Below are 72,089 nucleotides of genomic sequence, written 5' to 3' on the forward strand. Positions count from 1 at the left end.
GGCCCTCAATCTAACAGCCTTTGAGGAACTAAATACTGCCAACAACCACATGAACTTAGAAACTGATATTTCCCCATTCAGACCTTCAGATGAGAACTCAGTCCTTTCTATCACTATGATGGTAACCTTGGAGAGGACACAACTAAACTATGCCTGGGCTCCTGATCCACAGAAACTGTGAGATAATAAATGCAAATTGCTTTAAACTGTTAGATGTGTGGCAATACTGTTATGCAGTAATAAACAACTAATATGGTGTTATTAACTATGTTTTGACACTGTGCTAAAAGTATAGAATTAAGCAAATATTCTATAATGTAAGGGATTTCCCATTTCCTTGTTATGCAAATAATTTAAAACACTATAAGTTATAAAATTTAGTTGGTGCAAAGATCTGGTGAGGAAAATAAACAACAGGAAAAATTATTTTGTTTGCAGAAATTAAGGATGCCTTCAAAGAGAAGATAGATCTTGAGGAATAAATAAAGGTCAAATGGAAAAAGAAGGGTGTGAAGGAACTTAGGGGTATAAGTCAAATGAAAATAGACTAATGTGAGATCAATTTCTCTTATGTATGGAAAAGAAAAAACAATCAATAAGCAAAGTGGTGTCTATGGAAGAACACTTGTGGCAGCAGGGAATGAGAAATTGTACCTCTTGAAGAGTATCATTTTATTAGATCAGCATTAGGCACATTTTTCCATTGTTTTTCTCTTTTCCTCAGCTCTTCTGTACATCTCCCAACCAGCAAACATTCACATGTGTGTGAGCACATATACACAAGCACAGTAACAGTTGGCTTTGTGATTTAGAAACACACTGACTTTCCTCTACTCTTTTGAATGTGTAGAATATAAAGTATCAGTTTTCCAGGGAACTATTATAATGCCTGGGATAGGTGGAGTATGCAACACTTGGGAATTGTGACAAGAGATAGGTGTCAGATGGGAATTTCTCTTCCTCAATTTCTAGAAGATTGGACTCATTCTATAGAAATTAGAAAGCCAAGCCTTGGTAACTAATTAGAAAATGTTTCCTAGTCTTATCAATATGTTTATATTTATATATTTTTAACATTTAACAGCTTTATTAAGAAAAGCAATGGTGGAAGACCTTATTAGATTGACAATGAGAAAGACTATTCTGTAAGCTTTTATTAAAAGGTCTTCAATTGAACCTCTATAATGTTAATGAATTAGTGTCATTTATTTACATTTCTTTTTCTTTTTAGAGATTTGTTTCCATACATAAGCCTTGTCTAATGCAAATTTTCACTTACAGAGGGGTTACTTTTCCTTTTGATAGCAAGGGTTACTTTTCTTTTTAATGTTCTCTTCTTGATAGCAACCATGGCTATCAAGCCAATAATAAACTTCAGTTTACGGGAAAAAAATTTATTTCTTTGACTTACGTTTATTTCACGAGTAAAGAGTGAGAAGGCCGGGCTCGGTGGCTCACATTCATAATCCCAGCACTTTTGGAGGCCAAGGTGGGCAGATCACTTGAGGTCAGGAGTTTGAGACCAGCCTGGCCAATATGGCAAAACTCCATCACTACTAAAAATACAAAAATTAGTCAGGTGTGGTGGCAGGTGCCCGTAGTCCCAGCTACTCAAGAGGCTGAGGCAGGAGAATTGTTTGACCCCAGGGTGCGGAGTTTGCAGTGAGCTGAGGTTGTGCCACTGCACTCTACCCTGGGCAACAGAGAGAGAGACTCCATCTCAAAAAAAAAAGAAAAAAAAAGTGAGAAAATCTTTTATTCGTGGAAGTGTCTTAGTCTTGAAGAACAAAACTATTGGAAATTTAAAACTAGAGCAAATGAACTAATGTTTACCTTTTTATGGTGAGTTTTTTGGTGGTCTTTTAATTAATATACACTATTTATAATTCAAATTTTGAGGAATTACCTTCTTAAGCAATACATTCAACAAATTCATAGGAAGACTTGAATTACATTGTTTATACATTTTACCCTGGTGCATTAATAAAGCACAATTTAAAATCATATGTTTCTTTAAGCATTTAAAGACAATTATTAGAAAATGAGACTTGTCAATAGATGCACTTCCTTATTTGTCAGCCTGTCTTAGAAGAATACTCCTTAGAAGGACTACAGGTGTGATTTTTTTTCAGTGAGAAAAACATACAAAGAATCTTTGTTTCTGGTCCTTCATCTAAGTAACATTTCACTACATATCTTTTTGCCTCATATTAACTATGTAATCAACTGACTTTGTGATTTAGAAAACAATGAAATACCTGTTAAGTTTTCAGTAAGTATCTTTCTGTAAGAACTATACACCCTAACAGTCATGATTCTATTCCATCACTTTCCCCACCACCATGCCTACAGTTGATTGAACCAGTTAAGGATGTCTACTCCCAGCTAGACCAATTATTGTTCAATTTGAAATTCGGTATAAAGACTAAGAAAATTTGTATTTAATCTGGTTTTATCAAGAAAATAAAGAAACCAAACTTAGGAAACCAAGGATTTTCATCTGTGTATGAAGAATCACAGAAAACAAGCATGCGAGGAAAGAAGAATGAATCAGACAATGGAGGGAAAAAAGGAGGAGAGAGTGAAGAAGGTGTACTCTTTGGGTTTGTGATGGTTTTCTACTTAGTTCCAATCATGGCCATGGTTATAAGGATCAACTGCTTTTGATTTCCATGAAATGGTAAAAGCTTCATCAAATCCATTTACTTATTTTGCTTAAGCTCACTTCAGTTTAGGCAGAGACCTTTCAACCAGTGCAACTCCACCTTGAATAGGGGCTGGGTAAAATAAGGGTGAGACCTACTGGGCTGCCTCTGCAAATGGTTAGACATTCTAAGTCACAGGATGAGATAGGAGGTTGGCACAAGATACGGGTCATAAAGACCTTGCTGATAAAACAGTGTGCAGTAAAGAAGCCAGATGGAGATCAGAGTAACCCCTGATAGTGCTACTGCTATGCTCCCACCAGCACCATGACTGTTTACAAATGTCATGGCAATGTCAGGAAGTTTCCCTATATGTCTAAAAGGAGAGGCATGAATAATCCACCTGTTGTTTAGCATATAATCAAGAAATAACCGTGGCTCAAGCCTGTAATCCCAGCACTTTGGGAGGCCGAGACGGGCGGATCACGAGGTCAGGAGATCGAGACCATCCTGGCTAACACAATGAAACCCCGTCTCCACTAAAAATACAAAAAAATTAGCCGGGCGTGGTGGCGGCGCCTGTAGTCCCAGCTACTCGGGAGGCTGAGGCAGGAGAATGGCGGGAACCCGGGAGGCGGAGCTTGCAGTGAGCCGAGATCGCGCCACTGCACTCCAGCCTGGGCGACAGAGCGAGACTCCGCCTCAAAAAAAAAAAAAAAAAAAAAAAAAAAGAAATAACCATAAAAATGGGCAACCAGCAGCCCTCGGGGCTGCACTGCCCATAAAGTAGCCGTTCTTTATTCCTTTACTTTCTTAATAAATTTGCTTTTAGTTTATTCTACAGACTTGCCCAAGAATTACTTATTGCACTAGATCCAAGGACTCTTTCTTGGAGTCTGGATCTGGACCCGTTTCTGGTAACAGTTTCTTTCTGTTATTTACAATTCAAATAGTCATAACTGAAGTATTTCCTCGTTCTCCTTCCAGTAGAAACAAAATGTTTTCATATTGGAAAAATTAATAGAATAAATTTTTCAGAAACTAAATGGAAAACTCAATATATATTCCTAATACTATAGACAGATGAGAGAGAGAGAGAGAGAGAGAGAAAGAGAGAGAGAGAAAGAGTGAATCCCCAAAATCTGAGACAGGTCTCAATTTAGGAAGTTTATTTTGCCAGAGTTAAGGAAGCATGCCTGTGGCACAGCCTCAGGAGGTCCTGATGACATGTGCCCAAGATGGTTGGAGCACAGCTTGGTTTTATACATTTTAGGGAGACATGGGACATCAATCAGTATATGTAGGATGAACATTGGTTCGGTGCTTAAAGATGGGGCAACTGGAAGCAAAGGTGGGACAAAGTAGGGAAGGGGCTTCCATATCATAGGTGTATAAGAGAAAAATAGTTGCTCTCTTTTGAGTTTCTGATTAGCCTTTCCAAAGGAGGCAATCAGACATGCATTTATCACACTGAGAAGAGGAATGACTTTGAATAGAACGGGAGGCAGGTTTGCCCTAAGCAGTTACCAGCTTGACTTTTCCCTTTAGCTTAGTGATTTTGGGGCCCCAAGATTTATTAGATAGGTTAATTTGAGACTGTGAGATCATATCCTCATTTTTGGTTGAGTTACACAATATTTTATTGCACATATATTTTGGTCAGAAGGGAGACACAGTAATGAGAAAAATATTTCTGTCTTTCAGAAGCTTAATGTAGCAGAGAATATATATGACTGAAGAGAAATATTTAAGTGTTTGTCCTTAATTTTTTAATGAAATTGTAATTGCAATTTTGTAATTTGGGATAACACATGGAACAAGTTAAGAATGGAGGTGGGCTGTCCTAGGGAGAGTCTTAAAAGGAGATTTGTCAGGGCTACCGCCTTGCTCTAAATTATTCAGTAAGAGGAGCATTGAGTATATTTCTATACCTCAGAAATGTTTTGAGCATAAATGAAATAACACATGTGAAGGTTCTACATTGGAAAAAGGCAGTGCTGTGTGTTTGTAAGCAGGGGAGAGATCTAGAATTCAGTTTCAGGGACTGCTTTTCATGGGCTTAACCGGGATTAGTATTAATTATAGATACAATTTTGTATCCTATTGCTGGGCTACGAAATCTAGCAAATAAGCAAAATTGATGTCACAGGTAGAATGATTTACACTTGTAATTGACACATACTTTTGATAACCTGCAATTTGACAGGGAAAACAACTTATTCATAAACCTGTGGGCAGTATAATTTTATAATAGGCTGAATGCATTAACATGGAAGTGAAAAAATTCTCTCTGAATTTTAAAAGTTATAATTCAAAAGAATTCACAGTGCCTATGAACAATAGTATTTTCTGTATAACACCCACTTTGTCCTCAGCATCATATTGAATGTGATACAGCAAAAAAGCAGTCTGCTTTCTCCTTTAGGGCATTTTTCCATCAGTGAGGCACAACCATTACACAAATCCCTCTCTTCTTTTGCAAAATGAGCTGGATAAAACTGACAAATAGATTTGCTCTTCTATATATGGACTCACTTGTTTGTTGGCATAAGGTAACGTTCAGAGTTACACCCATCTCACCTGAGTTAGGCACATGAATATATAACAGAGAGTGGAATTGGCTTCAAGCATGTGAAGAGAGACAACAATAAAAAGAAGTGAAGAAAGAACCACCTAGAAGGTCCAGGAAGGAGAGTAGGAGGGAGTAAATGTAGCCATGAGCAAAGCTTTTATTAGTGAAGCATAAATAGGAATGTGGGCATATTATGGAATATCTGCATGTCATGGCAATGAGGCAGATTAATGAAGGCTCTACAACCTAGAAACAATTACATTTGCTAGGGAGTTTGAGAGTTTTGTGAAGAGAAATTTCCTGTACAAAGGAAGGGGTAAGAAAAAGTATTATGTGAGTATCTTGAGAGTTTTCTTTCCATTTTAAAGAATTAAGCCCCAAGGTATTCATTGCCTTAGGAAAGAAGGAGAAAGTGAGAAGTCCAAAAGTGTACCAAAGAGTTTAAATATGTCTTGTGGGAAGAAAGAAAAAGCAGGAGATTCAAGGAAAAAATAAAATGGCCTAGAACAACTACATAAAGGGAAAAGAGGAGGGTGACAACTTCTATATTTACAAAGAAGAAACAAGGAAAGATGAGTTATAATTGGGGAATAAAACTTGGGCGATGGAAAAGACAGTGTTCATTTTATTTCAGCAGGATGTATGTACCTCTGGGATCCTAGAAAACAACAAACAAGGGCAAGGGGAGGTCATTCATTTTCAAACCCAACTAGGAGGGTGGCAGAAACTATTTCTAGGTTGTGTGACTCAGAGCAGCCAAGGCCTAGCCACTGAAATTCTACCTCCTGAACTGAAAGGATCTGCACTTCCCTCGTAACTAGGTCTGAACTAGGTGTTATGTTTTGTTTTGCTTTAGTTCTAGGTTATATTCTGCCAGTGGCAGTATAAAAAGTGAAATATTTCATTGGTTGGTTTAAACACAGACACATTGGTACTAATTGACATGAATTATATGATGAAATTAGCTCTGTTCTCCAGCAATGAGTAATTTTTCCCTAAGAGTAAAAATAAAATAAAATAAAATAAAATAAAATAAAATAAAATAAAATAAAAGAAGCCAGAGAAGGAAACATAAAATATAAGCTTCATGACCAATGGGAAAGGGAGGAAGGATGAATGGGTGGAAATAAAAAGAATTGTCTATCTCACACATTCTAGGGCCTCTGTGAATATGTGTGGTATATTCACACACAACATCGATGAGGTGGATTTACTAAATATGTTTTATAGATGAGAAAATAAGCAAAGCAAAAAACAATCTACTCACATTCATATATCCGGTGGCTTCGTGCTCCTGACTTTTCATACATTTCCTTTCCAATAAATTGCTCTACCATTTCTGTCTGGTAAAATCATATTCATAAAGCCATGCTTGGCCCTAATTTTCCCTGTGCAGCTTTCACCAACATTGGCCTAACAATAGCACTGCTTTCAATTAGCATAAGTCCAAATTCAGAAAAATAATATTGCCTCAAATGTGCAATCTTAGTACCACTGACCAAGACAGCTTTAATTTCCCTTCAGCTTGCCTAAACTTCAGAGAGGTTTCTTCCTGACACTAGTCCTCTGCTTTCCTTTTTCTTAGAGCTACTTTAGAAAACTTGTAATTGAATTTTTTTTCTCTGCCTCTTTTGTAATGTACAGAAATCTTCCAGCCTCTTGTTAATTTTAGAACCCAGGAGTGTCTTTCTCAAGGACCCGGGAGTCATCTTGTTGAAACATAATCATGAAGGCAAACGTGCTTCTATCGCCTACTCTCTGTGGGAAGGTATGAACATAACTTCCATGGACACAAATTAGCAAACACAGATGGTTTAACTACAGAATGAAACATTCACAGACTCAGAGATAATTCCATATACTCCACATATCCTATTGATCAACCTCACCACACCCAATATCCTTCAGCACTTTTCCACTAGCTCACTCCAGAGCTTAAACAGCCTTCTGCCTTTTGTTTCAGTGGAGTCGTATTTAATCTCTCTCCTCTATTGTAATGTTGTAGTAGTCTTGAATAAGTCTTTCTTGTCTTTGTCCAGTGCAATTGTTCTTTGACATTGAAAGAGAGTAACATATAGGAGGGTAATAATATTATCCTGGATTATCACTGAAGAGGGACTTATTACTTGAGCACCTATTATGTACAAAGAGCTACACTAAATACTTTTATTCATAATCTCATTTAGCTGTTATACTATTTAATCCTATTAGGAAGGTGCAGTCATCCTATTTTTTTGCAAATAAGAAATGAGCAGAAGAGAAGTTAAGTAATTTATTAGGTAGATAGGTACAGATATAGATTAATATGCAGAAGGGTTAAGATTCTAATCCTGGGTTCTTCCCCCAAAACATGTTCTTTTCTACATTTTTGCATACTATTTTCCAAGGTATTTTTGCATATCTTAACTAAATATTCCTTTTCTAAATCTTATAAAATCGATTTTTATCACTCTCCTTTCATAAAAAAATATTGGAGATAAACTGGTAAATAATTTGTGCATGGTACATGGTGATGATCAAAACAGAAAGTTACAAGATATATTTTTTAAAAATTTATATCTTGGAGATAAATGAGAATGAAACAGAAGTTACACGTCTCAGCCAAGTGAAAGAAAATATGAGTATGTAGGCTTAGGAGCATTGAAAAGAGAAGCACTTAGCTAACCATTGAATCTTGCCAGAGAGATAGTACGTTAGCAAATATTTACATGTCTATTACCATAAAGTTAAATATATACTATTGTCACTTTATTATCATAAAGTTGTGTTTCTAAGCTTGTCTGAGTAACAGATAAGCGAGCTATTCTTTACTATTGATTGTTTTACCAGTTTTAAGGCTTACTGACTTGTAACCTTAAACTGGAAAATATTTGGTGTAGAAAGCTGCATTTGTATGAATGTTTGCTGAAGGAAACTATTCACTTAAAGTTGTAAACTATCTTTGTCATGGAGGTTAATTTGCCAACCAATCTTGATAATTAGCTCATTACAACCTAACTAAAATTGTTCCAGTTAACTATATTGGTATAAAATAACTATGCAGAAACTGTTAATATTAGGGATATTAGCTGAAGGCAAATTCTTCCTGATAAAAATGTATTTTACAAGTAAAAATAATGTGATTAACTGTTCCAGTAAAAAAACATGGTGCATTCAAGTGAGGATAGTCGAGAAATTTGAATGGAGGCAAATTACCAAAGAAGGGAGCAGGATTAGGGAAAACTAACCAAGGATGGTGAAGCTCTCTGGTGCTGGAAGGAGGCACTTACTTTTCTATTTCAGAATGGTTAAGAAATGGAGGCAATTACAAGCATTCAGAAAGTAGTTGTAGCTTTTCTCTGATGGCCAGTGATGATGAGCATGTTTTCATGTGTCTGTTGGCTGCATAAATGTCTTCTTTTGAGAAGTGTCTGTTCATATCCTTTGCCCACTTTTTGATGGTAAAATCAAAACCACAATGAGATACCATCTCACACCAGTTAGAATGGCAATCATTAAAAAGTCAGGAAACAACAGGTGCTGGAGAGGATGTGGAGAAATAGGAACACTTTTACACTGTTGGTGGGACTGTAAACTAGTTCAACCATTGTGGAAGACACTGTGGTGATTTCTCAAGGATCTAGAACTAGAAATACCATTTGACCCAGCCACCCCATTACTGGGTATATACCCAAAGGATTATAAATCATGCTGCTATAAAGACACATACACATGTATGTTTACTGTGGCACTATTCACAATAGCAAAGACGTGGCACCAACCCACATGTCCATCAATGATAGACTGGATTAAGAAAATGTGGCACATATACACCATAGAATACTATGCAGCCATAAAAAAGGATGAGTTCATGTCCTTTGTAGGGACATGGATGCAGCTGGAAACCATCATTCTCAGCAAACTATCACAAGGACAAAAAATCAAACACCACATGTTCTCACTCATAGGTGGGAACTGAATAATGAGAACACTTGGACACAGGAAGGGGAACATCACAAACTGGTGTCTGTTGTGGGGTGGGGGGATTGGGGAGGGATAGCATTAGGAGATATACCTAATGTAAATGATGAGTTAATGGGTGCAGCACACCAACATGGCACATATATACATATGTAACAAACCTGCATGTTGTGCAATGTACCCTAGAACTTAATTTAAAAAATAAAATAAAATAAAATAAAATAAAGTAGTTGTAGCTGTGTGTGGTGCTACTCATAAGAGCTAAGGTTTTTAGTAGTTACATTCAACTTGTCATGTAGGCTTATCATGAAAAAAGATGGTGAAATAAATATCCTAACACTTTTCCTGGTCTCTGATCTTCTGCTGGTAACTTCCTTAAACCCAACCCAACAGGAAGCCAGAGGCCAGGGTATCATATTGACTCATCAGGAAAGGTCTGTATCCCAGGGCACAGACTTGGCACAGGAGGCGGAGAGCAGATATGGAGCAGCAGTTCAAAGTCTTTTACTCCTGTCCCTCCATTGCCACACTCATCCTTTGCCCAGAATAAAAATGTCATTTCAGGGAGTATGCAAGGTCTTATCGGCTACAACGTCATCATGAGGTCAAGTCAATTCAGTAAAAAAAAAAAACAAAAACAAAAAAACACATACCTAAAACATAGGCAATGAACAAGAATGGATGGAGGAACTAATTAACATGATTCATAGTTGCTGTAGGTCCCACTTATGTAGGTGGTCAAGATGCTTTCTTTAACAAGCACAGCTCCACTCTTCCACACCCATTTCGTGTTCTCTTTATATTCTGTTTGCTAGTGTCATAGTGGGACAAGCTGGGGAGACCAAATATTTTATTGCTATATGATCTGAATCCTTGCTGCTCTTTCTTTATCGGGTCACTGCAGTTCTTCACTAAGAAAAAAAGTCCTAAGAATATCATTCAAGTTCATTTCCATGGCTGGTGACCCTCTCTCTGCCTGTTGGTCCAGTGGCAGGAACATCCTACTCACAAATTACCAAAAGAAATCATCAAATTTCAAATTAATACAATAAGTATGATTCCTGGTGGAAACAATTCCTTTCTTGTACACCCTGCAAATGAACCAAGCCCCAAATTTCAGGAAAGAGAAGTGTCAAAAAATGAATCTCTTATATGGGATCTACTGCTACCTATAAGGGAGGCTGCTAGTTTAAGAAATGCATCCTTTTCTATAGGAGAGTGCCCCAACTGTACAGGGTGTTCTCTCCCATCTGGTTCTTTAAGTGAATATTCATTATGTTATTCCACCACTCTGTCTGGTAACTTCTTTTGGGTGATGGCACACATATAAGTCTTTATTTCACAGGTGGAAACCCTCGAAAAGCTTTATTTGCCATAAATGGGTTTTCTGTTCAGGGGCAATTTTGTATTGGTATAAAACTTTTCCATGGAAATAAAAAAGAAGGTTGTAAATTGTATTAGCCAGGGTTCTCTAGAGGGACAGAGGGGAGTTTATTTACTATTAACTTATACAATCACAAGGTTCCACATAGGCTGTCTGAAAGCTGAGGAGCAAGAAGAGCCAGTCTGAGTCCCCAGACTGAAGAACTTGGAGTCTGATGTTCAAGGGCAGGAAGCATCTATCATGGAAGAAAGATGTAGGCTGGGAGGCTAGGCACATCTCTCCTTTACACATTTTTCTGCCTGCTTTATATCCACTGGCAGTTAATTAGATTGTGCCCACCAGATTAAGGGTGGATCCGCCTTCCCCAGCCCAGTGACTCAAATGTTGATCTTTTTTGGCAATACCCTCACAGATATACCCAGGATCAATACTTTGTATTCTTCAGTCCAATCAAGTTGACACTCGGTATTAACCATCACATAACTCAATAAAATTCTGACATTAGCAGAAGTGTTGTGAGCAGTGAAGGTAAGTCAGTATCTACTTCTTTAATTCTTTTAGCTCATAAGCTATCTGCTTCTGGGCCAAGTCTTGCACCTCTACATTTGCCTATGTTCAACTTTTTCCAATTCTCACTATAGGCCTGGGAGCAATGAGGTCCTAAGGAGAAACACCATCTCTTAGTGAGGCAGTTGTGAAATCAAGGAAAGGCCTTCATTTGGTAGAAAATGTGTTCTCTCAGCTTAAGGCAGCAAGAAAGAGACTTCATTGACAGTAAGAAAGAATTTTGGAATACAATGTGCCTAACTTTTCTTGGGTATATTCATCTATCCCTATCTCACACTTCAGGTTCCTTTCTTCCCCACTAGTGTCCCTACCTTATTATAAAAGACTTGGCATTGTTCTTCAAGTGATTGTAGCTGAAATTATACCTTTACAATCAGACCCTAAACTTCAACCTCGACTATATCTATCCTTGGGCTACAGGAAATAAACCATTCCTTCAAACCTAGCGTATACATATATAGCTATATTTTTATATAAAAATCTATAAAAACATAAATATATATAATGCTATATTTTATATATTTTATATATATATATGTGTGTGTGTGTGTATATATATATATTTGCTATTTTCCCCATGTTCTGAATTGGGCATTCAGGTTATTAGTTTGTCATTTTTTTCTCTGTATAATTTCCAGAGAAATAAAAAGCAGTAATCCATTGCAATAATTTATTTTAGTCACTGCTTTTGCAGTAGTGACTAAGAATCACAGCTACTTGCTCTACCAGTGTCTGCCCTTCCCACTTGTACATCATATCAAACTACTACCTGTGATAATCCATGATAATCTGTGATATCTCACTTTATGCTATGTATGAACACTTTCTTATTTTCCCCTGGCAAGGGAGTTATCCATGTCCTTCTCAAATATGTGCACAAAGCTGGGCTTCCAATCTTTGCAAGAGAAAGCCTTGCCAGTGCCAACCCAAGACCTGGAAGGAAGGAAAGTTGGCCTCTTTTTCTGAACTTGCTCTTTTCCTGACTTCCAAATTTATGCTTGTGATTTTAATGGCCCAGATTCAAACTGAAGTTGTGTGACAAAGAGCCTGTTGATGTAGTTTATCCGTCTGGAACATATAGCAAAATGAGATCGAGTAGGGCAGATGTAAGAACTAGGCAAACAGAATATTCAGCACATTTGCAGAATACTTTAAAGAACAATGCAAAATCTTCATTAGAAATGATGGTTATAGAAATTAAACTCAGGTTGTTTGACTATGTCAATCTTTTTCTCATTGCCTATGTTGTAAATACTCATTTTGATAACTTTCTTACCTCATTCTCAAATCTCACTGCAGATCTTTAAAATGAAATAAATAACCGCTATGCAACACAAGATGAGCTAGAAGTCAGCAATATCATAGCTTTCTCTAGTTCTCAGCATTCACTATCAAATCCATCTTGTATATTTTGCATACCATATTTAACTCAGGAATATAAATGAAGATAAAAATAAAAGACAGTTTGAGTAGCTTCTTAAAAAGAAGATGACATAGGAAAGTAGATAGACTTCTATTCTCATTAGCACTTTTCTGATCCTGTGACATTTGGGAATTATCATCCATTTGAAGCTATTAAAATTGTCAAATAGTACCTTGCTAAATAAATAACTCAGTGTTTTTCTCTCCAACCCCCTGGAATGCCTGATGCATCCAAATCCCCTGAGAAGCCTGAGTTGTGATTTGTAGGCCACATGTGATTTGTAGGCCTTGATGGAACAGGTATGGGCAGAATTGAATCTTTAAACATGCTAACTGTTTATGCTTATCTCATTTGTCCCTTCACAATGGAGATATGGGAAGTGGTGATCCACCATTTCTGTATGTGTCCCACTTCTCTGTGTTCTCGACTATTCCTTTGTTATCACTAGACAAGTGTTTTTATGTGCTCAGCATTAAAACTTTGACAAACTTCTCTGAAATGCTACTTTAGGGATATATACTGTATATATTATTAGTATTACTACTACTAGATGATGAAAAAAATCTATATTCTCCATTGCTCTGTTATTAAGAGCAACAAAACCTCATGAGTTCTTTGCAAATAAAGTCCTCAGCAAAATAATTTTGTAGCTCTTCATGAACTTATAATGTTAAATTATTAAAAGCCTTCTTGAGGATTTTGTACTTGAATTCATCAATAAAACAGGGCTTGCAAGCAATAGCATGACAGCACTATTTTATACTTTAATATACACAAACATATGTGTATGTATATATACATATATGCATATCTATATTTAAAATAAAGCCCACTTTAACTCTTGAAGATTTCTTTTTGTACTTAGTAAGGAAATTGACCAAGAACCTTCTCATTGACCCATATCAACCCCACAAAGCCTATACACTGATTTCATGCTCACTCCCAGCTGTGTGGTTGTGCTATTATTTTTGTTTTCCTCTCCTGTCAACACATTTAGATTGTACTCATCCTTGTCTTTGTGTATGAAAATATTCAATTTCTTTCAAAATACCTCAAATCCTTCCCCATGAAACTTTTCCAAAGTCTTCATCTCCTTCTGAAGTGGAAGTTTTTATATTATTGTTGCAGAATTTTCTCCTTAGTTCAGCAAAAACCGGGCTCTTGTCACACAACCAGGAAAGATTAGGCTAACAGACACCTAGAAGGGTGAGGAAAATAGAAGTTATTGGGCGTAAAGCAAATAGAAAAAAATAACTCTCAGCAAAGTGAGAGAGAGGTCTGCTAGCAGATTTCCAGCCTCACAGACTGAAGCCCAGGTCATCACACAGGAATGGGAGAGGCTAGGCTTCTCCCCACTACAAACAGCATGAACTTCCCAAGCTCCACTCCATCCAGTGCACAGGTGGGCATTATTCAGAAAGAATCAGTCAGGAAAGGGCAAACTTCATCTGGGACCAGAAATCCAGCTTTTCAGCCTTCAGGGTGTTTTAGGCTTGAAGGCAGGGTTTCACCAGGGACCTTTTGCTGTCTCCTGTCTCTATCATTCCCCCCTCTAAAAAGTATACCTAATTGCCATTAGAATAAAGATAAGGAAAAGGATGAAGACTGATCTTAACTGCTTCCTGCTGACAAGTGGCACTGTTTTGGGAAAAGAGCAGTCAGATCTCCCTCAGAGGCCTATGTAAGGGTTCCCAGCAAAAGGAACAATTGTCCAAGACTCTACTTGCATGACCATTTGGAGTTTGATGGCCAGAAGGCAAAAAGAGACAAATTGGGTTATTAGAAAACAAGTCTTAAAACAGAACAAGGTGGTGGGGGAGGTTAACGACAGCTCAAAAATCCCAAGGCTTTTTACCAGTTTGCAAGGTAGAGGAAGTCCAAAAGTGTGATTGGGAAAAAAAAAACAAAAAAACTTTTACTGTTCTTTTGGCATGTCAGGCTTCTGGTTTCCCTTTCCCTGACCCCAATCCTAAGCCAACCAGTCTCAGGTTTGGCAAATTAACTCTTTCCAGGTGCTGTAGTATAAAGACACAATTACCTATCCATGAAGGGAGGACAGAGGAGAATAAAGGAGGAAAAAGACATTTTTTTTCAAAGGAATCCTAGGGTGCAGGATGAATTCAAAAGGTGTACAGATTGAAGACAAATGGCTACTCATCTAGAAAGAGAGGAGCAGGCCTGCTTGGTTCCCTTATTTTCCCAGCAAATACCCAGGGTACATGAGGGAGAGAAATCAAGGCATCTCTCATTCTTTACTCCGTCCTTATATCTACATCCTAATGACTGTGAAAAGGTGCCACTCAGAGGTATCAAAATGGCTTTCACCTACATTAACAGGGGGTTTAGGGGGTAGGAATAACTGCTCTTACCCACATACACCCTATCTCCCCTGCTCTGTACCTTTGAATTCCCTAGACCTCATTTATGCCATGGTTACTAGCATGATCTTTAACCAGGAAATGGGAAACTTGGCTTAATTTACAGGAGTCAGTCATGCTCACCTGCACTGTGCCTTTTAACTCTCATTATTGTTTGCCTCTGAATCCCTCAGATCCAGTTTTCTTTCCTAGGACTTTGATCCAAAGCTTGGAATTAAGTTTGAGACAACAAATGTGACTCGGGGATACAATGTGTCCCAGGGATTGCAAGAACTCCTTATCATAAACCAAATGCTAAGGTGAAGCTGTGGAATTGAGTCCTCCTCCAACAGGGGAGACAAAAGAATGTCTTGTGACATGCCAGATAATTGGTGGCTATAGTTATGCTTGCTAAGATTTTGGTGCATGGGGCTTGGCTTTCATTCGCTCCCTTGGTCTTACTTTTGCAAAAAGTCATCCTCCAGGTGATGGACATCCTATTTATTCCCATTACCCCGCAGGATTTGCAGGACAATTGCTCAGAACTAGAATAATTGATCCAGAGTTTTATACCACCCAATCCTTTTGTTCCTTCTGAGCTGCAGCCAGAGATTGCTGGTTGGTTCATAGGAAAAAGCAGGGTTAGTCTAATGTAGGCAAAAGCTTAAAAATAGTTAATGAGTCTAGAATCAAATGACAAATGTATAATACATTTTGAAACATAATTTCTCTCTCTCCAGTCTTCATTTTTATCAAAAAAAATCATAATAGGCCTGAATATTTGCAAAATAAATTTTAGTCTTATAATTGACCTGATTATTTGCATAAAGTGCAGCAGGAATAATTATTTATACATAGGCCTTTTAGATTGGCTTTGATGAAACTCTGTTCCACAAGGAATCTCAGATAAGTCTATTTAAAACCAAGCCCAGCCATGGATCTGCAGCCTCAAATACCTGTGAGTTGCATAATCCTCTCCCATTAAGGTCCAAAAAATAAACTTGGAGCTCCTGGGCCTGTCAGAAAGTGACACTCTTTACTAACTATAGGTCAGGAACCCTTTACAGGACTGCATTGACAAGAGTATGAGGTCAGTTTTCTCAAGGAGATTTTATTGGCTCTGCAAGTCAAGCTTGACTGCTTAAAGGGAGGCACACCCTTCAGGTCAAAGCCCTGGTAAAACAACCAGTTTCTCCAATTGTGCCTTGTTGCAAAAAATATGGATTTTTATTTCACTGATGCAAACAACTATATTGCTATAAGTTAAGGATACTCACAACTAGTTTCCAAATTCTGGAAAAGCCAGGCAGAGAGAGACAAATATGCTCCAAATTTTGTTCACAGGAGTATATGTTACTGTACAATTAAAGGTCATAAATAGTTCAAAATAAATTTTCTTGACTCTAAAAAACAAAACAAGAACCAGCAATATTCCAAACAAAAGTAAAAAAGATGACTTCATTTTTCTGTGAGTTTAGTCCATTTAGTTAACTCTTGTTTAGTTTGATATTCATGAACATTTAAGTCCTGTACATCATGAGTCCTGTACATTTTTCCTTTATTCCAATGTCCCAGTCTCCAAAGTTATCAGAAACCTGTATTTGAGAACACCTGTCAGAGTTCTATGGCTGTAAACCATCTTTTGAAAAGGATCAAAACAAGGCAACAATTGTCTGTGAATAACAAAATGTCCAAGGTAGTTACAGTTAGAAACACAATTGACAAAGAAGTTTGGTTATCTCTGTGGTTTACAATAACTTAGCATAATAACCTTAATTATGATTGATACCATATACTTTAGACATTAAAATTTTAGAAATCTCCTACAATTTTAGAACATATATTAATATTATTCACCAAAATATAACCTAAAGAATATTGAACACTACTTTGGCAAGTCCATGTAACTAAACATGTCAAATAATCCTGTTTACCTCTCTTGTGAATACTACAGGGCCCCTCTGTAGCATCCAAAAGCTAGGCATCAGGAAAGACAATTTTGAAACTGAAGTTTGATTTTGGGAAGCCTGATAAAGGTGCTAGAAGTTTAAAACAGTTGATGTTATTAAATAGAATTTCAGATTACCATAAGTTATTTTGCCAAAGTGATGACTCAGAAATATTAAAAAGCAAAAACCTTTTATAACCCCTTACAAATTTTGCTTAAAAGCAGATTAGTGCCTTAAGAATACCTTGTTGTGCTTTTATTTCAATGCTCAATGTACAGAAAAGTCCTATTGAATTTAGTAAATATGCTCATACATGGAATTTATTTTGCAATATTAATTTTTACAATCCTTCCACCAGTTGTTTGAACTTATAGCTTTATCTTACCTAATTTAAAATGATTATTTAACTCTAGACAAGAATTTCTTTTTTGCCTTTTAAAAATCTTTTATTAAAAACAAATTTTACTGTTTTTACACACCTTGCATGTAAATATATTTCCAGTAGTTTCAATTACATGTTATAACGGTAACACTTAGCAATTTTTAACTTTAATGTAAAACCTGGTAAATTGTTTTAATTGTGTGCTAGGTGCAGCCACGTTTTGAAGGTTTGACTCCTTTCAGCATAACTGTGTGATTAGTTTCATATGTTCCCAGGCCTTACCAATTGTTAGGCAGGAAGTCAAACAGTTCTCAAAAACCAAAAAAGCAGTTTACAATCCCAAAACATTTAGCAAACCTAGTACCTGACCTGCATAATTTAGTTCACCTATTTACATTTTGATGACCTTTGCATTTTACTAATAATTTTTAAGGCTGTTTTTATTTTTCAAAGATTAAAGTCACATGAACTATAAGGCACCACAGCTTTATCTTCCTTTCAAATATATTTGATCCAAGTACTTATTTTTCTTTAGGTCAATTAATTAGAGCTTTCTTTTATAGACATCACACACAACCCATATAAAACTACATAGGCTGGCAGAAGAAAATCCAGTGGCTATGAGATTTTTCATTTGCTAATCTCCTAATTGGATTATTATCCTCTCATGCATACTTCAAGAGTGGCAAGACAAGGTGGAGAAAAAGAATTCAGTCAACTGAAAAAGAATCAGTCAACTGGAGAAAACTTGTTCCAACAAACAAGATCCCAGAAGAGAAAAACATAAAGGCCTTTTAAATATACATATAACTTGAATATTTACTTGTAATTAAGCTGATCACTCTCTAAGAAAATCCTTTTAACTCCCTTACCACCTGACTTTAACTGCACCAGGAAGCCAATATTTTTGTCTTTTAAACTTTACTAAAGGTAACCACACGGGTAAAACTAACAAGCCTCAATTAAGTTTATGATTTAACTGTGAATATATGAGGTATTTCCAAAGGGCGTAAGCAGTTCTTAGAAAATTTAGAACCTTTCAAGATAACCCAGAGAAAAGAAGATTTAAGAAAAAGACTAGAAGTTGTTCACAGAGGTGAAGAGAATCAGCAAATGGCAAAAGTTATACAGATATCAACCCAAAGTACTCATTCTCTAAGCCAGAATTGAACCTAGGTGCCCTTGTAAAATGGTGGAGGCTAGAACAAAACGTTGTTGCCATGTGGTTACAGATCATGGTAAAACAAGACCGAGGCCTGCAGCAAAGTTTGCTACTGAACATAAAGAAAGTTAGGCAAAGCACACTGGACTCGCTACAGCTTAAAACCAACCCCACAAATCCTTTTTCATAATTAAAATTTTACAGAGAATATAAACAGTGATAGTTGGGGTCCTGCCCTAGTAAAATGTTTTCTAAAAAGAAAAAAAAAAAAGCCTTTCACATAAAAGCTATCTTCTGACAGGTAGAGAAAAGGAAAAAATAGTTAAAGTGCAGGGTTGGAAAGATGCCTGGAGGAAGAACTTTTAATTCTTATGCCGATGGGTTCCTAAACTTAACACGGGTTGCTGGGGAACTACCAGTTCACCAGTCCATCCTGAAAAGAGAAAGAAATGGCCAACATTTCTGACCGCCAGGAGTGACGTGGTCTGCTGAGGCATAATTTCCTCTACCCTCAGAAGGCAGCTGAGGACAAAAAAGGCTTAGAAGTGGAAGAAAAAAAGATATTTTGGTTTGTATGTTACCCTCCTTCCTCAAGCTCCATGTCTGGGTGCTGAAAGTATTGCAGAACTTTCTCCTTAGTTCAGCTAAAACAGGGTTCTTGTCACATGACCAGGAAAGGTTGGGCTCACAGACGCATAGAAAGGCGAGGAAAATGGAACTTACTGTGTGAAAAGGGAAAATAAAAAATAACTCTCAGCAAAGCAAGAGAGTCCTGTTAGAAGGTTTCCTGCCTCACAGATTGAATCCCAGGTCACCACACAAGGGTGTGGTGGGGTCAGGCTCCTCCCCACACCCCTCTTCCCAAAAACTGTGCAAACTTCCTGAGCTCCACCCTATCCTCCTAGTGTGCCGCTGGGCGTTATTCAGAAAGAATCAATCGGGAAAGGGCAGGTTTCATTTGCGACCAGCAGTCTGGTTTTTCAGCTTTCAGGCTGTTTTAGGTTTGAAGGCAGGGTTTCACCAGGGACCCATGGCTGTCTGCTGTCTATCATCATTAGTAGTATTTTATTGTACATTGGACGTTTTTCTGTGATTTAATTATCTGAGCCACACAATGCAGTATTTTATTAAATAATGATGCAAAGTACTTTAATAAAATCTAGCAGTTTTAAAAATCAGACTACAATTTAATGCTTAATTTAGTGTTTCCCAGCCTGGGAAGTCTTAAAAAGGAAAAAAAATAAATAAATAAAGTTGGAGATATCATTACATGTGATTGGGACTACATGGACTACGTCACACTACAATAAGCACCTCTGAAATGTACAAATTTTCTTAAGCTTCTAAATCATCAATATAGAGCTACAGAGAAATAAGCAGGATAACCTAAAAATGACCCTGGCAACTTACTAGGGTTTTGTGGGCAAGATAGCTTGGACTGTAAGGTCCAATTTTCCTCAGAGGCGGGATCTGCCCCCAGGCTTAGGCTATCATCAGACTAATGACTACCCCTATGCAGGACGTTGCAATATTCCATAGACCTTCAGGTCTCTGGATGCTGGGCAGCCTGCATTGCAGATAATGCCTACAAAGAGCTGGCACAGTGACCCAGGCTCTTTTGCTTTGACAGCCTCTAATCTCCTCATTGGCAAGTCTGCTTTCCCCCAGCTGACCTTTAAAAAGGGGGAAAAGCTGGAAGGAGGAAATAGGTGTCCACACTGTAGGCCCTGCAGCATCCTGGTCACAGCACACACCTCTGGGGGACAATGAGGGAATTAAAGATTGTGTAACTGTATCATCCCTACACTTGCTTATCCTTGGGTTTTGTAAAATTTCCAAATGAGGTCTACCCCTAAATCTTGCTATATGACTTTGTGGCATTTGTCTAGAATTCCTTTTCATGACAGGAAATCTAGGGGGAATCCACCATTTAGGACAGAAAATTTTTTTTTTAAATGTTAAATGTAGAGTTTATGTTGTAAAACCTAGTAAAAGCATTACTCTGAGAGAAACATCCTACAAATATCTTGTGTTTGTATCACAGAATGTTCTAAAAAGAAACTGATCCTCCAAACAAATTTATGGGGAAATAGAGTAGATGATCACCTTTTTCCTGTCCTGGGCAGTATAACCTGTTCAGGGTTGCTGGACAAAGGGGTCTTGATTCAGACCCCAAGACAGGGTTCTTTGACGTTGCACAGGAAGGAATTCAAGGCAAGGTACAGAGTTCAGTGAGAAAAGATAGTTTATTGAAAGCTACTCATCTACTCAGCTACAGAGTAGGGTGTTCTCAGAAAGCAAGAGGAGGAACACGTTATCTTTGTTTAAAACTCTTCTTACATAGGGGCCTCATCTATGTAAAGGCTAAGCTAAATTAGCTCTACTTGTAGATGAGCTGACAACATGACAAAATTTAGTACTTTGTTGATTTAAAGAAAGTTATATTTGGTATTATAGTGCCTAAGTACATCAAACATGACTATAACTGTCTTAAAAGCATACGTTGTTATGTGATATTGGAACATCTGAACATTCCACTGTCATAAGAATTTGTCCTTGTGGGAAAGCATTACTAAACTGCTTCAGTAGTTGTAAACATCTAGTGACCGTTGCTCATGACTAACAAGGAATATGCTTTGCTAGTTTTAAGATGATATTGATTTTAAAATGATGTTGCCCTAGCTCTCCTATGGTCCTGTTTCCCTAACAAAAGTGTATGCATGCTCAGGTCACCACACTGCTGAAACCCTGTAAACTTCCCTCCTGCCTGGGCAAAATAGTTTGAGTTTCTTAGCTTATAAATGAGAGTCTCCATGATGTGGCCTTTGCCTATCATGGAAAAGATCCATGACACCCATGGTTTCCAAATCTTGCCATACTCTTCCACATTACCACACCTTTGCAGAGGCTGATTCTCCTGCCTTAGCTAAATTCCTTTTCAATGCCCTGACACTAATTAAATAATGCAAATTTCTTAGTAACAACTCTGTTACATTTGTATTTTGGTCCATATTTTTTCTCACTATTTTATGTTGTCTTTTTAAAAATTATGTTTATTTCACCCTACTAGATTGCTGCAAACTTTGGAGTTCATCGTTTTATGTACCTGCCATGTGGCATAAGGCCTGGACCATTGTAAATTCTCAGTAATGAATATTGAGTGTCATTAAATTGTATTACTATTATTTTTCCTTCGAAGGATGACATAGAAACTCTGCTGGACCAATCTCCTAGCTGATAAAAGTCAGTTGATACTTGAATTTGCCTTTTTACCTCAGCTCAAAGTTCTGTCTACCATAATGATAATATGAATAGTAATAATAAAGTTATTCTTTAAATTTTTACTTTTAAAAGATGGAATTAAAACAAAAAATAATTATGAAAGGGTTTCTTTTTTTTACTTGAGTCAGTCAATTTAACAGGGCTAACACTGAAAATCCTATCAAAATTCAATTTGTGTCTGGTGGGTATTTTAAACTTCCATTTTTTTTAAATGACAGACAGTAGTATTACTGACATCTGAATGTACTTACATACCCTTCCTAATGTTGTAAACAAATTTTTTCTTAGAACTCTGACATTTTAACCACTTAATCAGGAAATTTAAAAAACTAAATGCATATTTTAAAAGGAATATTTATATTACTGGTCCTTTAAGATAGAATTTTTAAAATTATTCTTTCATATTAGTCTAAAATATGCTCTAGTTTAAATAATTCTGGAAATTATACTATATCACCTTTAATAGATTCATCAAGCATATGAATAAAACAAAACAAAATGGAAAACTGAAATAAACCCATTAATTTGACTTAAGCCAATATTTCCCAAACATGTTTGTCCACAGAACCTACTATGGCATTACATCTATTAAAATCCTATTTGTATTTTTGAAAAACAATTTATTTAACACTGATCAGGGAGTTTGTGACTTAAAAATAATAGCAAGAGCAAATTGTGGATTGTTGATTAATCCAAATAGAATATTTCTGCCAAATTGCTACTCAAGAGACTGATTCTAAAATTCAAATGTGAAATAGAATCAGTCCATGTCACAAATTAGGTGAAAACATTCCTGTCAATAAATCCTAAAAGAAGAAACCTAAAATTAAATTGAGCTACATTGAAAGAAATTGTATCCCAGGGAAAAATCCTGATGGAGTAAAGTCTGGAGGAGTGGAGTAAAGTGGGGAGAGGAGTGGAATGCATGGGGAGGGGACCTACCCCTCAAACCCCAAGCCTAGCCGCCTAATGGTTGAAATCAGGGTGGGGATGAAGAAGACCGTGATGAAGGATGGGAAGAGAATGATCAATATCAATCGGTATTGACTTCACTGAAATCTATTAACTGCACTGATGATTGTTCAGTTGGTCACTCTAATTTTCCCAGTATGGAAGTAACTACTTAGGACCCATTTTACGGCTGTGACAAAGAGTTTGAGCAATTTTGTGGAGCTTGCTATACTATACTTTACTGTAAAAGCCTAGTTGGGCTGCAGCGACTGGATAAACACATTTAATGTAGAAGTTTTCTCCCATTCGCTTCGAATCTAAGGGAACCTAAATTTAAGTCTGTGAGAGAAGTAACCATATACTTGAAGTATTTCTCATGTAATTACAAACTTGTTATCAGAGACACTATTTTACAGTGTTGACGTCTGTTTAGAAAGCACCCACTGATAAGAGCTCATCTATTGCTATACAGAATAAAATGTAGTTTCATAGAATAAAAGCTACCTGATCCTCTTCATTTTTGTTAATACTTAATTTTTTCACTAAACTTTTTAAAGCTTCTAGAACTCCTGAAAACAACCAGAACAAGTTTGTTTCACTTACATTCTCAGACAAATTATTTTGGCCTCTTTAAAAAATTTCCCCTCTCAGTCAAGAGGATTTTGAACAAATCCACAAAGCAATGATATATTTTCAGCACCTACAGAATTCCTAAGTCTTAAAATATTTTCTTTTTCTGATTCTCAGAGACTATTTTGAAAGTGCTGTTATCATAGCAGTGAATCAATATACTCAATTATGAGAATCTCATTGCACATTTCCTCACAAGAATGCTCTGAAATAAAAATGAATTTGATAGATGGAAAATTGGTGTTTTTATTTATTTATTTATTTATTATTATTATACTTTAAGTTGTAGGGTACATGTGCATAACGTGCAGGTTTGTTACATATGTATACTTGTGCCATGTTGCTGTGCTGCACCCATCAACTTGTCATTTACATCAGGTATAACTCCCAATGCAATCCCTCCCCCCTCCCCCCTCCCCATGATAGGCCCCTGTGTGTGATGTTCCCCTTCCTGAGTCCAAGTGATCTCATTGTTCAGTTCCCACCTATGAGTGAGAACATGCGGTGTTTGGTTTTCTGTTCTTGTGATAGTTTGCTAAGAATGATGGTTTCCAGCTGCATCCATGTCCCTACAAAGGACACAAACTCATCCTTTTTGATGGCTGCATAGTATTCCATGGTGTATATGTGCCACATTTTCTTAATCCAATCTGTCACTGATGGACATTTGGGTTGATTCCAAGTCTTTGCTATTGTGAATAGTGCTGCAATAAACATACGTGTGCATGTGTCTTTATAGCAGCATAATTTATAATCCTTTGGGTATATACCCAGTAATGGGATGGCTGGGTCATATGGTACATCTAGTTCTAGATCCTTGAGAAATCACCACAGTGTCTTCCACAATGGTTGAACTAGTTTACAATCCCACCAACAGTGTAAAAGTGTTCCTATTTCTCCAAATCCTCTCCAGCACCTGTTGTTTCCTGACTTTTTAATGATCGCCATTCTAACTGGGGTGAGATGGTATCTCATTGTGGTTTTGATTTGCATTTCTCTGATGGCCAGTGATGATGAGCATTTTTTCATGTGTCTGTTGGCTGTATGAATGTCTTCTTTTGAGAAATGTCTGTTCATATCCTTTGCCCACTTTTTGATGGGGTTGTTTGTTTTTTTCTTGTAAATTTGTTTGAGTTCTTTGTAGGTTCTGGATATTAGCCCTTTGTCAGATGAGTAGATTGCAAAAATTTTCTCCCATTCTGTAGGTTGCCTGTTCACTCTGATGGTAGTTTCTTTTGCTGTGCAGAAGCTCTTTAGTTTAATTAGATCCCATTTTTCAATTTTGGCTTTTGCTGCCGTTGCTTTTGGTGTTTTAGACATGAAGTCTTTGCCCATGCCTATGTCCTGAATGGTACTACCTAGGTTTTCCTCTAGGATTTTTATGGTATTAGGTCTAACATTTAAGTCTCTAATCCATCTTGAATTAATTTTCATATAAGGAGTAAGGAAAGGATTCAGTTTCAGCTTTCTACTTACGGCTAGCCAATTTTCCCAGCACCATTTATTAAATAGGGAATCCTTTCCCCATTTCTTGTTTCTCTCAGGTTTGTCAAAGATCAGATGGCTGTAGATGTGTGGTATTATTTCTGAGGACTCTGTTCTGTTCCATTGGTCTATATCTCTGTTTTGGTACCAGTACCATGCTGTTTTGGTTACTGTAGCCTTGTAGTAGAGTTTGAAGTCAGGTAGCGTGATGCCTCCAGCTTTGTCCTTTTGACTTAGGATTGTCTTGGAGATGCGGGCTCTTTTTTGGTTCCATATGAACTTTAAAGCAGTTTTTTCCAATTCTGTGAAGAAACTCATTGGTAGCTTGATGGGGATGGCATTGAATCTATAAATTACCTTGGGCAGTATGGCCATTTTCACGATATTGATTCTTCCTATCCATGAGCATGGTATGTTCTTCCATTTGTTTGTGTCCTCTTTTATTTCACTGAGCAGTGGTTTGTAGTTCTCCTTGAAGAGGTCCTTTACATCCCTTGTAAGTTGGATTCCTAGATATTTTATTCTCTTTGAAGCAATTGTGAATGGAAGTTCATTCCTGATTTGGGTCTCTGTTTGTCTGTTACTGATGTATAAGAATGCTTGTGATTTTTGCACATTAATTTTGTATCCTGAGACTTTGCTGAAGTTGCTTATCAGCTTAAGGAGATTTTGGGCTGAGACAATGGGGTTTTCTAAATATACAATCATGTCATCTGCAAACAGGGACAGTTTGACTTCTTCTTTTCCTAACTGAATACCCTTGATTTCTTTCTCTTGCCTAATTGCCCTAGCCAGAGCTTCCAGCACTATGTTGAATAGGAGTGGTGAGAGAGGGCATCCCTGTCTTGTGCCAGTTTTCAAAGGGAATTTTTCCAGTTTTTGCCCATTCAGTATGATATTGGCTGTGGGTTTGTCATAAATAGCTCTTATGATTTTGAGGTACGTTCCATCAATACCGAATTTATTGAGTGTTTTTAGCATGAAGGGCTGTTGAATTTTGTCAAAAGCCTTTTCTGCATCTATTGAGATAATCATGTGGTTCTTGTCTTTGGTTCTGTTTATATGCTGGATTATGTTTATTGATTTGTGAATGTTGAACCAGCCTTGCATCCCAGGGATGAAGCCCACTTGATCATGATGGATAAGCTTTTTGATGTGTTGCTGAATCCGGTTTGCCAGTATTTTATTGAGGATTTTTGCATCGATGTTCATCAGGGATATTGGTCTAAAAGTCTCTTTTTTTGTTGTGTCTTTGCCAGGCTTTGGTATCAGGATGATCAAGAAATAACTAAGATCAGAGCAGAACTGAAGGAGATAGAGACACAAAAAACTCTCCAAAAAATCAATGAATCCAGGAGTTGGTTTTTTGAAAAGATCAACAAAATTGACAGACCACTAGCAAGACTAATAAAGAAGAAAAGAGAGAAGAATCAAATCGACGCAATTAAAAATGATAAAGGGGATATCACCACCGACCCCACAGAAATACAAACTACCATCAGAGAATACTATAAACACCTCTACGCAAATAAACTGGAAAATCTAGAAGAAATGGATAATTTCCTGGACACTTACAATCTTCCAAGACTAAACCAGGAAGAAGTTGAATCCCTGAATAGACCAATAGTAGGCTCTGACATTGAGGCAATAATTAATAGCCTACCAACCAAAAAAAGTCCAGGACCAGATGGATTCACAGCTGAATTCTACCAGAGGTACAAGGAGGAGTTGGTACCATTCCTTCTGAAACTATTCCAATCAATAGAAAAAGAGGGAATCCTCCCTAACTCATTTTATGAGGCCAACATCATCCTGATATGGAAAATTGGTGTTTTTTAATGAAGAATGAGATCATTGGCTTCCCAATCTTAGTATAAGGAACAATTCCACTTGGGGTGCTGTTTTTCAAAGGGAATACTTCCCTGCTATAGCCAAAAAGTGTAGCAGAACAGGGGGTACGGCTAGGTTGATCTGGTTTACATCTCTCTAAAAATGCTTGAAGTATGCTCTTGGATCTCTGTAAAAAAATTCCTTTACCGATCCGAGATTGAAAAAGAAAAAGTAACTATAGCATAATAAGGAGGATGTTAACTAAGGGATGTTGTCATTTTAAATAGGGTGGTGAGGGCAAAACATATTAAAAAGGTGACATTTGAACAAAAGTGGGAAGAAGATACAGGAGGCAACCACATTGACTCTGGGGGTCGAAAATTCCAGGGAGAGGAAACAGCTCTTACAGAGTCCCCAAGGAAGGAGCATGGCTCAGGTATTAAGAAATAGCAAGCATTACTGAAACAGAATGAGCAACGATGAGAGTAATTGGAGAGGGGGCTGGAGAGTAAAGAGAGTGGAGGTGGAGATCAAGTCAGGCTTTATAAATCTCATAAGAACTTTGACTTTTATCCTGAGTGAAATAGAATGCCAATGGAGGATTTTGAACTGAGGAGCAAATGAGTTTTAAAAGGATCAGTTGGACTCTCTGTGAAGAACAGTAGGTAAGGGCAAGAATGGAAGCAAAAGACCAGTTAGGGGGCTATTGAAACATTCAAGTGGGAAATAATGGTGGCTTAAAACAGAGTGGTAACTGTAAAGATGGTGTGAAAGCTCAGATTCTGGATATATTTTGAAGGTAGAGACGAAAGGGTTTTCTCAGAGATTGAATGATGGGTGTGAGAGAAAGAGAATTGTCAATGATAATTTCAAGGTCTGTGGCCTGATAAACTGAAATACTATTTGCATGGTGGACTTTCATATTGCTGGATTCCCAATTAATGTGATATCCAATTAAGGAGGTTGTACTTTGGTGACAACTAGCATGATCTGCTTTAATCCAATTTTGTAACAGGTTAGAAAACCTGATTCCAGTTGAATAATCTTTTGGTTAAATTTCACCCAAAGACCCAAAGCCAGTCTAGAGCGCCTAAAAAATGACCCACTAACATCCTAATGTGACACCTGTAACTATAATATAGGTTTGCATGTTTGCCAGAATCCATCTACACTAACACTGGGCTGAGGACACCATCCAGGGATGGCTAGAGCAGCATCTTGCTCTGACTGGTGTGCAGAGGCAGATAATTCTAAGAGCCAAACATGGGCTTTGGAATAAAACCCAGCTAAGTTTTAATTTTAGTTCTGGCCCTTTTAAACTTATCTTGAGGATTTCATCTATAAGATGAGGAATATAATATTACTTCCTGTGTTTTTAAATTATCATTGAATGAAATACATATATACTCTAGTAACTGCTGGTTCTCATTCTTTCCTCATCTTTCTCTTAACTTCTGATCCCTGATCATGTGCTAGTACTGGTAGTCTGGATAGCACTTGTACCATATTTCACTGTCTACCAAAAAACTTTTTAAAGCCTGCTTCCGTTTGTATTCCACTTGAACTGTCCTCTCTTGGATACCTTTTGTGAAGTACAAAATGTCTTCTTACCTAGATTTAGTAAAAATCCTATTTTAAAAAGTAGGCTTTCTACTTATGTTACCTAAACTTTTCATTTTTTATTTTACTACCTCTATGGTTTATATAGTGTTCCTATATGGCTCATGGCAAGAACTTACTAAATATTATCTATTTTTAATAATAGTAACATTATTATTTGAAACTACAGGTGATGGATAAACAATGGAAATCAAAGCCTATGGTGTGGCTCCCTTTAAAAGCTTATGACTCCCCATTAGTTTATGAGAACCTTTTTTTTTTTTCACAAAAAGAGGAAGTGGCTTATAGATTTTTATGGTATTATGTGGTAAATATAAATTGAATCAGGCCCGAGCTGAAGATGTCTCCTTATTAAAGCCGCCTTTCCCATTGTTGCTTTCTATTGTCAGTTGGAAAGGCCCTTGCTGCCTGTCTCAGGTATGAGCCAACCCAGCTTGGGGTTTGCTGCTTACATGCTAGTGTTCTTCCTTATGGGCTCCAAAGAGGTGTGAATCTGAGAATTTTTCAGGTGAATAAAATAAAATTGACAAGAATCCGGTAAAAATAATAAGAGAAGAAACTGAGTATGGGAATGGACTTCAGGTTCTGTGTAAAAGCAGCAGTTGAAAGATGTACATTAAAAAAATTAATTCAGATTTTGCAATTTTTCATCTCTCAAGGGCCAATTTGCTGAGGAAAATATTTTATTTCGATATGTGAAGTCAGCCTTGTTCACAATAAACTCACTAAGTAAATTATAAATTAAATGCTAATTTCAAAAGCATTAATTAAATATTTTGATTAAACCCTTCTGCTCTAAAGAGAATTTTTTTTTCATAAAAATGCTTTTATCATGCCTTTTTCATAACTGGTTGAATCTTTAGTGCTCATCACTGTCTATATTCATGCAAGGCTTCTGTGGATTTCAACAAGTAACAGTAATTTTTTAAAAAATTAATTAATACATAATAGATATACATATCTTCTGGGTACAGGTGATAATTTAATACATTCTTAAAATGTTTAAAGATTGAATTAGTGTAATTTGGATTCTACCACTTTTATTTATGTCTTTATTTATGTTAAATCCATTCAAATTATTCTCGTTTAGCTCTTTTAAAATATACAAGAGATTATTGTAAACTGTAGTCACCCTACTGATCTATCAAATTCTAGGTCTTATTTCTTCAGTCAAACTGTGTATTTATACCCATTAATCAACCTCTCCTCAACGTCCCTCACCATTGCCCTTCACAGCCTCTGGTAATTACCACTACTCTCTGTCTTTATGAGACAACTTTTTTAACTTTTGCATGTGAGTGAGAACATATGATATTTGTCTTCCTGTGCTTGGCCTATTTTATTTAATGACTTCCATTTCCATCCGTGTTGTTGGAAATGACAGAATTTCATTCTTTTTTATGGCTAAAAAATATTCCATTGTGTATATATACCACATTTTGTTTATCCATTCATACATTCATGGACACTTAGGTTGATTTCATATGTTGGTCACTGTGAATAGTGCTGAAATAAACATGGGAGAGCAGTTATTTCCTTGATATACTAATTTTCTTTTTTTGTTTTGTTATATACCCAGTAGTGGAATTACTGGATCATATGGGAGTTCTATTTTTAGTTTTTTGAGGAACCTTCATATGGTTTTCCTTAGTGACTGTACTAATTTACATTTCCATCAACAGTATACAAGGGTTTTCCTTTCTCCACATCATCACCAGCATCTGTTATTACTTGTATTTTTAAAGCCATTTTAACCAATATGAGATGATATTTTATGTGGTAATCATTTCTCTGGTGATTGATGATGTTGAACATTTTTCATATATTTTATGGTCACTTGTGTGTCTTCTACTGAGAACTGTCTACTCAGATTCTTAGCCCAATTTTAATTGGATTTTTTTTCCAAATAGAGTTGTTTTTGCTCTTTATATATTCTGGCTATTAATCCTTTGTCAGACGAATAATTTGCAAATATTTTCTCCCATTCTGTGGGTTGTGGCCTCACTTTGTTGACTGTTTTCTTTGCTGCGAAGAAGCTTGTTAACTTGATATAATATTATTTATCATTTGTGCTTTGGTGGCTTATGCTTATAAGGTCTTATACAAAAATTCCTTGCCCAGACCAATCTCACAGGCATTTCCCAATGTTTTATTCTAAGAGTTACATAGATTCGGGTCATAGATTTAAGTTTTTAATTAATTCATCTTCATTCAATTTTTGTATATAATGAGAGCTACGAGTTTAGTTTCATTCTTCTGTATATGATTATTCAGTTTTCCCAGCACCATTTATTGAAGAAACAGTCTTTTCCCCAATGTTTATTTTTTGGTGCTTTTGTCAAAAAAAAAATAAGTTGGCCATAAATACATAGGTTTATATCTGGGCTCTCTATCCTTTCCCATTGGTTTATGTGCCTATTTTTATGCTTGTACCATGCTGATTTAGTTACTATAGCTTTGTAGTATATTTTGAAGTCAGGTAGTATGATTTCTCCAGCTTTGTTCTTTTTGCTCAGGATTATCTATAGGAGGTTTTTTGTGGTTCTATATAATTTTTAGAATTGTTTTCATATTTCTATGAAGAAGGACATTGGTATTTTGATAGAAATTGTATTGAATCCATATATTGCTTTGGGCAGTATTTTCATTTTCATAATATTAATTCTTTCATTCCATGGGCATGGGATATTTTTTCAATTTTTTGTGTGTTCTTCAATGTCTTTCATCAGTGTTTTATTGTTTTTCTTATAAAGCTCTTTCACTTCTTTGGTTAAATTGATTCCTAAATATTTTATATTCTATCTAGCTATTGCAAATGGGATTGCTTTTCTGGTTTGTTTTTCAGATTGTTTGCTGTTAGTGTATATAAATGGTACTGATTTCTGAATGTTCATTTTGTATCCTGAACTTTACTGAATTGCTTATCATATTTAGCAGTTTTTTTTTTTTTTTTTTTTTTGGTGGAAGGTGTTTCTAAGTATTACTTTTTGTTATCTGAGTACAAGGCTAATCTGACTCCTTCCTTTCCAATTTGTATGCCTTTTATTTTTTTCTTTTGTCTAATTGCTCTGGCCAGGGCTTCCAGTGTCATATTGAATAAAAGTGGTGAAAGTGGCCATCCTTGTCTTGTTCCTGATCTTGGCGGAAAGACTTTCGTTTTTTTCCCTGTTCAGTCCAATGTTCATCATGGGTCTGTCATATATAGCCTGTATTATTTTTAGATATTTTCCTTCTATACCCAGTTTGTTGAAGGGTTTTAATCATAAAGGAATGTTGAATTATACTGAATGCTTTTCAGCATCTACTGAGAAGATAGTATGGTTTTTGTTCTTCCTTCTATTAACATAATGCATCATGTTTATTGATTTGCATGTATTGCATTCATCGCTTGCATTCCTGGGATGAATTCCACTGGTTCATGGTGAATGATCTTTTTAATGTGTTGTTAAATCATATTTGCTCATATTTTGTTAAGGATTTTGGAACTGTATTCATCAAGAATACTGGCCTGTAGTTTTCTTTTTTGGTTATGCCTTTGTCTGGTTTTGGATCAGAAAAATGCTAACTTTCCATAACAAGTTTGAAAGCATTTCCTTCTCTTAATTTTTTGAAGAGTTTGAGTAGAATTGTTATTAATTCTCCTTTAAATGTTTGGTAGAATTAAACAGTGAAGTCATCATGTCTTGGGTTTTTCTTTGATGAGATACTTTTTATTATAGCTTTAATCTTATTACACATTATTTATTTGCTGAGGTTTTCTATTTTGTCATAGTTCAATCTTGGTAGGTTGTACATGTCCAGCAATTTACCCATCTCTTCGGGTTTTTCGATTTGTTGACATGTAGATGTTCATAATGGTATCTACTGATCTTTGTGTTCTGTGGTCTGAGTTGTCTTCTTTTTCATTATTGATTTTATTTATTTGGATTTTCCTGCTTTTTTCCTTAATCTAGCTAAAGGTTTGTTGATTTTGTTTATCTTTTCAAAAAACGAACTTATTTAGTTGGTCTTCTGTTTCTGTTTTATTTTCTTTTATAAGGTATCAACTTTAGCTATTTCTGCTCTTATCTTTATTATTTGTCTCCTTCTAATTTTTAATTTGCTTTGTTCTTGCTTTTCTAGTTTCTTGAGGTGAATCATTGAGTTGTTTATTTGAAGTCTTTTCACTTTTTTCTTGTAAACTCTGATGTAAAATTTTTTGAAGTGTATTTCTATAAGCTTACTTCTTAGTACTGTTTTTGCTGTATTGTGTACACTTTGCTATATTGTATTTCCTTTTTGATTTGTTTAAAATTTTTTTAATTGCCTTATTAATGTCTTCATTGACCCATTGTTAGTTTTGGAGCATGTTATTTAACTTCTAGGTGTTTGTATATTTTCCAAGTTCCTCTTGTTAATGATTTCTAAATTTATTCACTTGTGGTCAGAAAAGATAATCAACATGATTTCTTCCTTTTAAAATTTGTCAAGACTTATTTTGTGGCTGACAATATGGTCTATTCAAGAAAATGTTTCATGTCCTCATTAAAAGAACATGTATTGGGCAGCAGTTGAGTGAAATGTTCTATAAATGTCCACTAGTCCTGTTTGATCTAGTGTGTAGTTTAATTCTGATGTTTCTTTGTTGATTTTTTTTGTGTATTACCTTCCCATTATTGAGAGTGCAGTGTTGAAGTTTCCTATAATTATTGTATTGTAATCGATCTCTTCTTTTAGATCTATTAATGTTTACTTTATATACTTGGGAACTCTGGTGTTGGGCATATGGATACATAAAATTGTTATGTCCTCTTGATAAACTGAGCCCTTTATCATTTTATAGTGATCTTTTTAAAGTTATTGATTTTTATTCTATATTATGTGGTATAAGAATAGCTACTCCTGCTATTTTTTGGTTTCCAGATGCATGGAATATTTTTTCCACCCCTTCAATTTCAGTCTAAATGTATCTTTATATGTGAAGTGTTGCTTTCTTTCTTTCTTTTATTTTTTTGGAATATGCATCATATAGTTGAGTCTTGTTTATTCATTTGGCCACTCTATGTCTTTTAATTGAAGAATTGAATCCATTTACATTCAGTGTTATTAATGATAAGTAAGGGCTTAATACTGCCATGTTGTTCTTTGTTTACTGGTTGTTTTGTAACTCTTCTCTTCCTTTCTTCTTTGCTTACTGTGTTTCCTGTGGCTAGGTGATTTTCTCTGGTAGTATGTCTTAATGTGTTGCTTTTGATTTTTAATGAATCTATTACAAGTTTTGCATTGCAGTTACCATGTAACTTATAAGAAACATCATATAACTATTATAGATATGACAAGTTATTTTAAAGATGCCATCTTAGATCACAAAAACAAAAATAATGGAAATACTCTACACCAACTTTATTTTTAACTATACCTTGACTTTACGTTGTCTCAATTCATGTCTTTTAATGTTGCCTATCTCTTCACAGGTTGCTGTTGCTATTATTCTTGATAGAGTTGTCTTTGGACTTTATACTAGAGTTACAAGTGAAATGCACACCACAATTACAGTATTAGAGTATTTTGGGTTAGTTCATGTATGTAATTTTACCAGTGTGTTTTATACTTTCTAATGTTTTCTTTTCAGTGTTGGTGGTTTTTTTTTTTCTTTAGATTTTTTTCAGATGGAAGAACTCCCTTTTGTAATTCTTATAAAAGGGTCTGGTGTTGGCAATTTTTTTCAGCTTTTGTTTGTCTGGGAAGACTTCCTCTTTCATATGTGAAAGATAGCTTTGTTGGATAAAATATTCTTAAATGGTAGTTTATTTCTTCCGGTACATTGAAAATGCCTTCCCCCACCTTGTTGGTCTGTGTGGTATTCATTAAGATATCTGCTCCCTGATGAATTGGAGCTCTTTTACAACTTGTTTTCTTCTTATTCTTACTACTTTTAGAATCCTCTCCTTGTTTTGACCATTGAAAGTTTGATTAATTCCTGCCTTGTGGTAGTCTTATTTGGGTCAAGTTATGTAGTGTTCTCTAACCTTCCTGTACTTAAATATTTGTCCGTTTTTCAAATTTTGGAAAGTTTTCTGTTTGAATAAGCTTTCTACCCCTTGTTTTTGCTCAGTTCCCTCTTAAAAAGCAATAATTCTTAGATTTGATCTTTTGAGGTAGTTTTCTATATCTTGTAGGTAAGCTTTGTTCCTTTTCATTCATGTTTTTTCTCGTCTTACATATATTATCGAATAGCTCACTGATCATTGTCATGCTTGATCCATTCTGCTGGTGAGAGCCTCTAATGTATTTCTCAGTTCAGCAAATGTTTTGCTTAGAAGATTTCTGTTTGATTTTAAAAATTATATTTCAATCTCTTTGTTAAATGTGTCTAATAAGTGTCTGGACTGCTTTTCTGTGTTATATCTTGGAAATCACTGAGGTTCCTTAAAACTGCTATTTAGGGCTGGGTGCGGTGGCTCACGCCTGTAATCCCAGCACTTTGGGAGGCCAAGGCAGGCGGATCACGAGGTCAGGAGATTGAGACCATACTGGTTAACACGGTGAAACCCCATCTCTACCAAAAATACAAAAAAAAAAAAAAAAAAAAAAAATTAGCCAGCCGTGGTGGCGGGCGCCCGTAGTGCCAGCTACTCGGGAGGCTGAGGCAGGAGAATGGTGTGAACCTGGGAGGCAGAGCTTGCAGTGAGCCGAGATCGCGCCACTGCACTCCAACCAGGGCTAAAGAGCGAGATTCCGTCTCAACAAAACAAAACAAAACAAATGCTATTTAGAATTTTATTAAGAGCATTAACATGTCATCATCCCAGTGGAGTCAGTCACTGGTTCCTTGCTTTGTTCATTTGAAGAGTTCATGATTCCTTGTTTGTTTTTTTTTTTTCTTGTAGATGTACGTCTATATATTTGCACTGAATAATTAGTTACCTATTCTAGTCTTTGCTGTCTGTTTTGTTTTGTTTTTTATAGGATATGTTTGCTTAGTTTTTTTTTTTGTAACATCAACAAGGTTGATGTTTTTATTTTTACCCCAACGACGTCACTGCCTCCTTTTCAGCACTTGATGGCCTTAAGCCTAGGTTTGGCTCAGTTCTAGTAAACAATCAGAATGCTGAAGGTCAGAATGGGAAGGTCCCAAAGTGGGTATTCCAGTAATGTGGGAAGGCTGGCTACAGATGTGTGTTCAGGAGACCTGTGGAACAAACCTTCTACAATGTGATGCTTCTGAACAGCCACTCTGATTTGGCAACTCCTTTAGCAGAGTTATAGAGCAGAGTTTCCAGAGCAGGGGATGGTAGTCCTACCTCCCTCCTTTGTTTAGGGTGAGTCTCAGGGACATTCCTCCCTTCAGACAATGTTGCTGATTTCTGTGGGTTGAAGTAAGGACAGGACTCCTGCCAGGGAATCTAAAATATTGGGGAAGCTGGTAGTCCATCTTAATTTCATTTTTCCCTCTCTAGAAATCATGAGTCATAAAATTCTCATGCACTTGATGTGGGGCATTTTTGGGACAGGGGCATCATGGATATAGAGGTTTGATTCTCTTTCCATGTACTTCGAGTCTTTTCACTTCCCTTTGGCTCTGGGAACTGTCTTATCCTCTTATTTGAATTCTGGGATATTGCTGGTGATAATCTCAGTACTATATATTTGTTTTTGGTTTTCGTGGGGGAGAGTTAAGCCAGCTTGCTTCTTTGTCACTATTTTGGAACTAGAAGTCTTTCCAACAAGTAACTGTTTGATGTCATTTTTATATGCCTATCAGGTCAAGTTCTGATTTGAGTTAAATGTGGGATATGCAGTAAATATACAGTTTCCTAGAGAAAGTAATTTAATTTATAACTTCAAATGGAGAACGAGAATGCTCAATTCAGTGTTATCACCAAATGTATTCATATTCTGTCTACAGTTTTCTCAGTGAATAATGATAACGTAGTTCTGAGGCCTGAAAAATTCTTACAGTCTCTTACCAAGTCTTTGATGTATCTTGGGATTTCATTTGTTTCCTTACTGCTAGGAGAAAGATGTTACTATATACCTTAAAGAGATCCTATAAGAATCTGTCTCTAATCATTATTTAAACACTTAGAAAACATGCCCATTTGTTGTTCTACAAGAGACAAGTAAGATGATAAATGTTGTGTGTTATATAAACTCTGTCCTAAAATAGAGGTTCATGAATACATTGAATACATATCTGAGAAATTGTGTTAGGACAGTGATGACTCATGCAATACTAAGGAAAATTTTATCCCATGATTTTAACTTTTGGAATAATTTAAAACAGAATGTGATTGATACTTATAATTACTTAGGTAGGAATATTTCTCAAAACTGTAAATGCATATTTGCTTACATAATTAGAAATGAGAAAATTACTAGTGATTTCTGTGTTACTCTCCTCCAGACAATGAGGGAGGATGAAGATAGTCATTAATACTTTTGGGAATCAAAGTAAATTATGCATTTATTTTCAAATATCTGAAGAAACAGTTAAATTTCAGTGGTTAGCCAGTCGGTTCTTTTGGTAATTCTGCTCTTTGTTATGATCTTTTAAATGTGTATTTTCTACACAGTTTTAACAGGGTGAAAGTAAAAGAAAGCTCCTCCATAATAAATACACTTTCACTTCCCTAAAGTAAATAGTAGCTTTCATCAAAATGCTTGAGAGAGGACTGTGCAGACATTTTTCACTGAATATTTAAGCAAAAGACAATAGATTTGTCATTAACAGTATTGTATTAGTCCGTTTTCACACTGCTGATAAAGACATACCCGAAACTGGGAACAAAAAAGGGTTTAATTGGACTTAAAGTTCCACATGGCTGCGGAGGCCTCAGAATCATGGTGGGAAGTGAAAGACTCTTACAAGGCACAGGCCAAAGAAAATGAGAGAGAAACAAAAGCAGAAAAGTGGAAACTCCTGATAAACCCATCAGAGACTTACTCACTATCACGAGAATAGCACGGGAAAGACAGGCCCCCATGATTCAATTACCTCCCCATGGGTCCCTCCTGAAACACGTGGGAACTCTGGGAGGTACAATTCAAGTTGAGATTTCGGTGGGGACATAGCCAAATCATATCAACTATCATCATATTCTTTTTTTGGCCATAGTCGTTTTCTCATAGCTTTTGTGCTTATTTCACTATCATTATTTTTTCCAAGTGAGTTTTAGAAAAATAACTTAAAAAAAGAAGAATAAAAGCTCTGGTCACTTAACTTCAGGTTAATATAATTTGGTAATTTACTAGTAGTTAACCTTCATGCAGTCTGTGAAGATTATTTGATGTGAACATATAAATGGCATGCTTGCAAGAGTTCTTGGAAAATAAAGTGAACAAGATCTACCCCACCCTTATCCCTGAAGAAGCAAGTCTAGGAAACATAAACCCAACCCTGAAAGTGGGAAATGTATTTACTGATTGTGACCAAATAAATTTGTCACTCTTTTTTTTAACATCCCATTTAGTGTAAAATTCGAAGGTCATTTAACTGACGAGTTTCACAAAAAGTATAAATCATGTTTGGTTTAAAATATTGGACTTGGAAAGTTACTGGTGTCCAGATATTCCAATTTTTCAGCTTTCAGGGTCTCCTAGTTCTGAGTGATTATCTAATCAGTGACTTTCATGAAGCCTAAAATTCTCATCTCATAAAGTCGAAAATGCTCACAAAACAGGAAAAGAACCTAGGATTACCTCTTTCCTGCCTTAGCTGCCACTCAGCTCCTCCATTTCTTAACAATGGCTCAGCATATATTCATTCTATAAATTGAAATTCTTGTGAAGTTTCATTTGAAGAAGTAATTCTGCTGATTCCAGAATTTTGAAAACTACAGTTATAAACTATTGGGAGATTACTTACTCAGCAGTTTTGATGTTCTGCCAGAATCCAAAGGCCAGTACCCGCGGCCCTTGTTGACAGGTGTGACTGCCAGGTCTGAGCAGAAGGTGATCAGGAACTCAAATAGGAAATCCTTTGCTACAGAGCAGGCAGGCATAAAACGTTAGAGCAGAATAAAGTTCTACACTCTAAGCAGACAGGTAAAGTTTCATCAGTTGGAGCACCATGAAATGGAACTGACTTTGTTCTGTATGTTCCGGTTAGATTGGTCCCAGGGTGTAGGTTTTTTTATTTTATAAGCACAAGCTGATTAAGGTCTGTTCTTGGTTGCAGAGCGGATGAGAATGTGCTCTTATTTGACAAACAAGTTTTCCTAATGTGCTGTGCCATTTTGTTAAGTATTTAAACATGTCATGAGTTGCAGCGTATGGTTTAGATTGGTGGTACTCCAACTGTTGTGTACATTGGAATCAGCTGGAGGACTTGCTAAAAGGCAGACTGCTGGGTTCCACCTCCAGTTTCTGATTCAGAGACTGGCTTCTGGAGTGTGGTCCAAGACTGCATTTCTGAGCTACCAGTGATGCTTCTGCTGCCGTTCTAGGGAATCACACTTTAAGAATGCATCACCGGTGTAGAAATTACTATAGTTCACTTTTTCATTAAGTGATTTCTATACACCAGAGTAAAGTATTTTTCTTTCCTAAATGACTTTTTTTGTGTGTGCCTTAATTCCCATTCCCCCATCCTTTATCTGTGGAAATTCTTAACACAATATGTGAAATTTGTGCCAAGAAGATCAAAAGTTAATCTATAAAAAGGTATCTATAAAAATCCTACAATTAACAATGATGGTAAAATGAATTCTTTTTCTCTAAACTCAGGAATAAGGTAAGTCTGTCCACTGTCACCACTCCTATTTACATTATGCTGGAAGTCTTAACCACTAAAATCAGCTATGAAAAATAAAAACGAAAGATGAAGATTGGGGAAAAAATCAACATATTTTCTCTTTTTTGTAGGAAACATGGCAGTATACATAGAAAACTTGGAAGAATTTGCTGTAACAAATAATATGTTTAGAAAGGTTACAGAGTACAATATCTAATTTAAAAGCCCTTTGTGTTTCTACATACTAGTAATAAATAATTAGAATTTAAATTTTATAAAAAGTACTATTATAATAGTACTCTCTAAAATGAAATACTTCAATATAATCTAACAAACATTTGAAGGATCTATATACTGAAAAGTAAAAAATATTGATTAAAAAATGAAAGTCATATATGAAAGTAGATATTATTCAATTACCGGATTAGAAGTGTTATATTGTCAGCCCTCCTCAAAAGAATTCATAGATTTAATGCAATCACAATCAAATTTCTATAATTATTTTGGTAGATGTTAATAAACTATTTCTAATACATATGTATATATAGAAAGAGAAAGGGGAGTAGAGAAATGACAACGAATGAGAGTAGACAAAATAATTTTGAGAAAAAACCCACAAAATTGAAGGACTCACACTACCCAATTTCATGACTTATCATAAAGATATAGTAATCATGGCAGTAGGTATTGGCTAAAGCATGTACACACTGAGCTGAACATGGTGGCTTGAACATATAATCCCAGCTACTCAGGATGCTGAGGTGAGAGAATCACTTGAGCCCAGGAGTTTGAGACTGGCCTGGACAACATAGCAATATCCCATATTTTAAAAATAGTAAATAAATACTAAAAAGAATAGACACATCAGTCAGTGGAACTGAATAGAGAAACAAAAACCTGCCCTATACAAATACAGCAAGCTGACATGAACAAACATGAAAAGGCAATTCAGTGAATAAAAAATGAATAATTCATAATCTCAATGCCAAAAGAGAATCTTAGCTTATACTTCTCATCTTAGACAAGATGCCTTACAATAGATTATAAAACTAAATATAAATCTAAAACTATAAAACTTCTAGAATAAAAGATAGAAATATATCTGTGTGACTTCAGGCTGGGCGCAGTGGCTCACGCCTGTAATCCCAGCACTGTGGGAGGCTGAGGCAGGTGGATCATGAGGTCAGGAGACCGAGACCATCTTTGCCAACATGGTGAAACCCCATCTCTACTAAAATACAAAAAAATTAGCCAGGTGTGGCGGCGCATGCCTGTAATCACAGCCCTTGGGAGGCTGAGGCAGCGGAATCATTTGAACCCGGGAGGCAGAGGTTGCTGTGAGCTGAGATCGTGCCACTGCACTCCAGCCTGGTGATGGAGCAAGACTCCGTCTCAGATAGATATAGATATATAGATAGATACAGATCTGCGTGACTTTAGTTAGGCAAAGAGTTTTAGACATGACACCAAAAGCATGAGAAATAAAAGAAAAAAATTGATTTGACTTCATTAAAATTACAAATTTTGGCATAGTGAAAGATAACTGTTTAGAGAAAGAAAAGGCAAATCATACTCTGAGAAAAATATTTGGAAATTATAGTTGATATGGTTAGGCTTTGTGTCCCCACCCAAATCTCATCCTGATAAATTGTTATCCCCGGGAGTTAAGCGAGACCTGGTGGGAGGTGATTGGATCATGGAAGTGGTTTTTTCCATGCTGTTCTCATGATAATGCATGAATTCTCATGAGATCTGATGGTTTTATAAGTGGCAATTTTTCCTCCCTTGCTCTCACTCCCTCCTGTGGCCTTGTGAAGAAGGTGCCTGCTCCCCCCTCAACTTCCGTCATGATTCTGATTTTCCTGAAGCCTACCCCAGCCATTTAGAACTGGGAGTTAATTAAACCTCTTTCCTGCATAAATTACCCAGTCTCAGGTATTTCTTTATAGCAGTGCAAAAGCTAATTAATATATTAAATTGGTACTATGGAGAGTGGGGTATTGCTATAAAGATACACAAAAATGTTAAAGTGATTTTGGCTCTGGGTAATGGGCAGAGGTTGGAACAGTTTGGAAGGCTCAGAAGACAAGAAAATATGGGAAAGTTTGGAACTTCCTAGAGACAGACTTGTTGAATGCTTTTAACCAAAATGCTGATAGTATGGACATTGAAGTCTGGGGTGAGGTGGTCTCAGATGGAGATGAAGAACTTATTGGAAACTGGAGCAAAGGACACTCTTGCTATGCTTTAGCAAGGAGACTGGTGACATTTTACCCCCACCCTAGAGATCTGTGGAACTTTACATTTGAGAGAGATAGTTTAGGGTATCTGTCAGAAGAAATACCTAAGTGGCAAAGCATTCAAGAGGAAGCAGAGCATAGAAGTTTGGAAAATATGCAGCCCAATCATGAGGTTTTAAAGAAAATCCCATTTTCTAGGGAGAAATTCAAGTTGGCTGCAGAAATTTCCATAAGTAACAAGGAGCCAAAAATATACTAATTTCCAAGGCAATGACGTATCCTGAAAAATGTCTCCAGGGTACGTCAGAGACCTTCACAGCATCCTTCCTCCCATCACAAGCCCAGAGGCCTAGGGGGCGGAAATGATTTCATGAGCCAGGCCCAGGGACCTCCGCTTTGTGCAGTCTCAGGACTTGGTGCTCTGTGTCTCAGCTGCTCCAGGTCCGGTCATGGCTAAAAGAGGACAAGGTACAGCTCTGGTCATTGCTGCAGAGGGTGCAAGCCCCAAGTCTTGGTGGCTTCCACGTGGTGTTGGGCCTGTGGGTGCACAGAAGTCAAGAATTGAGGTTGGAAAACTTCAACCTAGATTTCAGAGGATGTATGGAAATGCCTGGATGTCCAGGACGAAGTCTACTGCCGATATAATCATGGATAACCTCTGTCAGGGCAATGCAGAAGAGAACTGTGGGGTTGGCGCACCCATATACAGTTCCCATTGAGGCACTGCCTAGTGGAACTGTGACAAGAGGACCACCATCGTCCAGACCCCAGAATGGTAGATCCACTGACAGCTTGCACTGTGCATGTGGAAAAGCCACAGGCACTCAATTCCAGCCTGTGAAGAAACTGCACAAGGCCATGGGAGCCCAACCATTGCATCAGCATGTCCCGAATGTGAGGTGGAGTCAAAGGAGATCATTTCGGAGCTTTAAGTTTTAATGACTTTCCCACTGGATTTTGATTTTGAATGGGGTCTGTAGCTCCTTTGTTTTGGTCAATTTCTCCTATTTGGAATAGGAGAATTTACCCAATGCCCATACTACCATTGTATCTAGGGAGCAACTAACTTGCTTTTGATTTTACAGGCTCACAGGTGGAAAGGACTGGCCTTGTCTCAGATGAGACTTCGGACTGTGGACTTTTGTGTTAATGCTGGAATGAATTAAGATGTTAGGGGACTGTTGGGAAGGCATGATTGATTTTGAAATGTGAAAGGGACATGAGATTTTGGAGGGGCCAAGGGTAAAATGATATGGTTAGGCTTTGTGTTGCCACCCAAATCTCATCTTAAATTATAATCCCCAGGTGTTGAGGGAGAGACCTGGTGGGAGGTAATTGGATCATGTGGGTGGTTTTCCTCATGCTTTTCTCATGAGAGTGAGTAAGTTCTCATGAGATCTGATAGTTTTATACATGGCAGTTTTTATTCCTTTGCTCTCATTCCCTGCTGCCACCTTTTGAAAAAGGTACCTGCTTCCCCTTCACCTTCCTCCATGATTGTAAGTTTCCTGAGGCCTCCCAGCCATGTGGAACTGTGAGTCAATTAAATCTCTTCCCTTTATAAATTACCCAGTCTCAGGTATTTCATTATAGCAGTACAAAAATGTAGTAATACAATATTTCTGACAAAGGAGTTGTATCTAAGCTATAGAAATAATTATCAAAGCACATCAATAAGAAAAATAAACAATGGACCAAATATGTGAACAGACACTGCATCAAGAAGATATGTGATGGCAAATGATTGCATGAGTAGGTGATCTACATTATAATCTATTAGAGAAATGCAAATTAAAACAACAATGAGATACCAAAGTATACATTTCCAACTGCTTTAGAAAGCTAGAACAGAGGTTAAAAAATTGAATTAGTAACCAAAAAACTTCCCACCAAGAAAAATTCAGGCCAAGATGGTTTCACTAGCAAACTTTAGCAAACATTTAAAGAAGAAATTATGCAATACTCCACACATTACAATACTCCACAAACTCTTTCAGAATAAAAATGAGACACACTTCTCAGTTAATTCAATGTCAACGGTATTACCCTTATACAAAAAGCAGATAAACACTACAATACAAGAATATGACAGACAAATAACTCTATTAAATGTAGACAGAAAAATATTCAACAAAATTTCTATGAACAAAATTTAATGATATATAAAAATGATTATCACTATGACTAATCAGAACTTATCCCAGAAATGCAAGATTAGTTTAACATCAGAAAATGAGTTATGTAGCATACTATATTAATATAGTAAGGAAAAATGGCTTTAATCATCTCAATAGACACAGAGAAAGCATTTGACAAAATGAAACATCAATTCATGATTTAAAGACAAACAAAATTAAAAAAAAACATTCTTGACAAAGTTGGGATAGAAGAGAACTTCCCTGACATAAAGGGCTCCTACAAAAAAACAATAGCAAATATACTCAGTGGTGAAAGATTGAATACATTTCCCATAAATCAGAAAAAAAGGCAAAGATATTTGCTCTCTGCATTCCAATTAAACTTTGTACTGGAAGACTCACTGCATGCAATAAGAGAAGCAAAGGAAATAAAAGGCACCCAGAATGAGAATTAAGAAGTAAAACAGTATTCACTGGCAAATGACATGATCTTGTTTGTAGATTATTTTTTAAAAATCCATGAAAAGTTACTAGGATTAATAAGCAACTACAACAAGGTTGCAGAAGATAAGTAAACAAAACAATTATCTTTTACATATGAGCAATGTATAGTCTGAAAATGAAATAAAGAATATAATTCATAATGAAAATGGGAATAAGATTCAATTAGAAATACATATTAAAATTTGTGAACTTTAACTAAAGCAGTGCCAAGAGAGAAATTTATAGAATCAAATACATTAGATAAGAGGAAAAGTGTAAAATCAATAACCTAAACTTCTTCCTCCAAGAATTAAAATTAGAATGGCAAAACAATATTAACATAAGCAGAAGTAAAATAAAAAGAGCAGAAGTTAGTAAAATTAAAAACCAGAACGCAGTACAAAATAAATGAAACAAAACCCTCATTTTTTTGGAAAGAATAACACAAACTTCCAAGACAACTGAGAAATAAAAATACATAAAATATAGATTATCAACAAGAATAAAATGAGGACAATACTATAGGCCCAGCAGACATCAAAATAATATGAAAATACTACAGATGACATTACACATGAATTTTAAATGAACAGTTTTCAAAAGCACAAACCACCAAAACTCATCCATTACAAAATAAATATCTATTTACAAAACTTCAAATAGTTTTATAACAAATAAGGACATTGAATTTTTAACTTTAAATATCTTAAATGATAAATATCTGGGTTCACTTGGTTTTATGGGACAATTCTACTATATATTTAAAGAAGAATTAACATTTCTACACAATCTCCTGAAGAAAACAAAAGAGGAAGAAAGATTTCTCAATAGGTTTTATGAAGTTAGTATTACCCTTATACTAAAACTACATAAAGATAGTATGAAAAAAAAAATGTAGATACATACCTCTCATAAAGATAATTTCAAGATTCTTAAAAGAATACTAGCAAATAGAATCTAGCAATATATAAAAATAATTATACACCATGAGTAAGTGGTGTTTATTCCAAGAATGCAACATTGGTTTGATATTTGAAAATCAATCAAAGTAATCTACCATTTAACAGTTGAAAGAAATAATATATTATTATATTCACACAGAAATATTTGAATTAATTCATCATTGCTTTATTTAAAAAACTCAGATAAACATCCTAATTGATTTCATTACTATATACTGGCACTAAGTACATATACAAAACATTAAAAATATAATAGAGTTTACAATCACTGAAAAAATATGTATAAATCTAATGAAAAATGTACATAAGTGACCTTCACAAAAGAAAAATACTACAAAAAGCTGGTGAAATAAATCAAGGAAAGTACCACTGTATTTATATTTTGGAAAACCCAGCATAGTAAAGACTTCAATTCTCTGCTAGCTGGTATACCTATTAAAGAAAAATCCTAGAAAAATGTCTGTCAAAATGACAGCATTGTTTTTAAGTATAAATAAGATTATCATAAAATTCATATGAAAAAGATGACAGAAAAAACTCCTGGAATAGTCAAACAATTTTGAAAATGAAGAATGCAGTGAGAGAAATGATTCTCCCATTTTTCAAGATTTACTATATAACTACAGTAGTCAATATTGTATGGTATTTGTGGAAATTTAGATATAATATATCAATGAAACAGTTTCAAATTCTGACATTTAGGAATTCATTGAGTGAAACACAAAATATATTTATAAACTTCAACAACTGACTAGATCAAACAGAGTAAAGAATCTCAGAACTTGAATACTAATACTTTTGAAAGAAGCCAAAAATTGCCCCATGCAGATATAGCAAGATGAAAAAGCAAGTCAGTGGAACACTTGGAACACTGAAAAGTGGCTTTTTCATCAGATTGTGAGAGAACAATTGGATATTCATAAGCAACAATAACAACAAAAACTAAACTTGACCGACATCTCACACCTTGTTTAAAAATTAATGCAAAATGAATTGAACATGTAAATTTAAACTAAAAATCTTTTAGAAAATGTTAGAACACTTTCAAAATCTAGGACTAAGCAAAGAATTCTTAAGACTTGACACCAAAAGCAAAATTCATAAAAGGAAAAAATTGATTAATTGAACTTTATCAAAATTAAAAATTTTGCTCTGTGAAAGATCTTGTTAAGAGAATGAAACAAGCTACAGACTTGGAGAGAGGATTTGCAAACCATATATATGAAGAACGAGGGTCGGTCTATCTATCTTCTATCAATCAATCAATCTATCCATCCATTTATCTTCTAATCTATCTAGTAAGCACCTAAAATGATGGCACAATATCATTAGCTATTAGAGAAATTCAAACCAAAATCATAATGAGATATCATTGTACACCTATCAGAATGACTAAAGCAAAAAATATCGGCAATACAAAGTGCTGGTGGAGATGAAGAGAAACTGGATTATCTATACATTGCTGTGAGGAAGTCAAATGGTACATCCATTCTGGAAAACAATTTGGCAAATTCAAATTCTAAAGAAAAACATGCAATTATCCTTTGACACAGTAATTGAACTCCTGAGCTTAATCTAGAGAACTGAAGATTACATTTATATGAAAACCTGTAATAGTCAAAAACTAACAACAAATAAGAAATGTTTAAACAAATTATAGTATAACATTAAATACAATTCAGCAACAAAACGGAAGAAACTATTGATAAACACAACAAATAGGTTGAATCTCCAGAGAATTATGATGAATGATAAAAGTCAATAACAACAAATTATGTATTATCCAATTCAATTTATATAATATTCTTGAAATAAAAAATTGTGAGAGTGATAGGGGCTTTGAGATGGCTGACTAAATGTATCTGGTACTTGCCTCTTCCACAGAGAGGAACCAAAACAGTAAATAGATAATCACACTGTAAACAGATCATCTAAAAGAGAACATTGAAATTCAACAGAAAAGTAATGGGAAGCACCACAAACAAGGAAGGAGAGGGAAGGAAGGAAGCCTGTTTGGCCAGGATTGGCTGGAACTCTGGACGGGCTCCTTAATGCAGGAAAAGGGTGAGTTAAAGACACCCAGTCATCTACATTCCAACTATGATTCCTACAATCCTAGCCATGAGAGAGCCCCTTGACCTTCATGGGACCTGAGTCTAACATAGGAAGCTGCCTGGAGACCAAATTAAGGTATTGCTGCAGAGATAGCTCATACTCGGTCCCACAAACTCCCAAGTCCTAAGCAGTATGGTGCCATTTTGAGAGCCCATCCTGCACTAGACTGCATCCTGCCCTGGGATACAACATCCTCTGAATCTCTACATCCCTAGAGCCCCGTTGACACTCCCTGACAACAGCTGCCACCACTGGGGCCAACTGGCAGTAATCTAGCCCCCTACAGCATAAGGGCAGCTATGCATTTTCAAATGCCTTGAGGACAAATTCCACTGCCTATAATCTCCACTGCTACAGACTTCTGTGAAGCTGAGGCATGAGTGAAGCATGTGCCTCGTTGACATCTGCTGATGTTGCTGCTCCCACTGCAAGCAACTCTGCCTTCCTCAGTAATAGAACCACAGAACAGTGGCTGCTGCCCCCAACTGAGCACTCCACTGGGGGCCTGGGACTGCCCTCTTCCTGCCTTTAAAAGGCAGTCCTTACATGCACCACTGAGAGGCTTGAGGGTAAGTCTCTTCAGCCCAGCTCCACCCCCACCAGGTATCTGAACATGCCAACTGGGGAACTGGGGATCACCTAGCCCAGCCCACAATTTGTACCTGAGTATTCCTTTCAGCATTTGAGGTCAGGTCCATGCCACCTGTCACTACCACCACATCTTGCAAACCACTACATCCAACACCTGTGGGCCTGAGGACTGGTGCACTCAGCTCTCTGTAGACACCACCACCATCAGTGCAGACCACCTGGGTCTCAGAGGGTTTTCTTGTCACTGTTACTACTATTGTACACACCATGCCTGCTGACCAGGGGCTGGAGAACTTGCCAACCTGCGTGGCCCAAGAATTATCCTGGGTGGACCCACTAAAACCAGTGCCATCATATGCTAACCTGGGACCCAAGAACAGGCACTCTCAGCTCACTGCTGACACCACTGGGGCCTGAAGACTGGTCCACCAGGCATCAAAGTCCCCAGCAAAACTTCAACACAGCCTCCACTAACAACTACACCCTAAGCCACTGAGGAAATTACAGTCACCACTGATTCAATTTACAGGTGAACAAATCATACAAAGATTACAGTACTGCATGCACTCAGAATCAAAGCCAAAGTGCCCTACCTCATCAAAACCATATATATATATATATATATATATATATACACACACACACACACACACACACGTACATATATCTTGAAGATATATATACATCTTCAAGAAAACATCCTCCTCTACAAAAGCAAATCCAGAAAATTGGAAAAACTGACCATTATACCAGATACACATATATCAACATAAGCACACAAGAAACACTAATAAGCAAGGAAATATGACACCTTAAAAGGAACACAATAATTCTCAAGAAACAGATCACAGAAAAAGAATTTAAAACATTGACTTTTAAAAGAAGTTCAGTGGGATACAAAAGAATCCTGAAAAAAGTACAAAGAAAACATAAAAACAATTCAGGTTATGAATGATAAATTTACCAAGTAGATAGATATCATGAAAAATAAGAAAACAGATATTTGGAAACTGAAGAATTTATTGAATGAAAAAAATATATCTAAAAGCTTCAACAATAGACTAGATCAGGGACAATAAAGAATCTTAGAACTTGAAAAGCAAACCTTTTGAAATAACCCAATCAGAAAAAAATTTAAGCAGGAACAAAAGTAAAAAAGAATGAGCAAGCCTCTGTAACATATGAGACACCATAAAGTCACCAAATATTAAAATTTGTACTATCCCAGAAGGTAAAAAGAAAATAAAATTATTAGAAGAATTATTTAACAAAGTAATACACAAAACACTTTCAAGTATAGCAAAAGATTTAGACATCCAGATACAGGAGTTTCAAAGATCTCTAATGAGATACAATTCAAAAAAATCTTGTTAACAGCACATTTTAGTTAAACTGCCAGAAGTTAAAGACAAAGAGATAATTTAAACACAACAAGCAAGATGTATATAGTCACTTATAAACAAAAACCAATCAGATAAACACTGAATTCCTCAGCAGAAACCCTATAGGCCAGGAAACAATTGAATGACATACTCAAGTACTGAAAGAAAACAACTACCTGTCAAGAATGTTAAAAATTATTCTTCATAAATGAAGGGGAAACAAAAGCTTTCTCAGACAAACAAAAGCTGAGGGAGTTTATTACTACTAGGCTGACCCTACCAGAAATGTTTAAGAGAACCCTATGCCCAGAAATAAAAAAAAATAACTACTTATATTTAAAAACACATGAAAATATAAAAGCCAGCGGTTGGTCAAACACACAAGAAAGAAAAAAAAAAGTCACGTTACCACTATAGAATACCACAGAACCACAATGATAAGCAATGAGAGAGAAAGAAAAGAACAAATGATATGCAAAACAACCAGAAATCATTTTTTAATGGCAGAAATAAGCCCTCACATACGAATAATAACTTTGAATGTAAATGGTTTTGACTTTCCACTTAAAAGATTCACACTAACTGAACAGATTGTTAAAAAGTGCCCAGCCTCGGATCACGAGGTCAGGAGATCGAGACCATCCTGGCTAACATGGTAAAACCCCATCTCTACTAAAATTACAAAAAAATTAGCCAGCGTGGTGTCCCAGCTCCTTGGAGGCTGAGGCACCCGGGAGGCGGAGCTTGCAGTGAACCGAGCATGCCACTTCCAGCCTGAGCCATAGAATGAGACTCTATCTCAAACAAAACAAAACAAAACAAAACAAAAAAAACAGTACCCAACCTATGCCACCAACAAGAAACTCATCTCATCCGTAAATACACATACAGGCTGAAAGTAAAGGGATGGAAAAAAATATTCTATGCAAACGGAAATCAAAAGTGAGCAGGAGTAGTTATATTTATAACAGATAAAACAGGTTTTAAGTCAAAAACAGTAAAAGGATGAAAGAATGTCCCTATATAATGATAAAAGGATCAATTCAATAAGAGGATATAACAATTTTAAACATATATGCATCCAACACCAGAACACCCCTATATATAAAACAAATATAATTATATCAAAAGGGAGAAATATACTGCAATAAAATAACACTTGAGGAGTTCAACATCCCCACTCATAGCATTAGACAGATCATCTAGATAGAAAGTTAACAAAGAAAAAATGGATTTAAACTGTACATTAGACCAAATGGACCTAATAGATATTTATAGAACATTTAATCTAACAGCTACAGGATTCACATTCACATTCTTGTAATCAGCACATAAAAAATTCTCCAGGATAAATCATATGTTACACTACAAAACAAATCTCATGAATTTTTTATTTTTATTATTTTTAACTTTTAAGTTCAGGGGTACATGTGCAAGTTCGTTACATAGGTAAACTTGTGTTATCAGGGTTTGTTATACAGATTATTTTTGTCACCCAGGTATTAAGCCTAGTAACTATTGGCTATTTTTCCTGATCCTCTCCCCTCTGGCCACTCTCTAGGCTCCACCCTCTGATAGGCCCTAGTGTCTGTTGTTTCCCTCTATGAGTTCTCATCATTTAGTTCTAACCTATAACCAAGAGCATGCATTATTTGGTTTTCTGTTCCTGCATTTACTTTGCTAAAAGTAATGGCCTCCAACTCCATCCATGTTCATGCAAAGGACATGATCTCATTCTTTTTATGGATGCATAGTATTTACACGTCTTTATACAGTCTGTCATTGATGGGCGTTTAGGTTAATTTCATGCCTTTGCTATTGTGAATCTTGCTGCAATGAACATATGTGTGCATGTGTCTTTATGGTACAACAATTCATATTCTTTTGGGTATATACTCAGTAATGGGATTGCTGGGTCGAATGGTAGTTCTGTTTTTTGGTCTTTGAGGAATCACCACACTGTTTTCCACAATGATTGAAATGATTTACGTTCCCATCAGCAGTGTTTAAACAATCCTTTTTCTCTGCAACCTCCTCAGCACATGTTATTTTTTGACTTTTTAGTAATAGCGATTTTAACTGATGTGAGATGGTATCTCATTATGGCTTTGATTTGCATTTCTCTAATGATCGGTGATATTAAACTTTTTTATATGCTTCTTGAGTGCACATATGTCTTTGTTTTGATCCAGCATCTATAAGCAACTTACACCAATTTACAAGAAAAAAACAACTCCATTTAAAAGCGGGTAAGGGACATGGACAAATATTTAAAAATTGAAATCATATTAAATATCTTCTCAAACTACAATGGAATAAAGCTAGAAATCAATAACAAGAACTTTGCAAACTGTACAAGTACATGGAAATTAAACACCATGCTGTTGAATATCCATTAGGTCAAGGAAAAAATTAAGAAGTAAATAAAAATTTTTCTTGAAACAAACTAAAATAAAAACACAGCATACAAAAAAACTATGGGATATTGCAAAAGCAGTACTAAGAGTGAAGTTTATAGCAATAAACACCTACATCGAAAAAGTAGAAAGATTTCAAATAAACAATTTAATGATGCACCTCAAGGAACTAGCAAAGCAAGAACAAATCAAAGGCAAAATTAGTAGAAGGAAGGAAATAATAAAAATCAGAGTAGAACTCAATAAAATAAACACAAAACACCAAACAATGGATCAATTAAATTAAATGTTGCTTTTGAAAAAAATGAACAAAATGGATAAACCATTTATTAAACTAACAAAAAAGAGAGAGAAGACCCGTATAAAATCAGAAATGAAGTAGGAGGTGTTACAACTGATAACACAGACTGATACATCTGAGACTATGATAAACAACTACATACTTAACAAACTGGAAAACCTAGAATAAATGTATAAATTCCTGGAAATATACATTCTGCTAAGATTTGAATCAGAAAGAAACAGAAAACCTGCACAGACTAATAATGAGTAATGAGATTGAATCAGTAATAAAAGTCTTCCAGCAAATAAAAGTCCAGGATCAGAGAGCTTCACGACTGATTTGTGCCAAACTTTCGATGAAGGACTAACACAAAATCTCCTCAAATTGTTCCAAAAAAATGTAGAGGAGAGAATTATCCCTAACTCAATTTATGAAGTCAGAATTACCTTAACACCAAAACCAAATAAGGACATAACAAAAACAAAAACTGCAAGGAAATATCACTGGTGAATATAGATGCAAAATTCTCTACAAAATACTAGAAAAATGAATCCAACAGCACACTCAAACATAATACCCCATGATCGAGTGGGATTTATTCAAGTTTTATACTCTAATCAATAAATGTGATACATAACATCAACAGAATGAAGAAAACAAAAACATGAGCATCTCAGTAGACATATGGAAAGCACTTGATAAAATTTAACATCCTCTCATTATAAGACTCTCAACAAACTAGGCACAGAAACAACATGGCTCAACATAATGAAGCCTATGTGGGACAAATCCACTGTTAACATCATACCAAATGAGGAAGTGCTGAAAGTCTTTATCCTGAGAATGGAACAAGACAGGATACCCACTTTCAGTACTTTAGTTCAACGAAGTACTGGAAGTCTTAGCCAAATCAATCAGGCAAAATAAATAAATAAATAAATGGCATTCAAATTAGAAAAGAAGTCAAACTTTTCCTTTTTACTGATAATATGGTCTTATATCTGCAAAAAACCTAATGAGCCAGTAAAGTTGCAGGATGCAAAGTCAACATACAAAAATTGTTACCATAGAGAGTAAACAGATATCTGAGGAAGGTAAGAGTATGTGTGGGGGTGAGGGTGTGAAGGGAGGTTTATCGATAGGTACAAACATATAGTTAGATAGAAGACAAAGGTTTCAATGTGCGATAGCAGAGTAGGGTGACTATTGTTAGCAACAACATATTGTGTATTTCAAAGTAGCTGGAGAAGATATCTTGAAATGTTCTGAACATATAAAAATATAAAGGTGATGCATACCCCAAATACCCTGACTTGATCATTCTGATTCTATGCATGTAACAAAAGTCATATGTAGCACATAGATATGCAAAATATTATGTATTAAAAAATCTTCTTCCAAAAAGTTACAGCAATAGAAAACAGTTAGTAGTTGCTAGTGGCTAAGGAGGAAGAGAAGGGAAGTGGATGTGGCTAAAATTGGGCAACATGAGTTACCTTCTGGTGATGAAACTCTTCTGTACCTTTACTGTATCAGTGTATGTTGATGGTGATAGTACAGTATAATTTGCAAAATGAAACCATTTGGGAAACTGGGGAGATGGGGCAAAACAACTCTCTGTACTACATCTTACAATTGCATGTGAATATGCAATTATCTCAAAATGAAATGATTAAAGATAGCAGTTGTATTTCTATACACAATTAACAATCCCAAAACAATACAGAATACAACTAAATTCACAACAGCATGAAAAGAGTAAAATATGTAGCAACAAAATTAACACAAAGTACAAATGAAATTTATCGCTTCTACACTGAAAGTGACAGAATATTGTTGAGTTAAATAAAGGAATATTTACATAAATGAAGGACTATTTTGTATTCATGGGTTGGAGGACTCAGGATGGTAATTGTCCCCAAATTTATCTATAAATTCAACATAATACCTTTTTTTATAGAAATTTTTTTATAGAAATTTTTATAGAAATTTACAAGCTGATCCAAACACTTCTATGAAGGTACAAAATAATCTAGAATAACCAATTTTTAAAAAATAAAGTTGGAGAACTTCCACTCCACACCCAGCAATTTAAAGCTGTAGTTATCAAGACAGGATGGTACTAGCATAAGACTAGACATGTGGATCAAGATATCTATACTGATTTAATTGAGAGTCCAAGAAGAAATCATTATATTTAAGGTCTATTGATTTTCAACAAAGGCTATAAGTGAACTCATTGGGAAATCATACAGTTTTCAAATAAAGTTGCTGGAACAATTGGATATTCATGTACAAATAATAAATAGTATACAGCAATTGTGTAATTCACAGTCTTTCCAATCACACAGAGAGCACTTAAAAATTGATTTTGTATTGAATAATAAAGTTGATACATTTCAATAGCTTTGTATCATAAATACATTATTTGGCTATAACATAATTAAAATAGAACAAAATTTCTGTGTGTTTACATGTTAAGACACATTATTTCCAAATAATCTCTGAATAAATGGGAAAAGGAAAATGATCCAAGCTGAGTGATTAAAATGCTACTTACAGAAAACTGGATACAGTTAAATTAGTATCTTGAGTGGAAGGCTGGAGACTTAAAAATCTGATTAAAAAAAAAAAAAAAGAAAGAAAATCAATGACTGAATTATCTAGTTTGGGTCTGAAAAAGACCAAAAGAAAACATGGATAAAATAGAAGGAATAAAATGATTAAAACTGAAAAGATTAATTACATAGAAAACAAATGTATAATAGTGAAAATGAAAAAAGCAATAGGAGGTTCATTAAAAAGCTTCATAAATGATCAATCTTCTTAAAAATTGACTAAGAAAATAAAAAAGAGGGCTTGAGATGAAATAGAATTAAAAATCATACATGAATACAGATGTGGCAAACATTAAAAAGATAGTAAAAATTGCTTCAATATATTTGAATATTTATGTGGAATTAGCAAATAAAACAGATATAACTAAAATGTATAACAAAGAACTACCATAAGAAAACAAAATATGGATAGACAGAGTTATTGAAGAAATTAAATTATTTAAACTCTTTCCACAAAGAGAACTCTAGGCACAAAGAATATTATTAAACAATTATTAGTAAATTCCATTCTGGCAAATGATTCTACTGTCATAAAACTACTCTTGAATGTAGAAAAAGAAAGACAACTCATTAACTCATTTTTTTTAGACTTGCATAACTTTGATTCCCAAATCCTGATGAGGAGAATTCTAAAAGGAAATTCACTGGGAAATCTCACTCATGGATTCAGATACAAATATACTGAGCAACATTTTAATCAACTGAATGCAATAATATATAACAAACATAATTACCATTATCAATATATTAATAGTTTAATTTCTGAATGAAAGTTGTTTAATGATAAATATATAAATATATAAATAAAACTATAATTTATATCTTATTAGCTTCAGTAAAAGCAATAGAAAAAAGTTCTACATCCCCTTACAATAAAATCTATAGCAAAATATTAATAAAATATTAATAAAAACACTATTAACCTATTTAAAGGTATTCACAAAAACCTAGAGCAAATATGTCGTTTAGAGATTAAGTGTTAAAAAATAATGCTGAAATCAGAAATGAAACAAAGGTGTCTCCTTTAACCACTTTTCTCTGTAATTATACTGAAGGTCCTAGGCAGCTTTGTTGGGCAAGGAAAATAAAAAAAAGTTATTGCTTACAGATTCTTATTTCAAAATAATTGTAAAACATACTCTAAAATATTCAAGTGTACGTTAATATACTGATAATATTAAGAAAACAATGAAAATTGACAGTAACCTTTGAGATAGATTAACATACCAAACCCACCATGTATTTGTATGGTGGTAGAATCAGACCATCTTTGATTGGAGACCTGGCTTTAATACTCACTGGCTTTATAGGCTCTCTCTCTTATCTTTCCCTTCCTCAGCTGTAAATTATAGATAACATGTTTGTCTTGAAACTTTGTGTCAAGGATAAAATAATATAATGCACACCATACACCTTATTCATAATATATAATTATTTATTTTACTAATATTATTAGTATTAATTGCATGTTTTTCTGGGTTTCCTTTGCCACAATTCAACCACCCGGGTAAAATATTTTATTTAAATGTAATGTCCATACTGTAATTTTCATGTTTGTAAATCTCAGGAATAAAACCAATTTCAAAGTAAAATAACTATTTGTTTTTATTCATCTATGAATTTAATTAAGCAAGTTATGATTGATTTTCACCATTTCAGAAAACTTGTAGTTGGCTACAAAAATGCTGATTTTTGTATTGTTTCAATATTGGGTGGAAAGTGCAACTGTAAATGTAAAAAGATCGATGGCTTATTTCCTATCCTGTCTGCCCTTCCTCTTGTCTACCTAAGAGATTGATCTAGTTTCAGTCTGCTAGTGCAGCTGTTCAGCTGGCCAAATTCCTTAGTATACAGATGGGCATTTGGAACCTAATCCAGGCATCCCTTAAATTGCCACCAGTACGTATTTTTCTTTTGCAGCCAAGTTTCTAAACAGCTCAACTCACACCCTCTCCTTCATTCTCATCTGTCTTGGTCATTGCATTTGCTGTAATACCCCTGCTGTATCATCTTTTAACCTCCACATTGCTCATAGCTGGTTACCTTCTGCTTTCACTCCATCATAGTTATACACCCCTGTCCTATGGCCATAACCTCCAACCATACTTGGAGTGCTCCTCCTGACTTGACAAAGCCTCTGGGACCTTTTCTGCCTCCTTCTGCAGGAAAGACTCTCACTTGGCTTTATTATCCAAGGTAATACTGGAGAGATGAAATCAATTTGGCAAAATTTGCAGTGAGCTAAACCATACCAAAGTGTCTTGTTCTTGGGCATAAATGTAGGTTATGGATGGCCCTAAATCAAATGTATGCACAGGTTGGTGCAACCCAGAATCAGCATCCCTAAAAATCTAACCAAAACTTCCCCCTTACAGCCATAGTCATTGTAGTCTGTAACTGACTTTGACATCTTCTCCCTTACCTTACCCTTTAAGGAAAGGGAGGTAAGCTGAATAAATAAAGATGGCCAATTAAATGACCCATTTAGTCTAAAGCCTATATTCCTATGCTACTTTAGGAGACGGTTGCATGTGCAGTGCCAGATCTTTCTTTATTTGAAGAGAAATCTGCTACTATATGTGAAATATCCTAATGTTTTAATGTTTACAAATAATTAAGAATCTTTTAATCTTGCTGCAAGCCCAACAAAAAGACAAGGACTAAGTTTGATCAGTGGACTACCAATTTGAAGCCTCTCTTTCAGGAGTTCACCTAGGGGTGAAGTCTGTTTTCTACCCTCCCATCTCAAGGGACATTTAAGCTTCTGTGATTGAGTTTTTGTTTTTATTGAAGTGCAGAAATATAAAAATGTAATGGTTATAGCTACATATTTCCAGTAAAAGGTTTAAGAATGGGTGAGATTGCTTTTGCTAAGCTGATGTATGACTTTAGACTCCTTAAGGTTTATCATTAGTTTATACTAAAAATCTTTGGAATGCTGTTTGCAACATTAGTGTTTTATATAAGTTTGAAAAATGATCAATTTCTGGTTGCTAGGTTTTACCACTAGTATTGTTGTTTACTGGTATAACTCAGTTTGTCCCTGAAACATAACTCCCATTGCTAAGCACTTGAAGATGTGACAGCAGTACAAATTATATTATTATCATGCTTTAAGGCATTCCAAACCTGTGTAATGAGAAAAAATGTCCTGGCAAGAAGGAACAAATATAAAGGAAGCAGTATATAGTCACTGATTTCACAGATTCTTAGATGTTTCCTCACTGCCCAAAAGAAGGCTCATGGACTCTAAATTCAAATATATTATAAATCAAACTGTTATACCTAAGGCAAAATAGCAGCCACTGATAAAATTCATAAAAAAGAGTTTGAGAAAATTCATTGTTTGGCAGGTGTAAGAACTTTTAATGGGTCTCCCACTTCATTGAGTTCAAAAAAGAAGGAATTCAGTGTGACTAAATAAAAATCTAATATTAGTCCATCATGGGATGTTTGAAATATGCAGTGCATTAGAATAAGCCGAGTCTGATAGGCCACTTTTCTTATTATTTTTTAAAATTCAAGAAAGATTTTATTCTTCAGAATATAGTAAACTAAATAAAATCTTAGACGAAGATGTAAACTTTATGGTTAATGCCTTTGGGGGGGTTTATGCTACTTTCTTATGACCACCATTCATGTAGACTTACAATTTAAAAAGTCCATTATCATGTCTACCTCTAATACTTTGATTAGCAAAAAACCTTCTTAGCAATTCTTCTCTGAAATCTTATTGAAATGTTCACTTTAGAAATTTCAGAGGATTCTGAGTTCAGTGCAAGTCCCCACTTCTTTATTTTGAATAATTATGCTGAAGACCTAGTATGCATATGAAATGTTGTCTTCAGATTAAGAATCTGAGCTGCATGTAAACAATTAAATTGCACAAAATAAATCCAGTTCACCTAACAACTTCCATACATGTTAAAAATAGTAAACTAAAATACACCCTTCTTTACTTCCAAAATACACATACTGAATAACAGACTAAATTAAAATTAACGCAATACAGTTTTAATGCTATAGAAATATGTCAATCTCAGGCCAGTCGCGGTGGCTCACGCCTGTAATCCCAGCACTTTGGGAGGTCAAGGCGGGCAGATCATAAGGTCGGGAGTTTGAGAACAGCTTGGCCAGCATGGTGAAACCCCATCTCTACTAAAAATACAAAAAATTAGCTGGGCATAGTGGTGCAGATTACACGGGAGTCTGAGGCAGGAGAATTGCTTGAACCCAAGAGGCAAAGGTTTCAGTGAGCCGAGATCACGCCACTGCTCTCCAGCCTGGGTGACAGAGTGAGACTCTATCTCCAAAATAAATAAATAAATAAATATGTCAATCTCACGTTCAGTTGAAATTTTCAAGAGAACATCATGTTGGATTCAATGTTCCACTCAGTCTGGAAATGGTTCTATATTTAGAAAACAAACTGACAAAGTAAAATTTGTTGCCCAAAGTGGAGAAGGATGCAGAAATCATGTTCTTTGGTGGAAGGTTCCAGCAGTGAGTGACTAGAAGGAGAGAAGGTTTCCCTCTTCAGAACATTACAGCTGTCTTCAAATATTGATATGATGCTTGTGATGGGATACAGCTGATTACTCTGAATTGCTCTAGCAAGCAGAACTAGTACCAAAGAATACCAAGAAACATATCTGGACTTCCATAAGGGAAAAATTTCTAATAATTTGAAGTGGTTAGCGACAAAATAGACCACTTTATAAAATAGGCAATTTCTTTTTTTAATTTTTTTAATTTTTTTTATTATACTTAAAGTTCTGGGGTGCATGTGCAGAATGTGCAGTTTTGTTACATAGGCATACAAGTGCCATGGTGGTTTGCTGCATCCATCAACCCGTCACCCACATGAGATATTTCTCCTACTGTTATCCCTCCCCTAGCCCCCACCCACTGACAGGCCCCAGTGTGTGATGTTCTCCTCCCTATGTCCATGTGTTCTCATTGTTCAACTTCCACTTATGAGTGAGAACATGTGGTGTTTGGTTGTCTTTTCTTGTGATAGTTTGATGAGAATGATGGTTTCCAACTTTATCCATGTTCCTGCAAAGCACATGAACTCATCCTTTTTTATGGCTGCATAGTATTCCGTGGTGCATATGTGCCACATTTTCTTTATCCATTATATTATTGATGGACATTTGGGTTGGTTCCAAGTCTTTGCTATTGTGAATAGTGCCACAATAAACATACGTGTACATGTGTCTTTATAGTAGAATGGTTTATAATCCTTTGGGTATATACCCAGTAATGGGATTGCTACGTCAGATGGTATTTCTAGTTCTAGATCCTTGAGGAATTGCCACAATGTCGTCCACAACAATTGAACTAATTTACACTCCCACCAACAGTGTAAAAGCATTCCTATTTCTCCACATCCTCTCCAGCATCTGTTGTTTTCTGACTTTTTAATGATCGCCATTCTAATTGGTGTGAGATGGTATCTCATTGTGGTTTTGATTTGCTTTTCTCTAATGACCAGTGATGATGAGCATTTTTTCATATGTCTGTTGGCTGCACAAATGTCTCATTTTGAGAAGTGTCTGTTCATATCCTTTGCTCACTTTTTGATGGGGTTGTTTGTTTTTTTCTTGTACATTTGTTTAAGTTCTGTATAGATTCTGGATATTAGCCCTTTGTCAGATGGATAGATTGCAAAAATTTTCTCCTGTTCTGTAGGTTGTCTGTTCACTCTGATGATAGTTTCTTTTGCTGTGCAGAAGCTCTTTAATTTAATTAGATTCCATTTGTCAATTTTGGCTTTTGTTGCCATTGCTTTTGGTGTTTTAGACATGAAGTCTTTGCCCATGCCTACACCCTGAATGGTATTGCCCAGGTTTTCTTCTAGGATTTTTATGGTTCTAGGTCTTAGATTTAAGTCTGTGATCCCTCTTGAGTTGATTTTTTTATAACGTGTAAGGAAGGGGTCCAGTCTTAGTTTTCTTCATATGGCTAGCCAGTTTTCCCAACAACATTTATTAAATAGGGAATCTTTTCCCCATTGCTTGTTTGTGTCAGGTTTGTCAAAGATCAGATGGTTGTAGATGTGTGGTATTATTTCTGAGGTCTCTGTTCTGTTCCCTGGGTCTACATATCTGTTTTGGTACCAGTACCATGCTGTTTTGGTTACTGTAGCCTTGTAGTATAGTTTGAAGTCAGGTAGCATGATGCCTTCAGCTTTGTTGTCTTGCCAGGTTTGTCTTGGCTATGTGGGCTCCTTTTTTTGGTTCCATATGAAGTTTAAAGTAATTTTTTCCAATTCTGTGAAGAAAATCAGTGGCAGCTTGATGGGGATAGCATTGAATCTATAAATTACTTTGGGCAGTATGGCCATTTTCATGATATTGATTCTCCCTATCCATGATGATGGAATGTTTTTCCATTTGTTTATGTTCTCTCTTATTTTCTTGAGCAGTGGTTTGTAGTTCTCCTTGAAGAAGTTCTTCACATCCCTTGTAAGTTGTTTTCCTAGGCATTTTATTCTCTTTGTAGCAATTGTGAATTGCTACACGATTTGACTCTCTGTCTGTTATTGGTGTTTAGGAATGCTTGTGATTTTTGCACACTGATTTTGTATCCTGAGACTTTGCTGAAGTTGCTTATCAGCTTAAGGAGATTTTGGACTGAGACAATTGGGTTTTCTAAATACACAATCATGTCATCTGCAAACAGAGACAATTTGACATCCTCTCTTCCTATTTGAATACCCTTTATTTCTTTCTCTTGCCTGATTGCCCTGGCCAGAATTTCCATTACTATGTTGAATAGGAGTGGTGAGAGAGGGGGGCATCCTTGTCTTGTTCCAGTTTTCAAAGGGAATGCTTCCAGTTTTTGCCCATTCAGTATACCAGGAAGGAGTCAAATCCCTGAATAGACCAATAACAAGTTCTGGAACTGAGGCAGTAATTCATAGCCTACCAACCAAAAAAAAACCCAGGACCAAATGGATTCACAGCCAAATTCTACCAGAGGTTCAAAGAGGAGCTGGTACCATTCCTTCAAAAACTATTCCAAACAGTAGAAAAAGAGGGAATCCTCCCTAACTCATTTTATGAGACCAATATCATCCTGATACCAAAACCTCGCAGAGACACCACAACAACAACAAAATTTCGGGTCAGTATCCCTGATGAACATCTATGTGAAAATCCTCAATAAAATACTGGCAAACCGAATCCAGCAGCACATCAAAAAGCTTATCGCCCACGATCAATTCGGCTTCATCCCTGGGATGCAAGGCTGGTTCAACATATGCAAATCAATAAATATAATCCATCACATAAACAGAACCAATCACGAAAACCACATGATTATCTCAATAGATGCAGAAAAGGCCTTAGACAAAATTCAATAACCCCTTCATGTTAAAACTCTCAATAAACTGGGTGTTGATGGAATGTATCTCAAAATAATAAGAGCTATTTATGAAATAGGCAATTTCATATTTCAAGATGTTCTGAAAAACTGGACAATTTTCTGGATTGCAGGTATGATTCTATCAAAAGATAAAATGTACAGTGCCTTTCTCCTTTAATTTACTGTGAAATTGTTCTTCTAAAGTCATGTTTACTAGTCCCTAGTCTCTGACATCTTTTCTTTTTTTTTTTTGTATTACTTTTATTTTTTTTAATACTTTATGTTGTAAGAGAGGTATCCTTTGCCCGTGGCCATATCCTTCCAACCTGGTAGCCATCACTAATACATTTCAATGCAAATTGTGTACAGCTATAATTCCCTGGGTTCCATTGTGCTACGGTACTTACTCCCTAAGATTACCAACATCCGATTACTTTACAGAACACCTATTCCTTAAACTAGCATGACTCAAAACTTAGCCTGGCAAAGCGGCTCACTCCTATAATACCAGCACTTTGGGAGTCTGAGGCGGGCTGATCACTTGAGGTCAGGCATTCAAGACCAGCCTGACCAACATGGTGAAATCCCATCTCTACCAAAAAATACAAACAAACAAACAAAATTAGCTGAGTGTGGTGGTGTGTGCCTGTAGTTCCAGCTACTCGGCAGGCTGAGGCAGGAGAATTGCTTGAACCTGGAAGGTGGAGGTTGCAGTGAGCTGAGATTGCACTACTGCACTCTAGCCTATATGACCGAGCAAGACTGTGTCTCAAAACACACACACACAAACAAACAAAACTCATTGAATATCTATTTAACTACTTTTAAAAGCTTAGTTATTGAATGTTTATAATTTTGCAGGCACCAGGCCCAATGTTTTGAAAAACAGGATGAACACCATCTTCATAGACTGTTAAAGAGGTGTTAAGTGACTTTTGATCCCTTTTAAAGTATACAAACTCCAAAGTGACTGATTTCATTATACTAATTGTCTAGGCAAATATTTAGATTCAATTTATTTAATCGTACTTTGTATATGTTTCTACAGATGAATGCTTAAATTCTAAGCATCCCTAAATTTTGGGATTTTGTGTAGTTGCCAGAAGTGTACTTGATTGAAGTAAAGTTGACAAAAGTCACAGATAAATTGTATTAATTCTTATAATTAGCTTTTGTAACTGTAAAGGCAGCATTATTCTTATTTGCAATAGATCCCCAATCTCTATAACCACCTCATTAGAGTAATAGTACTGCTCAGTTTTTTTGAGAAGCTTAATCTATTTTTTTTTAATGGATGAGTCGTTATTTTTTATATTTCTGAGGCCATTCTTAGGTGTTTGGAGAGGTACTTGGCAATCCCGTTCATGTGTATTTCTGCTGGCCTGCTTCAGAAAGGTACAAACAATGAATCCACTGGATTAGGTTACTAGTGCATTTTGCCATGGTATTATTCATACCTATGCCTCTTATGCCTCTTATTTACATGCGGCTTCTGCGAGCCATTATAACACATCTCTGAACTTGTTCATTCGCCAGGTTGAAGCAGAAGCCAATGTTAGCTGTTGCTAGGTTCTGACAATCTCTCTTGAGATCAGATTTCAAATATATGTAAAACCCTATCCCTATAAATTGGACAGTTCTTTCTCAATATATCATCGTTTATGTATTTTGGAATCTTAACTATTTCAATCTATATGTATTAGGTTTGACGGATTATGCCAAGCACATTATTGACATGTAAAAGCAAATGATGCTGGCTATAGGGAGTGGCTCACGTCTATAATCCCAGCATTTTGGGAGGCCAGGGTGGGCAGATCACTTGAACCCATGAGTTCAAGACCAGTCTAGGCAAAATAGTGAAACCTTTGTCTCTACAAAAAAATAGAAAAAATTAGTTTGGTTTGGTGGTGTGTGCCTGTAGTCCCAGTTACGGGGAGGCTGAAGTAGAAGGATCCCTTAATCCCGGTAAATTAAAGCTGCAGTGAGCCATAATTGTGCCACTGCACTCCAGGTTGGGAGACAGAGTGAGATCCCATCTCAAAAAAAAAAAAAAAAAAAGAAAAAAAAAGAAAGGCGGGCGTGGTGGCTCACGCCTGTAATCCCAGCACTTTGGGAGGCCAAGGAGGGTGGATCACGAGGTCAGGAGATAGACTATCCTGGCTAACACGGTGAAACCTCGTCTCTACTAAAAATACAGAAAAATTAACCGGGTGTGGTGGCAGGCACCTGTAGTCCCAGCTACTCGGGAAGCTGAGGTAGGAGAATGGTGTGAACCCTGGAGGCAGAGCTTGCAGTGAGCCGAGATTGCGCCACTGCACTCCAGCCTGGGCGACAGAGCGAGACTCCGTCTCAAAAAAAAAAAAAAAAAAAAAAAATAGAACCGGGCTCAGTGACTCACGCCTGTAATCTCAGCACTTTGGGAGGCCAAGGAGGGTGGATCACGAGGTCAGGACTTCGAGACTAGCCTGGGCAACATGGTGAAAACGTGCCCTTACTAAAAATACAAAAATTAGCCGGGCGTGGTGGCGGGTGCCTGTAATCCCAGCTACTGGGGAGGCTGAAGCAGGAGAATCGCTTGAAACTGGAAGGTGACGGTTGCAGTGAGCCGAGATTGCCCCACTGCACTCCAGCCTGAGCAACAAGAGAGAAACTTCTGTCTCAAAAAAAAAGAAAATAAAAATAAAAATCAAAGAAAGAAAGAAAGAAAGAAAAGAAAAAGAAAGAAAGCAAATGCTGCTGATGTTTCAAATCATTGTTGTATCAATGTAGCAGGTTAAGACAGGCAGTCAGTGGATTTTTTTTTTCAGTTTTCAAATTATATCCTTTTCTAAAACACTCACCAACGCATTCCAACCAGAACATAAAAAGCAAGTGTTAGGTCAGAATGATTCCTGTTTCTCAGTTGGCATGGATTTATCTTAAGATACGAAGATGTTGCTCAAGGTGCCCATGTTGTTCTCATGTCAGGGTATCTGTAAGGAGAATAGCTATTTCATTTAAAGCATTTATTAGTATTATAACTGTAATTAATCTCTTCATTTACAAATGTTCAGCGTTCACATGTACCATTGAATTATATGAAAATACCATATATTAAAATGTTTCACAAGTCTTCCTGCCATTCTGCTTCATCAGATTGTGACACATGGACCAACAATATCAGCATCGCCTGGGAGCTCGTTAGACATGCAGAATATCAAGGCCCTACCCAGATCTCCACCAGTCAATGTCCAGTGAGGAAGAAAAAGATAAAACTGTCATTTTAACAGATAGAATGTAAGATTGAGAATTAAGTCGAATTAAAGATGCTACATAGATACATTTTTTAAGGCAAAAAGAAAACACTAGGGTATTACAGATGTAACAACCGTAAGAATCGGCTCCACTCCAAGGGCTAAATTATTAAATCTTAGGAGCATGAAAAGATTCCATGGAGGAAACCAGACCAACAGAAGAGGGATGCTGGGAGCTGATACTGGTGACACTGAACATGGAGGATGGGCTCCACTGGGTGGGCTGAGATCCTTCATAAGAGGCAACTGGCACTGGCATCTCAGCTCAAAGAAGCAGCCTCTGTGAATCTGATGATCAAGTGTCTGAGTGGGGAACTCTTATGGACTAGTGCTGGTTTTCTGTGGTGGAGGGGGAATGCAATGAGAGTAGTTCCACAAGTGTTAGAAGTCCAAATTCATCTGTTGCTACAGGAAGGAACTGTACTGGCAGTATGAAACAATATTGTTAAAATGACATTCACAGGCACATGAAGCAGGCAGGAAGCCCGGAGAAAACAAATGGGAAGGAACAGATTTCCTCTTCCTTCAACCTTGCAGTCTTCATCTAGTGCTCAACTGTTAGAGTCCAACACAGACCAACTTGGCAAAACGGAAATGCGAACTGAAAAGCCCTAGCTTCAACATCAAAACACAGACTATAGAAGGGAGGCTATGGAGACAAAAGTGATGCCACCTTGGATGCTAGTCTGCTATTTGGACTTCTGATTAACCCCAGTCCCACAAATGCCTCCTGATTCCTATTTTATTTACTGTCTTTAGTGTAATAACATGTATTTACTATAAATCTTGCCTTTAGATAGAAGCAATCTTGATGTTACCACAGAAAATACAGGCTATGAAGCACATAGCATTTTTACCTTTTCTGGAGGGTTGCCTTTAATTGTCTCACATATTCTCTATAGACCCCATGCACTCATGGTATATAGGCCCTTGGTCTAGAGAGTAACGGTGCTGAGGCCTACCTGTCTTGCTGCTGCCCAAGACCATGCTTCTGTCTGTAAATTCCCCCAATAAATCACTCTTTGTCAACAAACAACTTTTCTGACTAATTCTTTAGTTTCTAGACTCCTTCCATGTTTGGGGATCAGTTTGCATATTATGACCCTTTTACAAAACAGTGGCTTTGGAGCTCACAGTCTCTAGCTCAACCACAGAATAAAAATTTTCAATTTAATGACATTCTTCCCCTAATCTTCCATACCCTGCAATTCACAAGTGCATTCAAATATTAACAGCTCTCATTCAGAGTTTTTTTGTAAGTGATAGAATATCTTATTTGGAATGTTTAATTTAAATTCCTCCAAAAAGATTAGAATTTATTCTAATCTAATGCTGTTGGTCTTCACTTACATATCTTAAGCAACATTAGTTTTTAGTAAATGTTAATCTTAGTTTCCATTTTTTAAACAATAAAGCTGATAGAATATTATCCATCTATGATATCACATAACAAATTCATGAGGATCTGGTTGGTTTGTACAGATAGTGCGATACTTCTATAATAAGAATAACTGTAAACTCGCAATCTCTGAATCTTTGAAGAATTCAAGTAGAATTTCATGCATGAGTACTTGCAGCTTCTGCTGTAAGAGTCAGGCGTGTTTTGTAGATGCATATTGAGACTGTATTTGTGGTTTCATCATTACCTTTATTATCCTTTTTGCAGTGAGTTCTTTAACTTGTGCCACCACATAAATGGAAATGTGACTTATGAGTTCTGTTCCTCAAATTGTGTAAATATCTGTTGGGCTTTCAAGTTATGCACCTCTGGAGAAATAAAACATGTATAAAAGTGAAAGTGCGAGTATAAAGAAGTAGTATTTGGGGCAAAAATTCCAGAATGTACCTACTAATTTCAAAATTGTCACCCTGGAAGGCTATAATGTTTGGATATCCTTAACTGGAACTTCTACCTGGGATTACACTTACAGAATTAGATTTAGTTTTAGAGACAAATGTTTCTGAATATTCTGTGTTGTAGCACATAATCCTTTTGAGTGGGATTTATTTTAGAAATACACCCTTTTGACACTCTCATTAGCCCATCCCGCTAAGGAAAAAATTCTCTATGTTGATTTTTATAATTCTAGTGCTAAATTTGGGCATGGCATGTAGAAGACTGCATAAAGGTTTGTTGAATAAGAGAACAAATGAATGGTTAAGTAAAAGAATACAGGTGAACGATATAATTTAACTTTTTGCTGAGCTGTAACAGTAAAATTATTATAAATACAGCTAGAAAATAGATATAAAAAGTATTTACCAAAAGGAAAATTCAAAAAGTATATTAAGCAATGAAATAAGCATAGAATTGCAAATGAAAGAGAAAATATTGACCTCACAAGATAATTTCTTGTTAGGCTTACACTACTCTCATCATAATAATACACATATTTTATAATATGCTTTTATATTTATAAAGATGATGATTAAAGGTTATGTTTATTATATTTGTAAGTGTTTTTTCTCCATGAATTATTTTCCAAAATTGCTCCAGTGTTGAGAATCAACTCAGATACACTAAATCCTCAGTGGTAATATTAGCCTTTTTAGTGTAAATTGCTAATATTTGTGTAAAGCCAGGATTGGTCAAGCCAATAACTGAGTTTTTGAACTCAGCTGCTGAGAATTCTATTTAACTGCAGTGATCCACAAAATGTCATGCCACTCCAGGATGCAATAGCTCTCGAGATCTTTGCAGCTGCAGGCTGACCTATTCAGAAAAGATGACATTTGGCTGGCTAAGACTGTATGTCTGGAAATGGTTTAGGTTGAAAGAAAGGTCTACCATTAGATTGAAATATTGAAGCATTCTACATGGAAACCCTAGAGAGTGGTGCTAGACCCATATGGCGAAGACAGAGCAGTGGCTGGAAGCTCCAGAACCAGAGCCCTTCCTTGTATGTCTCTTATCCACACAAGGCCTAGAATACCAGCACAATTATTTTGACACAAAGCGATCAACGAAGGTGCAAATTCACTGAGAGAACACAAAGATAAATCTGAAAATGTAGAAATTGTAATCTAAAGACCCTTATCTGGTGACTTAAAAAATGTATTATGTATTAGCATTCATTTGATAGATGCCCAGAGCCACTTGTCATCAGACTCATGATCAATTATCATGTGACAAAACATTTCCCATTTTGATTAAATATATAATAGAGCAGCAAAAATTTTAAAATAACTGTCATAATTATTGTCATAATTATTATCACTTTTCAGGGAAAAAAAACACATGCTTTCTAGGCTGGCCTTAGGCAATATTGTAAAATAAGCTTACTCTTCCTTCTCCTTTTCCCTGTCTTCAAAGAATAAATTCAACGGCATAAAGTTGTGTGAATTATGATAGAACAACTATAGAGCAGTTACTGTGCCAGGCACTCTACTTTCAATGTATGATGCATTCAATCCTCAATCAACCCTGAGTGACACATTCTATCTTTTCTATATTTTACAGATGAAGTACTCAGACAGAAACAAGCTAAAAAACTTGCCCGAATGCCCTAGGCCACAAAAAATGACTCCAGAGTCAACATGCACAAACACTAGCATTTATAGGAAAATATCCTTGAATAAACACATTTGCAGTTTAAGAGATTTAGTTCAAAGAAATTTCTTAGTAAATAGCCTAAGAGATTTCGTCAGTGGAATTCATGAACTGAGTCTGAACTGAGTCTCAGACTGTATTCATTGAGAAAGGACTTATTAATGTTCTTGGAACAGACACTCATGGGGAGCTAACCCCCTCTGACTAATTCAGGTTTTGCCAAATTTGGGGCCATAGAAAGGGCATCAGGAATGCAGGCCATGAATCTGATGAAAATGTAATCTTCCATGCAGTCTGTTAAACTTTTTCTTTTGTGGACCTTGGTGTGTCCTTGACTTAGGATAGATGTTTGCTCTTGCTGCAGCATCCCAGGACTTCCTCCTCTACCTTCTAGAAAGAGTTTATTGATTCTTCTCCGAGTCCCCAAGACATTTTCCCTCATTCTATCCAGCACTCCCTATGCTGTAATAATGCCATGTGTTTGGTGCCTGCTTCTCATTAGAGGTGAATGAGTTCCTGCAGTAGAGGGACCGTGTCACTCTTCCCTAGATTCTCAGTCCCTAACATAGTCCCATAAATTCCAAGTTTTAGGACTCAAGATCCTCATGATGTTGGTGTTTGTCAGTACAATTTAAACAAAACATGCTCCTGATTTGAGGTCTCAAATACAACTGAGTTCACAAGTGGAATCGAGCTTAGAGGAGAATAGCATTATATACACTGTGCCAGTGCAGGTCGGTCAAGATCTCTCTAGCTGGAGACTCTAAGAAACCCTATGTAAGGGTGATACTGAAGATAAAGACTGAAGAAGTTAAAGGAAAAAAATTACAATAAACAATGGCATGCTTCCTTTTGAGATTTAAGTCTATCACTCAGTAAGTGTCCCCTGTAGGCCATAATTTTTATTTCTGTCATTGTCTTTTGTAAGGAAATACTATAATGTTCTTTGAACAGTAGATGTCAAATGAAATTCTTGGACTTTACATTTTTTCACCCTAAAATTGTACAAAATCTGGTATACAATGTCACCGTAGTCTCTCCTATCTAAAGTGCTCATACATTTGTAGATTTAGGCTTTGTGCTGTTGACATTCCATGTTTCTGGTTCCTTCACCTATGATAAGGTTACACATTTTGTCTCTCAAACCCATGAGAGCATCGTATACTCATATTTAAATGTTATCACTCACCAGTCACCCAAATAGGTAATAATAGAAGTTAACGTTTATTGCAGGCTAATTACATATTGCAGGCCTTAAGCCTAGCACTATATGATGACCAACTTTATCCACACAAAAATCCTGTAAAGCAGTTTTACAAGTAGAGAAACGGAGATGAGGTAACTTGCCCAAAGTTGCTCATCTAATAAATGGTGGAGCCAGCGTTTATTCTTGGGCACTCTGAACTCAAGGAAGTTACACTATACATCTTCATTATAAACTGATGAGGACGCCCAGGAAGAGCAATCTCACATACTGGGAAAACATTTAGCTATAACTAAAACATAGATACCCACATGAATACGGCTCAGAAAGCAGGACTGTGCCACAGTCCTTCCTCTCTTATGCTGACTCCAAAGCAGACAGCCCAGTGGCAAGCTACATGATGTCAATCAGGATCAAGCCTTGAGCTGACACATGGGAAATGGTGTGAAACCAGGTTTAAGGCTACATGTTCCATTTTCCTGAATCTTATTTGAAGGGAGTGTGTTACCATAAGAAAGCTGTGAAAAAAAGGACTAGCCCATCCCTCCAAGTTCTGATTGGCCTTACAACTTTAAGTATAAAGAAACAAGGTATTTGAAAAGAATATTTCAATATCTCACATAATTCATGAAATTTGGCCTATTGCAGAGTCTGTGGAGTGTCAAATTTATCTGTATCCAGTGAAATACTGTGAATTACACTCACAAAATCCTATAAACTCAAGCTGAAGCATTCAAATCTGAGAGAGGAAGGGCTGTGGCACAGTCCTGCTTTCTGAGCTGTATTCATGTGGGTTTATATGTTTTAGTTATAGCTAAATGCTTTCCCAGTATGTGAGATTGCTCTTCCTGGGTGTGCTCATCAGTTTATAATGAAGATGTATAGTGTAACTTCCTTGAGTTCAGAGTGCCCAAGAATAAACGCTGGCTCCACCATTTATTAGATGAGCAACTTCAGGCAATTACCTCATCTCTGTTTCCCTATTTGTACAACTGCTTTACAGGATTCTTGTGAGGATAAAGTTAGCCATCATATAGTGCTAGGCTTAAGGCCTGCAATATGTAATTAGGCTGCAATAAATGTTAACTTCTATTATTACCTATTTGGGTGACTGGTGAGTGATAACATTTAAATATGAGTATGCAATGCTCTCATGGGTTTGAGAGACAAAATATGTAACCTTACCATAGGTGAAGGAACCAGAAACATGGAAAATGTTTAAAAACATTAAAGTGTGCAGCACCTCCTCCTCCTCTCTCTCGCTCTCTCCTGTCACGATGTGAAGACACACTTGCTTCCCCTTCGGCCTTTGTCCATGAGTATAAGTTTCCTGAGGCCTTCCTAAAAATCAGCAGCACAATGCCTTAGGCAGCTCCACCCCTGTGTCTCTGTAGAATACAGTTTCCTCTGCTGCTTTCATAGGCTGGCATTGAGTGTCTGTGGCTTTTCTAGGTGCCTGGTACAATCTGTCTACCATTCTGGGGTCTGGAGGATGGTGGCCCTCTTCTCATAGCTCCACTGGGCAGTGACCCAGTGGGGACTCCCTGTGGGGGCTCCAACCCCATATTTCCCATCCAGACTGCCCTGGAAGTTCTCCATGAGAGCTCTGCCCCTGCAGCAGACTTCTGCCTAGATTTCCAGGCATTTCTGTATTTCTTCTGAAATCTAAGTGGACGCTCTCAAGCTTTAACTCCTGCCTTCTGCATAGCTGCAGGCCCAACACCACATGGAAGCTTCCAAGGCTTCTTATAGCTTACATTCTCTGGAGCAGGGGCCTGAGATGTATCTGTGGACTTTTGACCATGGCTGGAACTGGAGTGGCTGATATGCAGGGCGCCGTGTCCTGAGGCTGCACAGAGTAGTGGGGCCCTGGGCCTGGCCCGTGAAAGCATTTTTTTCCTCCTAGATCTCCAGGCCTGTTATGGGAGAAGCTGCCACAAAGGTCTCTGAAATGCACTGCAGGCATTTTCTCCATCATCTTGGCTATTAACATTTGGCTCTTCTTTACTTAGCAAAGTTCTGCAGCCTTGAATTCCTCCCCAGAAAAATGTGTTTTTTTTTTTCTACCATGTAGTCAGGCTGAAAATTTTCCAAACTTTTATGTTCTGCTTTCCTCTTAAATATAAATTCTAGTTTCAGGTCATTTATTTGCTTTTGCAATTGAGAATAGGCTTTTAGAAGCACCCAGGACACATCTTGAATGCTTTGTTGCTTAGAAATGTCTTCCACCAGATACTCTAAATCATCAATCTCAAGTTCAAAGTTCTGCAGATGTCTAGAGCAGGGGCAGAATGCTGCCTGTCTCTTTGTTAAAGCATAGCAAGAGTGACATTTACTCCAGTTCCCAATAAGTTTCTCGTCTCCATCTAAGACCACCTCAGCCTGGACTTCATTATCCATATCACTATCAGCATTTTGGTACATTTGGTGTATAAAACCATTCAACAAGTCTCTAGGAGTTCCAAATTTTCTCACATCTTCCTGTCATCTTTTGAGCCCTTCAAACTGTTCCAAACTCTGCCTGTTACC

This window comes from Macaca mulatta, chromosome 4 (assembly GCF_049350105.2).
Source record: "Macaca mulatta isolate MMU2019108-1 chromosome 4, T2T-MMU8v2.0, whole genome shotgun sequence".
Classification (NCBI taxonomy): domain Eukaryota; kingdom Metazoa; phylum Chordata; class Mammalia; order Primates; family Cercopithecidae; genus Macaca; species Macaca mulatta.